Below are 72,089 nucleotides of genomic sequence, written 5' to 3'. Positions count from 1 at the left end.
AGGTAAATACTCTGAATGTTGACTGTTTATTGATGCTAACCCTCTGAAACTGACAGAATGTGAATTAACAGCATCCTCCGAGAGGCTGACAAGTGCTACATTCCTAACATCCTATTACCGAGGGTAACCTGCTGCCACACTGCCACTGGGTCACTGGAGTTATGCACACACAATCACAAATTCACACACTCACATATACACACATATAAAGCCAAATGAACACATACAAATGATGAAAGATGCACACAGAAACACTAATCTGGACATGTGGGATTGTCACCTTCTGCCTGAGATTCCTGTTTTAGTGAGCTAGAGTGAGAAGGGCACTGCATAGAGGTGTGTGGAGGAAAAGAGATGCAGGGGGTGGACGAGAGGGCAGAATCACAAATTTGGCATGTCACATGGTCAAACAGAAAAGATTTACGACTGATCAGGTTCCACATCGGCAGCATGGTGTTGTGGCTTCAGAATGCCAGGTATGGGAGTGAGATCAGACTCCGGCTTTAGACTGTGCACCCTTTCTGGCCACTGCAGCCATGTGTGACTGGCTGAAGATGGCAGTATTATTGGGGTTTGGCATAGTGAACACAGTGTCTCTTTTTCAGGTCTTTGACATCTTCCTGTTTGTAAAGGTTTACATACTAAAAGTGCAGATGTTACAATATAGGAACACGGATGGATAAACTAGTGCAGAAATCTGATCCAGGATTGTAGTGAAAACAAGAAGACAAAAAAATCAGTGTTCTGTGAAACTAGGTAAATCAAGGGTGCAACTTAAACAAAAATGAATGACATTTCATGTCATTTTGTTAGACACTTTTATCCAAAGCGACTTACATACATTCAGTATTGTGGACAATCCCCACAGGAGTCATTTGGGGTGAAGTGTCTTGCCCAGGGACACAACGACATGCTGACTGCAGTGGGACTCAAACTTGCTATCCCCTGATTCGAAGTCCACACTATCCACTGAGCCACAGCCTCCCTAATAATACAGTTGATCTTTCTTTCTCTCATTTCAGATCCCTCTCTGCAGTCAGAAGTTATGATTTACTTACCGGTGACATCATGGAGACCACAGCTATTTTTATTGGTCGGTAAATGGCCAGCTCTTCTCCGTGCTACGCCACCTGTCCAATCCGCACCAGTCAACAAGCCCCTGGGAAAAAAAGTCAAGCACCCAAAAATGATTGAGAGTTGAAAGGCGGAATATGATACATGCATGCCATGCTACTGTTCTATGCATGTTGCACAGGTCAAATGTCTTTTCACTGCTATGGGTTCCTATCCCTACTTGCTTGCGTTATTCAAACGTGAGTAGTACAGTGCACTTTTTCCTAATTAAACTCATACACAGCTATCCGGTTTTCAATCAAATGTGGTGTTCTGTGTGTGTGTGTGTGTGTGTGTGTGTGTGTGTGTGTGTGTGTGTGTGTGTGTGTGTGTGTGTGTGTGTGTGTGTGTGTATGTATGTGTGTGTGTTTGTGTGTATGTCTATGTGTGTGTGTGTCTAAAGGTGGGGTTATTCCTAGCTGTGTGCCGTGTGTTCTGAGGTGCAATTTAGTCACATGCCATTTGACCAACCCTTGGCCCTGAAAAATGATAAGTACAGTGGGGAGGGGGTCATCACCTAACCCCACTGCCCTGCATGATGTCAACTTTAGCACTAAGACAGATAATAAGACATGTATGAAATCACAGTGTTCATTCAGGATTAAATCCAAATAATTGAAATGTCAAGTGTTGGAAAAATAAGCTATTAAGAAAAACTAGCATTACAGAGGTCTTTAGATCCAAATCAAATTAGACTTGGAGAGTCTAATGTATTCTTTTGTTATTTTATATCTGGAAGGGTTTTTGAATGAGCAGGTATGGGATTGGGGCATTTATAAGTTATGCTTAAGTAACTGAGACAGTATCATATAGAGACACTGCTAATTAGTGCCAGCGTTGCCTTAGCTCAGATAGACACCAACAAGAGCACTTCATAAATGAATACTCTGTAAACTAAAATATAACACCCATGAAAAGATCTGCTGATAAAATGTATTTTTTCAGTGTGATTCATAATAAGGGGAATAAAGGACAAGTTGCAGCTCACATAATCTACTCTTAAAACTGCCTTAACAAAACCACAAATCAAAGACAGTGACTAGTAGTCCACCTTGTGGCAGCGGTATGAATGGCAAGTAATGATTTCTTGTAAAGAGCTCCTGAGAACAAGAAATATATTCTGTGAAACAACGCTAGAGGACGCTAAAGGGTTGGAATAAGAAAAGAAAATAGCAATGAAGCTTTGCTGTCTTCCACAACTTTATTGAATGGGAAATATACCTTAAATGGTTATCAACATGTTTTTACATACCTTCAGTGAATGATAAGGTTGGTACATTTTTATTTTTGTAAAAGTGAACTGTTTATCTAAAAAATAAAAGTTTGTCCAGAACAAGTTAACAAGTCAATAAATTCAACTAGTAACTAGTAGTCTTACCAACAATCTAAATAATTAAACTCTTGTATGAACAGCATTTCCTCAAGATAAGTAGACATTATTTATGTCACACTAAATTACATCAAAACAAAACAAAAAATAAAGAGCATAAAAGTATATTATTTCCAGTTCATAAAATGTGACAAAACTGGATAACCAGCTATTTTCCGTCCCATAAATTAGGGTTTATCCTAATCCCAATCAGGGTCCCAAACTCGATCTGGACAACTGCAGGTCTGTTTGAGAAAGCTAAATTCATCAAAAGTCCATCAGAAACCTTTTTATATAAAATAACTTTATAGTTTGTAATATTCTAATATGCTGAGCTCCCATATAGGTCGTATTACATTTAAGTATGAGAAGTTTGTGTGGAAGTTGTATGACGTAGGCTATTTAATTATGTATTTTTTATTATTGAAATATTACTATTATTATTTGTATCTATTCTGAACTCATGACCTATGTTATGTTTCTCTGAGGGTATATGGTAAACCGTTTAATATTATTATTATATTATTAGACACACTGTCTCCAGGGAAACTCAATTTTCTGACGAATATAATTGATAAAATAACATTCCATAATAATGGTTAAAATGTGTTAAGTTAATCAATTAATAATTGTTTATTCAAACATGTATTAGACTATGTATTTTTGTATACTTGAATTGCCTATGTTATGCTATTTTTGTGCTCACTCCATGTTAATAATATCCTACGTCTAGGCTATATTTTGTTAGCTTTAATCGGCCCTCCATATTTGACAGACAGTCTTCTCATATCTCATTATGTATATATTTAACTTTAAAGTTCTGTTTTTATTTTCTATTTTGAGATGTTTCTTATTGTATGTTTGTTTATTTTCTACTATTTTTATTTAAAAAAATATGTGCAATGCCACTGTTTTAACATTGTGCTGTGACGAAAACATTTCCCAATTTGGGATCAATAAAGTATATCTTATTTTTATTTTTATGTGACAGGTAGTGAGATAAACCTGGCTCCTCCGCGCCATTGGGGGGCGCTTGTCTGCTGTAAATAAATGCCATCGTTGGTTGACGAGGGCGGCCCAGCCATGTTGAGGAGTCTGTCAAGCAAACTGCAGCCCGCCATTGTGTAGAAACCAGGCTCAATAGACAGATTGGGGCGCTTGGGTGAAACTCTTTAATATCTAGACCAATTCCGCACCCTGTCGCTTTATTTAGGAGTAAATACAATTACACAAGCTCCGGGGGGGAAAGACATGTCAGCCAGCAGCCTTTTTGAACAGGTAAAGAGAGGAATTTTCTGAACATTTACGAGGGCCATATTTCTCAGCATCGCGACGGCTAGCTCGGATAGCTCAGAGGCAGCGGCTGTGGCTCAGTAGTGCAGTAGGCCTGACCACCTGCTAAAGGAACTGACTGCTGAAAATATATCTCTTCATCTATTTTTCCCCTTCCTCTCTTCTCATAAATCAAACCTTCATGAATCACCTGGACCCAATCCAGAGACCGAAAGGCCAAGCTAATAAAGGTAAGGACAGATATTGTCTAACATTATGGCTCTGAGGCTGAGTGAATGCGGATCTTTTTACGTGCGGTGCGCTTTGAAAATCTTACGTGCGCGGATGCGATAGCTTGTCTCCTAGCTGCTTTGGAAATAGGCCTGCCTGATTAAGTTAGTAATATTTTTGACTTTATGTTTTAAAGGAGTGTTTGTAGGCCCTTTTTAATCGCTATACGTGAGCGTTCTAACATCCCTGAAATGGCTGTTGTAGGGTTAGCATTAGCTATATCTTGACAAGCTAACTTTAAATGGCAACATGATACACATCAGCATCCTTTTCCTGGTTGAACTTGCAACGCATTTTATGGCACTGACAGATGCGAGCATACACGCTTATTGCTCAGTATCTCTTTATATTGTTTCCTGTCAAACATGTTTGCAGTGTTAAGCTACAGGTGCCTTCCTATCACACTGGCTACTCGGCTAATGTTAGCAAAGTCCGTCATGTTGAAAGGACTCTTGGCGCTCGTTAACATGGAGACGCTGCGCACTGCATGCAGCTAACACACAGCTAGCATGCTTACGATAGCACGTAGCGAAGTAAACCCAAATGACACGTCTTCCGAGATGGGTTTTCGTGTGTCCAAATGGACCTAACTTTCCCGTTACAATGTTGTTAATATTGTGGTGTGAGTTAGTATGTATTTAATAATCTTTTAGTGTTATGATTAACATGTTCCCAAGGTTTGAAATGCTCTGAGTCCCATGTCACCCAACACAGCATCACCAGCCCTCCGAAACTTGTGAAAACAAACCACAGAACACTTGTCCACCTGTTAAATAGGCATCAAATCTGCTTTTAAACAGATCAATAATGCCATACCCTATCGTAATTATCAATGGGTCTGTTTTATGAGAATCCAAATGTTGAGTTATAGTGGTAGTATGAAACCAGTGCCAAGTGTTTTAACTTCTTAACGGTGGGTGATTCATATATGCAAGACTATTAAATGTAATCTGGAGTATGTGACTTCTTATCAAGCCAATCTAAGTGGTGTTTCATGTGTTGCTAATCAATAATTGCAAGGAGTGGTTGTGTTATGTAACAAGTAGTGAGGATTTGAATGTGCAGATAAGATCTCTCACCACTCACATTTCTTGATCACACAAACCTGTATCCTCTGTTTACATCAGTGTTGTTTTCTTTTCAGTGCAAAACGGAGCTGTGACCCAAAAGGATACTTTGAATGATGATGAGTTTGAGCCTTACCTGAATACTCAGGCCAGACAGGTAATTATTTATGGTCGATGTATGACAACAGGTGCTTGTTTCTCAGTTAACCCACTATCATTATCGGAGAGTACCATCAAAATTAGTGTTAAAGCAGGACATCGTTTTTTGTTTTTTTAAATCTGTATAATCACGGTGGAACTCATGGATTAAAATAAACTGGTCAAACTAGACTAGAAGAGTTTTGATTAGTTTATAGCCTGAATCAGAATTGCTTTCACGGGCCAAGTAGGTGTACACATTCAAAGAAATTGGCTCAGTTATTTGCATTAGTTTGTATGCACTCAAACAGAAAAAGGCGTACAAAACTTTCGTAAACAAAGCTGTGCAAAGGTTACAAAAAATGGAAGGGGCATTTATGTACACGTGTAAAATGTTGTAAAAGCTGTATTAGTAGTTAACAGTAATAACAGCCTTATCTTTAATACCTTAAAATGTACAGCATAAATGATTGCTGCTTTTGCTTATCAATATTTCAGTTGACAGAAGACCGACTTTCTGAAGTGGTCTGTAGAGGAAAAAGAATGAAGCCTGTATATGCCTCCCCTCAGATTAATGCAGTCCTTGTGTTAAAAACACTGTTACACTTTTTCTTTAATGTATAGTACATTGCTTTGCATGTACAGATCAGGTGGGCTGAAATGCAGAGGGATACCATGATAGCCTCATTATTCTGTACTTGTGAAAATAATATTCACATTCAATGCATTTGCTCATCCTTTATCTAACTTATTCAAGTTATAAGAAAAATATGTAGACATATTAAATAGAAGATTATCTTAACAATAAATGTTGTTCAAGAATATTCAATTATCAATTAAGTTAAGTATGTTAAAAAGTTAAATTTGTTATATTGTACTATTGGTCCCTAAAACAATTTTGTTTTTCCATTTAGAACAATGCCTATACGGCCATGTCGGACTCGTACATGCCCAGCTACTACAGCCCCTCCATAGGATTTTCCTACTCCTTAAATGAGGCAGCATGGTCCACAGGTGGGGACCCTCCAATGCCTTACCTGGCCTCCTATGGACAGTTGAGCAATGGGGAGCCCCACTACCTCCCGGACGCTATGTTTGGCCAGCCAGGCCCCCTGGGGAACAACCCTTTCCTGGGTCAGCACGGTTTCAACTTCTTCCCCAGTGGCATCGACTTCTCAGCATGGGGCAATAACAGCTCTCAGGGACAGTCGGGGACACCGCAGAGCTCTGGCTACAACAGCAACTATGCCTATGCTCCCAGCTCACTCGGGGGTGCCATGATCGATGGACAGTCCCCGTTTGCGCCTGCTGCCAATGAGCCGCTGAACAAGGCGCCTGGTATGAACAGCCTTGACCAGGGCATGGCGGGGCTTAAGATTGGTGGTGCGGCTCCTGGTGGTAATGGGGACATGGCCCCTAAGGTGGTTGGCTCTGTCTTACCTGGTGGGGGTCCCCTTGGCCCTGTATCATCTGTAGGACCTCCCAGCATGCCTCCTGTCTCAATTGCCCCTGCCAAGCCTGCCTCCTGGGCCGATATTGCCAGCAAGCCAGCCAAGCCTCAACCCAAGCTGAAAACCAAGGGTGGCATGGCTGGTGCCAATTTGCCTCCTCCGCCCATTAAACACAACATGGACATCGGCACTTGGGACAACAAGGGGAACATGCCTAAAGCTGCCACCCCTCAGCAGGTGCCACCTATTCCCAGCAATGGACAGCCGCCCAATCAGGCTTCACCACAGCCTGGAGCTACTGCTGTAGGGAACCCTCAAATGCCCCTCAGCAATGGACAGCTGGTACCTGCTGTTTCCCAGATGGGGCAGCATCAGCTTCCACCCACCGGACAACCAGGTATGACTCAGATGGCCCAGCCTTCTCTCTCCCAGGGTCCTCCTCCAAACCAACAACAGCAACCTTCTCAACCTACTCGTTGGGTCCCTCCACGGAACCTAGCCAATAGGTTTGGGGATGGCAGTGGGGGCGGTACAGGCCAATCCCCTCCCACTTCATCTGGTGTGGGTGTGGTTCCTGGGGTTCCTTCCGAGCCTCACCCAGTCTTAGAAAAGTTGCGCATGGTCAACAGTTATAATCCCAAGGACTTTGACTGGAATCCCAAGGCGGGCAGGGTGTTTATCATCAAGAGCTACTCCGAGGACGACATCCACCGATCCATCAAGTACAACATCTGGTGCAGCACGGAGCATGGCAACAAGAGGCTTGATGCTGCGTACCGCTCAATGGGTGGCAAAGGGCCGCTGTATCTCCTGTTCAGTGTCAATGGGAGTGGTCACTTCTGTGGCGTAGCAGAGATGCGCTCGCCCGTGGACTATAACACGTCTGCTGGCGTGTGGTCACAGGACAAGTGGAAGGGTCGTTTTGATGTGCGCTGGGTCTTTGTTAAGGACGTTCCCAACAGTCAGCTGCGGCACATTCGGCTGGAGAACAACGAAAACAAGCCAGTGACCAACTCTCGGGACACACAGGAGGTACCACTGGACAAGGCCAGGCAGGTGCTTAAGATCATCGCTGGATATAAACACACCACTTCCATCTTCGATGACTTTTCTCACTACGAGAAGCGTCAGGAGGAGGAAGAGTGTGTGAAAAAGGTAACACAGTTACTGTTGAATACAGTGAATGGTAACACTGGTGAAAGAGTGCTTTGCTTTAAGTTGAAAATGGTGCTGTATATGAAGCTGGTTTGGATGTGTGCGTGTGTGCATGTACAACCTTTCCTTATGTATTACAAAGACATCCAGAAAGAATTAACAGCGGGGTTGATCTTTGCCAGAATTAATTGGGATTATACACAGTGGGATATTTTGTTTTTTCTTCAGTTTTACTGTGGTATGTGTTTTACCTGTTACATTGCTTTGATTTAAAAGAGAACAAAGATGAATGAACACTAGAAAATGATTTATAGTATACTCACTGATTATAATTCTATCTATTCAGTTTATTACATGAGAACATATCTGAAAATGATATTTAGTGGATAGTGTTATGGTTTAGTTTTCCTTTTATAATACTCTTATCAGGATTATCTGTTGTGCCAACGCATAGCCAGTTCTGCAGCTTTCTGAATATGTGACATGTATTTTCTATTTTGGTATCGGGGGGAAATCTGTTAATTTGATTTTGTGTTGAACTGCGACCATCAACATGGTGAACACAAAAAGAGGAGTAAATATATGTATAGCATTAATATAATGTAGGTACACTTGTATGCATTTCTTATTGTAAAAAGTTCATGTTTTCTGCGGCTTTGGTTTCCTGCACAGCTGTATAATGTTTTCCATTCTGTTTACTTGAGGGGGACAAATTGAAGGGCAACGTATGTCAAGGCAACATAATATTGGCTTGCCTTGTTTGACACAACTGCTCATTACCTTAATAACCTTTATTTGTTTACTTGCTATTACATTTTTTATGATGTAGATGTAGAAAGCTTTATCTTCCAGTGTGTTTGAAGTGTATTGCTTAAAGGCAACTCCTCACAAAATGTATTATACATAAGCTTCAGAACAAATGAATTTTAAAATATTCAGTTCGAATTTCATATTGTGTTAGGAAGACTGACTTATCTGCTCACTCAATGGCGAGCAAGACATCTGTAAACAAATGAATGTAGAAACTACAGTTGACATTATTATTGTGCTTCTCTATTCAGGTATTCATTCAAGAAATGTGAGAAATTGTGGCTATCGGAGGCATATGCATGTTTTCCAAAACTAGTGACTTGTATGTCTTAAGCGCTGTTATATTATCAACACCCAGAACCTTAAGTGACAAGTGACCGGATATTTGACAGCATAGTGCAATAGCTCTGTCTTTGCGATTTCAAAAAAACTCCTATAACTAATTTAACTTCAAGTTAAATATGTTTAGTTGCTTCAGGTTAATGTTAAAAGGTATACAGTTTCAGATGTGGCGTGACACACATGTCTGTAGGCAGTGTTCATCTATATTTGTAGCTTTTCATCATGATGAATGCAAAGCTTCCAGATTTGTATCAAAACCTTTGATGTTCCAGAGAGTTTGATAGTAATCTTTCTGGTAACATTTGAGGCCAAGATCTGATTTGAAGTAAAGTGACGTGTGTTTCAGTTATGCTCAGTTTTCACTCCTCTGTGTGTGACAGGTGGAGGTCCAAGGCACTGAGCCATATCCCAGCAACCCCAGCAACAGGAGTCATTACAGGCTGCAGGTAACTTGTCTCATCTGTCACTTTATGTATAAGTATATCATTGTTATTTAGCATCTTGATGGACACTGCTTGAAATCTTCTCAAATTCAGATCAGAATTTGACCATCCACAACCTGTATGTCTTACTGTATTTTCATTCAAAGTTGGGCAGCTATTGCTAAAAGTATTTTAATGATGAACAAATAAAGTGCTAAGAGTGGATGTGCACATCTGGCTTCATCAAAGAATGAACTTGTAGGCATCCTGGACGAATGTGGTATGAAAATACAAATATTTGTAATATTGTTTGTAACTTGTCGTATTTTTATTTGTGTTTTTAGGAGCGCCAAGGACGAGTGAAGTAACAGTTGGTGCTCTGGTGCAAAAGACTGCAATGGCCCCCCCTAAAGCCCTGTCTACCCCATTACATCATCACATCCAGATCTCTAAGAAATTCTAATAGGGGTGAAGAATTAACCGAGGACAAAAAAACTAAATGAAGACTTTCTTGATTTCTTTTGACTTTAAAGACTTACTTCGAACTTGTAGTAAAAGAAAAGGAAACGATTATTCATAGGACTACTTAATGCATAGCATCCTTAGGTGAAATCTGTTTTTGCCCCACCCCATTCCACTACATATGCTTTCCCCTTGTATGCTGCTTTCTCCTTTTTTTAAATGAAAGGATCATCCTCTGTTTTTATGGTCCAAGAGCAAGTCTGTAATTCTCAACAACAAACACACAAATCCAATAGAAATGTGTAGTGTTGGCTTATAATAGTGTCCCAAAGTCAAGAATGGGAAGTTTGTCTCATTTTCTTTGTAACAACCCCACGCTCACGCTGCTTTCTTCTGAGAATGCTCACATCTTCAACCAGGACCGTGTGGAGTTTCCTCTTCAGTGGATTTTCATCGTAGAGGGGTGTCAAACTACGCCCGCTCCAAAATCTTGTTTCGTACATGCTTGCCATGTTTTTGTTTGAGAGGTCTGCACATTTTCACAATGGCCCTCCTATTTTGTTTTCGCATGTGTTGGACGGAGTGTGTGGGGAAGATAGAGTATGGAGGATCTGGAGAGGAGGAGGAGGAAGAGAGGGAATGGGGGTCAAGAGTTTGAAAGCAGAAGACATGTTAAGTTGATGAGCATTGCTCGGTGTATAATTTTATGGTCTAAAATAATTGGGGCCCTCTGTTAACAGTCTTCATTGGACTTTATGTACCCTCTATTTCATTCTCTTGGACAAGTTGATTCATCGTTGCTATGGGCTGCTTTCTTTTTTTGTTTTCTCTCCTTCCACCGTTTTCTAAAGACAGTGATGCGAGTGGCCTTGCCCCCACTCTTTCTATTAATCAGTTCCAAAGTAATAAATGTGGTATATTCAGCAGAACTGGTGTGCATTCCCCTTGTTTGACTGTAAAGCAATTTTGTCATGCAGCGTGTCTGCATTTTCATTTATTTCTTTTCCCACATGGGTATATGAATGTGTTTCTGCCTACCTTAATACTCGCCCGTCCACTCCCCATCCTGACTTCTGTTTCTACCTGCATTTCTTGCCTCTGTTTTCCAAACCCACTCCTTTCCTCCTCACACTCCCATTTCTGACTGCTCAGCCACCCATACATACTATAATATCACGTCAGCTTCCACCATTTTCAGAATGTCATTGTTGGTGAGTAAAAAAATCGCAACGGTCCTCTTTCAGAACTACTGGCTTTTATTTGTGGCATAATAAAGATGCTCCACAAAGTGGTGTGTGGGTTTTCCTCATTACATAGATTGTTTTTCTTCAGTCACATGAATGGGCTATTATACCTGTGTTGTATGCCCTGAACATAAACCCGTTTTGATGTCCTGAACAAGTAAATCTGTTTTACCATGCTTTACTTAATTTGTTTTGTAGTACTACACCACCTCATGATTTAAGTTGTGTGCATAGGGAGCTATGCTGTTTGTATATCCGGGCTATAGTAAATTCCGAAAGTTGTCATGTGTTGCAAAGGGAAAAAGTGTAAATGGTTATATTATACGATATTGTATACCTGCGTGTGTTCTTATTATACATCCATGGCGTGTGTGGGCTGCAATCCGCCATTTTCTTTCCTCTTCGGTGAAGTTGTACTGTTCACAGCAGCCACAAGAGGGAGACACAGCATCATTTACTGCGGTGCTTTTCTGTCCTGCCGAGAGGACTTCAGCCGGGTTACCATCACCAGGCCTTCGGTCGGCTACACACGGCAAGTAAGTAGTATGTTTTAGTATCTATTTATTGTTTCCCCCCCTCAAAAGCTGCCTCTTATCGACACTAGAAATGTAATAAAATATGTCTTAGTACAAAAGTGATAAGCTGGGTGTTTTTAACTTGTTCCTTTTTGATTGATTGGTCGATGTGTCATTTTAGTGCAGACCCTTATGAAACACACCAGCAAAAACATGGAGGAAATGTAATTGATTTCGGATTTACTTAACCATAACATTGACCCCATATCTAAACGGGTAAACCTACAACCAACCTTCTTAAAGTTGAAAGGACCTTAGGCTACTATCGACGATTCGTATTTAAAGCTGTGTGGTGTTGGGAGTGTTTACATTGTTTGCGAGCATTACAGATTATAATACAGGCTATAAACTGTATACAAATCCTATCCATGATATGAATCTAGACTACAAGTTAAAGATGTAGGAAATAAATGCGCAAGGCTCTATATATGCATTATCAAAATTATGAATAATTCGAGAATCTGCTATAAAACATAGCCTACAAATATTGCACTATCCCAAAATGGTGTCTGCCTTTTACCTCTGTAGCTATTCTGCCCGGTGCAGCATACTATGTAAAGCTAGTGGAAGGCCTTACCAAAGGCAGCATACACAACGATGACCTTAATATATGTTTGCACGACTGAGTATAACAAAGAAAGTCCTGAATGAAAAGCAATTATTTTGCTGGTGATGTTCTGAGGGTAAAACGAGCCAGCATCACTCAGCTTTTTTTGTAGCTGAAGCGCAGGTCTGGATGACGTGTGTGTGTGTGTGTGTGTGTGTGTGTGTGTGTGTGTGTGTGTGTGTGTGTGTGTGTGTGTGTGTGTGTGTGTGTGTGTGTGTGTGTGTGTGTGTGTGTGTGTGTGTGTGTGTGTGTGTGTGTGTGTGTGTGTGTGTGTGTGTGTGTGTGTGTGTGTGTGTGTGTGGTGTGTGTGTGTGTGTGTGTGTGTGTGTGTGTGTGTGTGTGTGTGTGTGTGTGTGTGTGTGTGTGTGTGTGTGTGTGTGTGTGTGTGTGTGTGTGTGTGTGTGCGCGCGCTTGAGGTTGTCGAGAGGGGGGGGGCGACGGCACGTGTCGTGTCTGCGTTGAGGGTGCGTGGAAAACACGCTGCCTGCCTCGAGGGGATCTCCTGTGACCCTTATCTGCGCGTCTCTGGGGACGCCTTTCAGCCCCTCCTGGGATGCAAATGAACGGCCATAAAAGAGAGGCAGATACAGCCACCGAGACGATGGAGGAGAAGAAAGGGAAATGGGACCATGGGGAGAAAGTGGAGGAGGAGGTGGGGGGTTGAAGGCGAAGAAGAAGAGGAGGGGAGGAGGTCAGCACTCACATCTCAGAACGCACATCAAGCTAAAGAGGAGATGGAGAAACAAAATAAGTTGCCCTGCAGTGATGACAGGAGAATTCCCATGTGTGTGTATAGAATGAGTCAGTCAGTAGGCTGTCCTTCAGTATAGTCCATTACTGAATATTTGAGAAAAATAAATTGCCTGAAACTTTTCCTGGGTATCCTTTTTTGAACTAAATTATGACATATTACTTATTTAGCATTTTAAATATTACACTTATTGACCTTGCATTTCTCTAATCCTAGAAGGGAAATATTTAAAATGTTTATTGTCATATTGCGTTGTGTCTGTGGGTTCATATCACACTGCAAGGTCATGGTTCTGCTTTATTTCCCCCCTCATTATCATAAGGCATCCATCTCTTTCTTTCATTAGTGACGCTTCACCATGTCGCCAACCCAACGTCTATTTACATGACTAAATTAGATTTCTTCTCACTTTTCGGGGGGTTCTGTTTCTGAAAGCCCGTCTCTAGATAGAATACAATAGAAAAACAATCTAAAGATTTAAAATGCAGCTGTATAAGAAAAAAGAGCATATATGTAATTTCATACCTTTGGAATTACTAATAGCGGCTAGGTTCGCTTTATGTCACAATGGTTTTGGGATTTTTGTTCAATCTATTTTTGTTTTTAATTTTTGACATGGACAAAAAAGCCCCTTTAACATTATCGGCCTTTAATTCCACGCTTGTCACCAATTTATCAGCATTATTTTTGCATCAAAACGAAAAGCAGTTGGAGCTTAAGAAAAGGCTATTAGAGAATTGTATATTTCATGATGAGTGTTTTTAGCACGTGAGGGGGCTTGCATGGGGTCACCTGCTCACTATCTCCAGGGGTCCTGCATTGCTGACATATTGAGTATTCTCCCCTCATTGCTCTTAGTGTCCCTCTATTGAGAGTTTTGCAAATGCATAATGTGTCACAAGGCGAAGGGGCCTGAACACAGTCGATGACCTCTGTCTCAACATATGTGGCACACTTGCCCTCTGCACTTATTGTGTGGGGATGACAGGCAAATAAATGTCATCCAATGGTATATAAAAACTGAAAAAGGCATACGGGTCTAAAGAGGCAGGATACTCTAGGGGGAAATGCCTTTTGTGTTGTACTAAAAACACACAAATTCATTTTTTTTAAATACTATTGTTAAAGATTTTAGAATTAAGCGCTAAGCGAAATAAAACCAAAAAGTCTGACAAAAAACGCAATTTTTGTTTTGTTTTGCATATTCTGGCTCTACCATCTAAGATGTAGGTCAACTCTATCGCCTACAGCGATTTACAGCTTGAATCATTTGATGCAGCTCTGTGATTATATGAGTAGAAATGAAGCTCATTATTTAAATCACATTATGTGCTTTGGGCCTTTTTTCCTTGATAAGAAACACTAGATAGTACAAATAAAAATGTAGTCGATGAAGTAACTTCTTTATTGAGAGTTTTTGCAGGACAATTATACAAACAAATGTGTGATATCGAAACCCACAAATAAAACCTTTTTTATTTAATATATCATTTCAATTAAAGTGCATAGCCACAGTAATGAGGGTCATGGTAATGTGTTCAGTTGAACTAAAAATAATTCAGGAGGTTTAAAAGTCCTACAACAGCACATCATGCTCTTATGGCATTATCACCCTGTTTTTCCATATCCCTCTCTTACAGGGCAAGGGTACACTCATGCGTTAACACACAGACCTTTGAAGTGGCCCTCTGTCACCACATGGCGAATCCTCCTGGTGTGATCCCTCTGTCCATTTGGCCACAGGACCGACACCGGTAGGCTGCCTGTCTGTTCTATCCTTATGGAAACCAGTATATCACCGTGACTTGTGTCTAGTGATTCTGCTGTACTTAGCCCTACTATGTTCGCTGTGCTTCCCTCCTGTAGATCACTCTGGCTTGCATTACCTGATCTGTGCACATGTCTTAGAGTCACGGCTCTGTAACCTCTTTGCTTAATGCTTCTTCCCCTGCGTCTCTGTGACTATTAATGTCATGGCTTGTTAATCTCATAGGATTGTAGCGAGCGTCCATCTGTGCCGTTCACAGGCTTTTCGCTGGTCTCTCTCAGGTAAGCGAAGACTGTGGCTTCTCTCTTGGCATTCACCGCGTGCCTTAATTGTATTGAAATTAAATCAAGGTCCACTGTGAACACAAAGAGCTCAAACCCAAACTTCCCTGAAATGTTTTCCAGCTTGTAGCAACACTTTACCTCTTTTGTACTCACATTCTGCAGCAATTTTCAACATGCACACCATTTGCTAAACACTGTCACAACCGGAGAGGTACATCCTCATGTTGTATTGTGTCCGTCCATCCCTGCTTGACTTTCTTTTTCCTTTCTCCTCACCTGTGATCTCTCCTCACTGTGGGCTCAGAGGCGGCTATGCAGTCCTTTCACACGTCAAAGTACATTGCATGCTAATCTCACACCAGCATTTCTATACACACAATACAGGGTAAAAAACAAACATACATGATAACAGCCAATGACATTGTGATTCCAGCCCAGGGTGTACAAATACATGCATGCATTTGTGGATGTTAAAGGAAGGGTTTCCATCAACAAAATGTGAAAGAAAATACATTTAGTGAGCATTAAATAGCATTTGTATCATTCCGGCATTCTCTGTATACATGATTACAAATCACCACAGAGAAACAGGGAGTGAGATGGAGCGAGCGAGCGGAGCTACCTTTGTTGCACCATAAAGAGAGCAGCAGCCCAGCTACCTGACTGCTACCATTCCTGCAGACCATCTTCCCCTCAGAGAAAAACAAAGGATGACGACTCGATATGTATGAGTACACAGTGCGATGCGCAGCTATGCCTTATCCTTACCATACCACTGCCTCCGCTGCTCCTGGTAAAGAGCTTGGTATGGTTTAATCAGACCAAGCAGTTCTTCATTACACTTGGTAAAGCTGTGTCGTTATCTCCCCCTTACCCTCCCTCTCTCCCTCCCTCCTACTCTCCATCTCTTCTCTACTGTTCTCTCTCTCTCTCTGTGCACTCTGCGCATGTAACCATAGCCATGTACAGGCTGCTAAACAGGATCTAAATAACAACAGGCTCCATCCTCTGATTAATAACTACATAAACAAATAATTTAGCAAAGAGTAAATACTGATTTTTAAAAAAGTTAAAAGAGGAGGAATTTAGCTTTTTGCAAGAAAAATTAAACAGTTACGTTTAAAAAAAACCTTCCTGACTAATGCGTTCAATGCCTGTCTATATTTTCCTATAGAACACTACTGTAGCACAAGCAGATTTGCGTTTGCTCAGATCAAACACATCCTTTCTCTCTAAAGACGAGGCAAAAATTGCACAGGAGTATTTCCTCCTCCAGGTCCTCGGTCCTGGTTTTCTTGTTGCTGTAGTTGTCGCTGTGACTGCGCTCCATCCTGTGAAGGTCCTTGTGGGTTAGAAAGAGCAGGGAGCAGGCACACAGGGGGTTTGGGATGGCGGACAAGGGGGCTGAAGGGACGGGAGGCAGGCAGGTGTCACGCATGCAGTCAGGGGAAAGAGAGGGTAGCAGAAAAAGAAAAAAAACTCAGCTAAATTCTACCCAGTCACCACCTTTTGGAGAAAAAAAATCCATTTTGATCTGCTCAAGACAAAACCAAAAAGGAAGACAAAAAGTCCAAGATGGTAAATATACATATATAAGCCAGGAAGGTATATATGTATAAGGATCCAAGGGAGAAGGAGAAGGACAGAGATAAGGGATGGACGAACGAGGAGGAACAGGCAACTGGCTCTCACACAGACACACTGCGCCGAGGAGAAGGCACAGGCTTCAATTTATGCTTTCTGGTCGACACCACCCCCCACCTTACACGCACGCACACACACATGCAAATACACACACACACACACACTCATTTGGAGCGTCCCGCCCCTATCTGCTCCTGTCCCTGTCCTGTCCCGTACTGGATGCGTGGCCCAGCTGATCAGTGCAGAGGGATTAGCCAACGGGGCCAGCTGGCAGGGATTACACAGGCAAAGTGGGGGAGGTGTGTTTGGGGGGTGAGGGGGGAGGACGAGGGGTGAGGAGGGTAGGCCTAATACTGTGGGGGTGGGGGGATGAGAGGCCCTGTCTTGTCCTGTACACATACACACACACACACACACACACACACACACACACACACACACACACACACAGATGTGCATGTAGACACTCACATTTTGTTCACATGTTCAACACACACACATTTCATGCAGATGCACATATGTGTCATGCACCGGTGCCTGAAACGCTTTACAAATATGGCTCTGCGATTCAGAATTGCAGCCAGGCGGCAACGCATGTGCTGCATCCTCCCATCCAGCGACGCTCAGTGTTGATAAATGTATGTAAATGTGCATGAGGCAGCAGGGGGATGGATGGAGGATGGGGGGCCGAGGTAGGGAGGGAACCCCACGGGAGAGCGGGGGCCAGGCTGACAATGCAAGGCTTTGACCCTTGACCCCTCTCCGCTCCATCATCCTCGGCCATCAGCTGATCCCGCATAATGGAGGGCCGCAGTAACACCCCCCTCCTCTCCTCTTTTCCCCTTGTCATACAAACACACACACACAGAGGCTCGTCCACTAACAGGGCCCGACTCACTTTTCTTTTTCGCCAATCCATTTCCATCTCTCGCTCCCTGCAGCCCCTCCATTGCTCTCTCACGTCTCATGCCTCACTTCACCACTTAGCTCGTCCCGAGATCCTCGCTCCTAATCTTTCCTATTATTTTGAAATGTGTCGACATCTACAACTGTCATATCTGTGCAGGAAGAGATCCCTTCTGTATCACTATATATTTTGTATGGGTTCATGTTTTGACTGGTCCCATTGTATTGAAAAATCTTTGGTTATATTGGCTGTCAGTCTTCATTTTACATTTTCTTTTAGAACTGCAATATGCCACACCGATCCTTACATCTGCAGTCCTGCATGTACAAGTTCAGGCAATTACATTTTACTCTCTTCATCAATGTTTCTATTACATCGATGTGCTTGTAAATTATTTCATAATTCTTTTATGAAGAGAACCCTCAAATTAGGCTAAACATTTGGAGGTGATTATTCTTTTTTGTGATGGCAAATAGACAAGTTTCTCACAGTTTTTTGTTGTTGTTCTTTGGACAGATTGTTGTCTTTTTCTTATGTTCAGTGTATCTGTTTTGGTGACGCAGTGTTGGAAGTTTGAGTCGTGTGGTTCTGTCGCTGCTGGTTCTATGATATTTTTCAGGCATTACAAAACCATGCAGGCTTAGCGGCTGCATGTCTGCCGAGTAGCGATTTCACTCAAATGTACTTCCTACCCTTTGATGTTAATTTTTGTAAAAGCTTAGAATATCTATTTTAATATCATGCAGAATTACATACCTTGATGGGATCAAATGTCCAAGAATTTCTTATATTATTTTTCATAGAATACACTATCTGTCTTTCGTCTGTCACCACATCTGTAAAAACTGCCAGGTATTGCAGGATAATTCACAGACACGTTCACTTAGTATTAGTTGCGTCAGGTGTTATTTTGTGAAAAGTTGAATGTCAAAAGTTTCAAATGTCAACATTAGTTTGAGCTACAGTATTTAGGACAAATATGCGGCTCAAACACATGAACGCGAAACCATGTATACACAGGAAAACACACGCAGAAAGACAGACGTAGAGTGATTTCTGTAAAATCAAAGAGACATTTCGTAAGGGCCTCGCAGGCAGAAAACAGCGGCAGTGTTTTATAGCTAACATATAGAATCAGACATGGTTGATGTGTGACAAATAGGACTTTAGTTTAGATCTGTTTACATGAAATGCACAATAACATAGAGCTCTGGGGTGGAAGAATAAAGACAGCTTGGCCTTCCATTTCTGAGGAATATAGAGATGTATTTAAGACAGAATGTAAGTGAAGGCAGTTTGAATGAAAATAAATGTATTTCCCTTCTCCATTATTTGTTTTTGAGGAATACACTTGTCCAATAATTTGTGTCAAACATTTTTTTCGTCGATTTCTTGAAGAAAGGCCGAAACCGTATTATTTATGGGCATAAATTACATGCCATAAATTTCCCGCATTCAGTCCTGTATATGTTTGTATGGCGTAGGTTGTGTTTACCCTTGCGCATGTTGGCATGAAGATAGGACAGAGATTTGTGATTGCATTTTGATGTCCTGCTACGCCATTCACCATTTTAAAAGCTAGTACATGTTGGGATGAGAGCGGACGAACGGGCAGGCAACCTTACTCGCAGAGAGCGAAGATCAGAGAAGCAAGCAAAGAATTTTCTATCATACAGAGAAATGCAAAGGAAAGAAGCGGGCGGCTATACAAAGGGACAAGCTGGGAGAGACAGACAGGCAGGAAGACAGAGAGAGACAGGCCGAGACAAATAGACAGTGCTTGTCCCTAGTTCGGTAATCTGATGGAGAGATTAGCAAGCAGGCAGCATTTGGGTCGGATTATCGAGTCATTAGAAAAGACTGGTGCTCCAGAGCCTCTCTCATGTGTTAATGTGGCTTTACAGATCCTCTGTGCAGTCTGCGCAGATTGTCCAGATTGTGTCAAAAGTTCATGCAGTAGATAGTCCTTCAATATGTAAATAGGGCCACAAAAACCCAATGCCCGGCCCACGGGTTGATTTGTTTGTAAAAATGTGTACGATTTATATTAAATACTTAAATCTTTATATATTATGTTGTATTTGTTTAATTATAATTTTTCTTTTACAAAAGAGCAAAGAAATTGCAACATTTTAAAATGTTTACTCAATTAAATGTTTTGGGATGAGGAACTCCGACATTGTAACGCTGCAGAAGGGTTTTTAGCAGAACCACTTAAATGTCCTCTATATGTCAGTGAAACTAATCAATATAATGAATACAAGTATTCTGATTCTGATATTATCTTTGTTTTTATTTGTATTATTGCATCATCTGAATCTCCATTTCATGATTATTCCTGGTGAAGATTTAAGTGATTCTTTATTTTTTCCCTCTAGAATTTGCAATTTACACACACATTCTGGCTTAAGACAAATGAAGGAGTCTTTGCATCTGCACAATGTTTAACGGTATAGCAGCTAGATAAGCTGCAGCAGTTAGTCCTGTAGGTCAGAGCATAGAGGGTATGTGGCCTGTGTGCGCCTGCAAATCATGCAGCTATGATGTTCAGTGATGACTGGGTTTAAACCGGATCAGGAGGGAAGCCACAGAGCTTATGAGTGGTGGGTGTCTGTGCAGGGGAATACATGTATTTACAGTGTAGGTTATGTGGATATGCAGTGTTTACTCTATAAATATCAGTGGAGATACACACAGCAGTGTGTGTGTGTGTGTGTGTGTGTGTGTGTGTGTGTGTGTTTAGTTGTGTCAGTTGTTGGGGGTTGTTTGGCAGCTCATTGACAGCTGATCAATGCTCACATTCTCTGTGTCAGATGTGCTGATATAGTCCAGTGACCGCAATATCAGTTTCAATTTCACCAGAGTGAGCAATGGAGCTTCCAATGAGTGTGTAATATGTGTATATCCTGTGTGTGTGTGTGTGTGTGTGTGTGTGTGTGTGTGTGTGTGTGTGTGTGTGTGTGTGTGTGTGTGTGTGTGTGTGTGTGTGTGTGTGTGTGTGTGTGTGTGTGTGTGTGTGTGTGTGTGTGTGTGTGTGTGTGTGTGTGTCAGCAATAACAAACAAAAATTCAATTCCTCACTGACCAAGCACTTCTTGAATGATCCTGTAACTTTACTGGCAGGTCCTAAATAAGCGCTCTTTTGCACAAAAACACACACTATCTGATTTGCGTTCCTAAAAACCTTCCCGTTTGCTGCTGCCTCTGCATACACCATGCCCCAGTTCCCCACCCCCATCCCTTTTTGTCAAATAAATTGCTATGTGACCTACTTCCTATTTTGCACCATTTCTGTCATGTTCAGATATTATTGTTTAAACATGAGTGATTTGCTTTGGGGCATACAGTTTGAAAGAAAACATGGTGTATATAATATGGGGCATATTGTACTGTAAGTGTAATAAATGAAATGTATTTATTTATTTTTTAAAGAAATTCCGAAGCGTTAACATCAGCATTGACAGTTTTTTCTCTCCCGAATTACAATTTGGTGTTGTTGCAGCGTGGCAGCTTCTTTTAATGTGTGGGCAACTCGGGTTTTAAAGGCTTTTGTTTTTAAAATGGCCCTTGTACGATTTGTAATTAAAATACATGGTTCACGTATTTTCTGATTAACACATACAATAATACTCACAGCCCTCATAATAACAGGATGTCTTTGTGATGATCATAGACTGGGAAAATAAGGTAAATCAATTTTGCAGCCTAGTTAAGTAGAAAGCGCAGTGGTAATTCTCATTAATAAGCATGGCTAATTCATTGGACCACATTGCATTTATAACCCATAGGTCTGCACTAGTTGGCATCCAGTATTCTGTTTGGACTCGAGGTGAATTTTTTTAAAAGTTCCCCATGATCTTACGGCACTGGATCAAAAAATCTCACATGAATGCAGATCATATGGTTGTGTTAGGAGTGCTACTTTTATTTAAAATGTCTGTTAATTTATAAACTTTAATTTTCTGTATGACACAACTTGTTTTGTTCCCAACAATGTATCTATTGTATTGATTTCAGAATACAATAGATGCATTGTATTTTCACATCTTCATGAACAAAGTTACATCTGATCAAACATTTTCTCCAAATGTGTGTCTTTAAAACGTGAATGAATAACTGTGTTGTATGTATACACAGTGTCTATATTTCTGCACTAACATGCATGTGTGTGTGAGTGTGTTTGGATGATATCGAGGCTCCCTCTTGCCTTTTTCAAAACCATGCAGTGATGGCACCGGAGACCACACTGACCCTGATTTATTGGGATCAGAATCCACATGACAGCAATTAATTGACATCCATTAACTACATCGCTAGCTCTCTCTTTCTGCTCTCTGTGGACATTGTGCACTCTTGCACAATCCCTTTGAACATTCTTCATGTTTCCCCTCACTCTCCGCTTTTTCCCCTTTCTCAGCATGTTCTGTCGCTTTCTCGCCTTTAATCATTCTCTCCAGCTCTACCGGTCACTCCTGCATTTCTGTCCTGGTTTTGATACCGGGATTCCATATTCCTAATCCATTTAGGAGATCTTTAGCACCTCTATGAATTAAGGTCTGCTACGTAAACGTTAATGTCATCAAGTTCGTATTATGAGTGTGTGTTCATGTAGTGTGTGTGTCTCTTGGAGGAACCTTCGACTGGCTGGGAATCCTATGAGTGAACTCTATATATAATCATTATGTTACTTTAACTTAGTCCTTTTTAATAAGCAAACACACTATCTGTGTAATCAGAACAAATTCAACAGTGCTCAACAAATTGGCTGACTATTGCTCAGAGATTTTACATCAACATTATAAACTCAGCATCTTGTGATCGTTGCACAGATCCTCCATGCCGTTTTCTCATTAAAGTGCCCAACTCATGCAGGTTCTCATGCTCAAGGGTCTTTCCCTCTGCCCCTTACGATAAGACACTTTATTGCTGGCCTACATCCCTCGCTGCCTCTCCACCTCTCACTCTCCATTTTACCAGTCTCTGTCTGCCAAGTGCTTTTTGCTGGCTTTTCAACTCAAGAAAGGAGAATTTGCTTGAGGGGGAATTTGCCATTTATAACGGGAGACAAAAAAAATGAAAAGGGATTTAAGCCCTTTGTATCTTCTCCCTTTTTTGTCTTCATTCTCTTCACATCTTTGCTCTCCGCACCATTGTGTAGTCTCTTCATCCAACTCGGGCCTCCGTGCCCTCACTCTGTCCTCAGGCTGAGAGGACCGGGAGAGCACAGCGGGCCCGGGGGGGGGGGGGCTGGGTGATTGGGACAACTGAAGATGATTTTTGCACATACACCATTATACCATTGCATGCTCACAATTATGACAAGTCCTTATGCTGTACACTTTGTATGGATAGTCGTGCATTACAGCATGCTCACATGCACATATACAAGCAAGCACTTCACTTCTGCATAGTGCATGAGCCTGCCTAATTCAAAATGTATTCTAAAGAAGGAGACAATGCAGAAATCCTTCTCTCACATCTCTTCACCAACATAGCTTGGGGACAGGTTCTATCAGTATCTGTTTAAGGATTGGCTGAGGATGTGGTGCGGGAGGAAAAGTTGCAATTGGCAGCAGACAGAAAGACACTGCAATGGGAGCGGGGGTTCACAATAAAGGATTTTAAACCAAAGCCTCTTTGGTAAAGAGGAGGGAGGGAGGGAGGGGGGAGGGAGGAAAGAATGGGGCTGAGGGGGTGGTGGATAGATACAGGATGACACAAGGTCCAGATTAACCCTAATCTCAGGACTGGTGCTTTAGGTGAGGCTGAGGGACTAGAGGAAGCTATCCCATGCCAGGTGGTCATGAGGAGGTTAAAACTGGGAGAGGGTGGGGGGCACTGGGGGGATGAGGATGGGACAGGGTGTTGCTAGGGAAGACAGAGAGAGAGACAGAGGTAGAAAGAGTTGCGAGGAGAATTAAGTCTTTCGATATCTCAGCTTCCAGCATGTCTTATTCGTATAGAAATAAAACTGAAAATCCAAAATGACCGACCATAAACAGAGACAGGGAAGATGTCTGGGTGGGGGGGGGTTGCACAGCTAGCAGAACAGCAGGCACTGTGACGGTGACTGCAGGGTGATTGGGTGGTTGCTGCATGGTGACAGTGGCACATGCCCTGGTGCATGGGATTAGAGGGACAGTCAGTAATCTGCTGTTTAGGCTGTATGTAGGGCAAGAGTGGCTTAGCCCATCCACTCTTAGCAAGGGTGGACTGGGCGTTATATAGCTGCACTCTGCTCGCTCAAATCACCTTCTGTTTTCTCTGTTTAGCTATCTTCTCCCGCTATATAGCCTCCTACAACCGAAAAAGTTCTACGTGCCACTCTGGAATGAGTGAAAACGCAACTAATGTGCGAATGAGAAGTGGTGATGGTTGATGATTTGGAAAGACAACTAGAGAAAAATCAGAGAAACGTTATTTAAATACTTAAATGTTGGGTTGGGGGTGTAAATCAGTAGTATATTGGTCCTAGTACAAAACAAACTTAGAACTTACATTGCTATATTTTATCTAGTTGCTATTCTGTGATTTTATGTGCAAGGCATATGAGTTTATGATATACACCTCATTGTTATAGGCTCAGGTTTTTACATATCATGGAGTAGTTTCACAGTGTGGCTTTGCCGCTTTTAACTCAGTAAGTAATGTCTTCCATCTTTGACTGCTGCTACTGTTTACTCAACTTCTATATACAATTTGGTCTGAAAGTGAATGCTCCCAATCAAATGCATCTGACATTTGATTAAGTTAGACACAATTAGTAATAAAGAAACCGTGTATTTGTATTGAATGAACAAACATTCAACAGAAATCCAAAATAATACAGTCTGAAAGGTCTAGTTAATAAAGAATATTCATGTAAAGCAGAGCTTTTTATATTCTTCTATTGAGAAAGAGATATTGAACTTTAATTCTATCCCTAACAATCCCTACAATACTTTATAAAGCCCTTAGTTGCAGGAGTGTTTCAGATGTACAACATAAGCACCCTTTACACTGCAAACATTGTACAATGAACCAAAACCACTGAACAAATTCAAATTATTTGAACCACTGAAATAACAAATCCAAAACACACAAAGTAATAGGTTACGTGATTCTCAAGAGGGACAACAAATTGGCAAATCTTTCAAAAGCAGAGGCAAATCCCACCGGAGTGTAGACTCAACGACCATCAAAGGAGAGGAATACAAAATGAAATGGATAATGAAATGTCCTTTACTGTTGAGTTTTCTCAGTTAAAAAAACACAATTTACAATCATCTGTCATGACTAAGAGTATTTGTCAATGAGAGCAATATATAGGTTGCTCCCACCACATGGTATACGCTTCTGTGATTATAAAATGAGACAGACATTGAGGTTACTAGAGCTTAAAGGATTATTCGTTTAGTCGATCGACAGCATTATAATCTGCAACTATTTTGATAATGGCTTGGTCTAAATGCAAAAATGCGAAAAGAAAAAAGAATCAGTTTCAGCTTCTCTTAATGTGAATATTTGTTGTTGTGGACAGACATTCCCAATTGTTTATTGTGCTTTTTGTCTCATTTCCTTCATGACTTGAATTAAGATAATTGCTATTGATTCTATACTTCTCTTCAGTAACATTGATTGAAATGAAATATAATATGTTACATAGCAAGGTGACCTAGTCTAACATGATGACCTAGGCAGAATGTGTCCATAGATCCCTGGAGAAGCATATACTAAAAGACACAACAACCATCTTGGAAAGGTACCACCATGCTAACAGCCTTTCACGTCATTCCAACAAACCCCCCATTTCCTCTTTCCATTTTCCAATAAGCAAAGTAATTTATGTCAAGTGAAGTCAAGCACGGGCCAGCATATGAATCAAAATGTGTCAAGTTGGCTTTTCCAACTCAGGTCTATGAATTGATATGGCTTAGTTTTGAATATGAATCCCCAGAGAGAGCCACGTTGCTTTTAACTGACTTTAGCTTCAACAGAGCAATCAAACCCTTTGTTTTTTCACACCAACCCACAATCCCACCTGCTTCTGCGAGACGATGGAGAGCCCTTTGAATACAACGAGGCGGCATGATTTATTATTCTAATTAGGCGAAGTGAGACTTTAGCAAAGCCACAATTACACTAAATCGCCAAAACAGTTTTCTGGTTGGCTGGCTGCTGTTTTGTTCTGATGTTAATCAGAGGCAGCTATTGGGTGCAAACTGCTTGTGTGAGTCACACTATTGCTTGGTAATATCTTCCACAAACAAACACTAGAGTCCTGTATTGAATTACAAATAAGCATTTAGGTTTATTGAATAAAATTGCATTTAGCTGTCTTTAAAACCAACATAGACACAGAGCTTTGCAACCACCTCTCCGTCACACAAAGGGCTTAACATCCCCCGATGCATGGTTAAAAGCTACTGCAGTGTTTAATTCCAGGTCATTTCATAATCTCTTTGATTCTCACTCACATCTGCACATCTCTTGCTCTCACTCACTGACAATCAAACAGCTGCAAGCTGGCATCCTCACTAAATCCTCCCGTACAACACACAAACCACACACACGAACATATGCAATCAACCCGCCACATGCACACACATACAAGCGCCCATTAGTGATCCTGCAGACAATGGTGCATACAGGTTCATATACCCACATGCCTATGTGCGCAGAAGCACCCAGGCGAAAACACTTATGCATGCAAGTATACACACACACACACACACACACACACACACACACACACACACACACACACACACACACACACACACACACACACACACACACACACACACACACACACACACACACACACACACACACACCTTTCTACTCAACTGCTACCACATTCGTGCAAAAACCTGGTTTTATTCAGTACAGATTTTCTTCTGAATTAAAAGTCTGCCATCGTAACATCCGGCAGACTCTGGAAAAATACTGAATTAATTGATCATTTGCTAAAGGAACGTATACATACATTCACAGTCGCACGCAGGGAAGAAATTAACACACACCGTAGGCTCTCTGTATGTGTGTACGTGTTTTCACATCCATCCTTTGCTGCTCACCACCTTCTTGTCCCCTCCTCCCCTTTCCTCTTCCTACATCCCCACACACCCTAAAACACCCCAATCATCCTGCATCAACAGGCATGTGAACCCAGTGTTCAGTTCATCTCTTTCTCTTCCTCTCTCTCTTTCTCCCTCACACTCTTTCTCTCCCTCTGCCTGCTCTATTTTCATCTGTGTGCTTCCACTCTCCTAGCTTTCGGGTAATTACCTGGCATTTGCATTGCAAAGTCCCCTGTGCCGCCCTCAGCTCCTCTGCAGGTGATTGAGCTTCATTTCCCCGGCAGATAAGAGCGAGAGAAAGGAGGAAGAGAGGGGGAAAGGAAGTATTGCAGCAGGGTATGATGTTATTCTGGCTTGCAGGATATAGGAACAATGCCCTGGATTCTTTGTTACTGTTAAATTGGCTGGTTCAGAGCATGCACAAGAAGTTCTCACATGTAAATAATCGTCCTCATTACTATCACATCACTGCTCTGGCTCCATCTATAACAGAATATAAAGCACATCCATCCTTTTGACGACTGAGACACATCCAGTATTCAGTGATGTTGTCCATAGGATTGATACAAGTTGTTTAAAGACTTTTGACTGCATATTGCAACTTTCTGCATGTTTGAACTACAGCAAAGATGACAAAGCATGTTGTGTTGGGATTTTCTACCTCAATGTGGTTGGTGTACGCTATTTTAATATACAATCGACTGGCTGGGTTGCTTAAAGGCATATATATTACACATTTAAATTACTTTTCCATTGGTCTACTGATAAGCACTGACTGACTGATAATCTCTTTTATAGAGCAAGAAAATATAGTCTCCAAACATAATACATCTCACGTTTAGACAGTTTCACCTCACATGACCATATGGCTGCATATCATGGCACAATAATATTTTAGGTTGCAAAAAAAATAAATAAAAAAAATCTTGTGCTTAATGACAATTTAATTCAATCCTATATAATGCAATCTTTCTATAGGAGTCACAGTGAGACCAACATGGTTTGTTTTTTCTGATGTGTCTCATTTGCCATCACGGATGCACTTGCCAGCACCAGTAGCAGGTTAACAGTGAAACCTGTTATTGTAGTTACAACTCTTTTTATTGACATGTCATTTATTTAGTCTCTCTTTGAAACTCTCAAACCAGAAAGTGTTGAATTTGATTGCTTGATGGTATGTATTTTGTTGCTGTTGAGTTTAAATGTAGTGTTTTAAAATGATCAGCGATGTATCTTGTTTGGCTGGAGTCTGGCGATCTGAGGAAGAACATATTCATTTTAGTTGTCATGTTTCCATTGGCCTACAGCGTTCAGAACAGGAGCTGATAAAAACCAGTGACTTCTGTCGTCATTTGTTGTGGGAATGGATGTCTATTGTAATCTTTCCAACTAAAGGCACAGTGTGAGTGTGGGTGTTAGTGGGTTTGTTTTTTTTGAGTGGGAAAGGGGCTCTAGTTTCACTTACAGACAGACTGAACATGCTATAGCCTATGCACTTTACACGTTTGTGTAACACATGCAGGCCTGCAGGACTCAAGCCACTTTGCAAGCTATTAGTGGACTCTTGAAGCTGTTATTCTTCAGGATAAACCCCACACACGCATTCCCTGATGTAAAAATAAACCACAAAGGGATACCCAGCATCCATACATCCATACTCCAAACTGACTTTACCAGAAGCACCTCCCACCAAATGAGAGCTGATAATTGACGCGAGCTCATTTGCATGCGGAACGGTGTGGATATTTATTTAAATTTAATTTCGTTCCCGCACACGGTGCACTGTAGGCTTTTGTGCCAAAGTCATATTAACCCCTTGATTAGTTAATATGCAGTGCACGACGTTGCCCACGCACGATGAATATTCATATCGGTGCGTTTTTTCTCCGCCGTCTCCCCTCCCCCTGTCTATCCCCTCCCCGCCGTAAAACGCAACTACCTGATATGGCGTTATTCCGGAAGAGACTGGCATTTTCTCAGTTCTTCTCACAAACCGTTTGGTTTCTTTTGCTTTCTGTGTCGCTCGCTGCCACTGACTCAATGGCAGATAAGACTCAGCTGCCGAGCAGAGACCGCTGTCTGAAAGGAAGAGAGGAGAAAATGGTCGTAGCAGGTAAATAACACTCGGTGTCGACAACAAGCTGAAGCAACATGATGGAGGTGATCCCCCAGCTGACACATAATAAATAGTCCACGTGCTTAAAATATGCGTGTCATACGCTACGCAGGGGGATGAGCTCAAGAAAGTTCACGTAGTAAAGATAACAGAAAACATAAAGGTTTTTGAATAAACTAAAAGTATGCTGATATGCAGACATAAAGCCAATAGTATAGTCTCTACACCCACATAGGCTACTCCTGTACACATAACAGGACATAATGTTCATCCGGCTTTCTCTTTACTGTACTGTATGCATGCATACATGCATGTGTGTAGTGCTTTATTCTATTTTAAATATCGATTCAATGTTTGCATTGAATGAAGGAGACAATTGACATTTTCTTGTGCAACCCCTGCAGGAAAAAAAAAAAAAAAGATTCCTTGAACATTGATTGCAGCTAATGTAGATACCCAAGCACACCTTCATCCATACATGATTGCCAGTTGGTTATGGATAATTTCGGATATACTTGCCATTCAATGTCTGAGATCTGGACTTTGGACAGTACATTCTACTTTGTTGTTTAATTTCTCGTCAGTTTTGCTCAACGCTCTTCTTCTAAGTTGTGGATTGCCTACCCTCGCCTTCATGCTTAGACGCTGAGTTTTGAGGGATGGCCTTGTCTAGGCAGGGACAAGGTGGTGTATGTTGCAGCTTCCACTTCTTTTAAAAGATTTTTTAAAAAGTTGATGTTATTCAGAATTTGGATGAGAAGTGCATACTGTTGTGATTTCTGGCGCAACCGTTCACACAGTTTATACTCCCTAACAAACAGTGATTTTCTCCCTTTGAGTTATGGTGATGGACAATTAAACTAGCATGCTTTTTAGCCTGTTTGGTATTTGGATAAGGACAACTTTGAGTCAACAACTATAAATGTATTTTGCGTCATATGGTGGTATTTTGCTGCAAATATGTGCTGATTTAAATCAAGATAATTACAAATCTTTATGAATCAAGTTCCCAGCACTGTCAGAGAGACACTGGTGCTCACAGGAAATATGATATTACTATGTCGATGTTGTCTAAAGTGAAGATTTTATTTATATTTAGTTGGTTTCAGCGATGTGAACATTTACGCCCTCTTTTGTGTCCTATTTATACTGTTATCTATCCTTGCAATGCAGAACCAAGTAATGTGTGCTTTTATCCCTTAATTCAGCTTTTCATAGTCATATTTTGGGACTGTAGGGCTCGTAGGAGTAGGTGAAAAAGATTAAACATGGTGCGATTACAGCCTACCTCTAGTCTTTACATACTCTGATTGAGGCCTTCGCAAAGTGCATCGTGGGAGCTGTGTGTGAGGGCATAGGAGGAAGTGGTGCCGCAGTGTCCAGGGGCCCATCTGGGCATTATGCGCATGAAGGCTCCGCCCCGTCGTAAGTTCCTGCTCCGTCTGTCGAAGCAGCTCGGAGACACCGCATGGCAGAAATCTGTTCCTCCCCTTTCACCGTGGGGGGCAGCTTAGGTGGGGACAGGGTTGTTCTTGTGTGTGTGTTTGTGTGTTTTGGAGTAAGCATGAGTAATTTTGGGATTGCAAGGACTGTCACCACATATGCCCTGTGCTGTCCCAGCCTTGTGTGTGAGTGTACACATTTGTCCTCTCTACAATGAAGATCACTTATTTAGAAAGTTTCTTCCACCCCTCCAGCCTTTTTAAAGAAGCTCCTTGTTCCATGTTTAGACGTCCCGGTGTCCTGCGGTCCCTCCCTCGCTCCTCTCAGTATAATGTACTCTGTGACCTTGGCGAGAATGATCCAGTGGCAGATTGCTACATGGTAGGGGCACAGTAGCTATTATTTTGACTCAGTGCAGGATAGACTGCCAATATTTCTTCCAAACAGGATGGGGGAGGTCAGCTGACCAAAATCAATCTCTGTTACATGCTTCGCTATAACTCTTCAAAGCAGGTTCATGGCGAAGATATATTTCTGGCATTATTGCTCTGTTGTTTTCCCATCTCTGCTGTCTCCAGATGCCCTTGCTTTTTTGACTTCATAGGGGAAGGAAACATATGATAGAAATTTGGAAAGCATTCAAATGAAATATATAAATGGTAAATAACTAAATTAGATATATTTGCTCATGTACTCTGGCTCACAGAACGTCCTTGCCCCACATGAAATGCATCCACGTGGGTCAGTTAGGTGCATTTTTGTCTTTATAAAGTGTATCCTGCATCTTGCCCAATGCATGTTGGGATTGACTCAAAGAGTGTAAAATGTAATTACATTTTTATGATTTTCCTTTACTAAGTATTTAAAAACTAGCCTCATTTATGCCGACCGATTGGCCATCATTGGTCATCTCAAGTTTTCCTTGTCAGACTGGTGTTTGAGTAAAAAAAAAAAGTAAAGCCCCAACAGGATGTGCCTCCATCTTGCTGGAAGGGGATAATGGAGCCAGTGCTATAGTAGGTACTCTTCTCCATAGCAACTGTTTCTGTTGCTAGGTTACAGTATGTATGGAATGCATGGACGGCTTCAAAGTTGTACTCTTCAGAGTCTAGACAGATTCCTGACCTGATCAGAGGAAGGTTTCAATGTTTGAGTGTCTCATTACCAAGTTGTGTGGATTCTTTTGAGGCCACAGTGGCATCTTTTCTTTGACTTACCTCGTACTGATATTGAAAATCGACCACTTCCCACCAGCCTTCCCTCTTTCCTCCCCTCCCCTTCCCTTCCTTTGCCCCACTCTTTCTCGCCCCTACCCATCCTCCCATTCAGCAGAGGGTAGTTGGCACCAGTATAAAGCTTCAGCCTCCTCCTCCGACGACTCGTGCCTGACTCTCTGCCAACCTGTGTGAAGCTAGAAAGCGGAATAGCGAGAGGGAGGGAAGCGGAAGCGAGTGAGAGGGAAAGGGAGAGAATGGATTTTTGGAAGGAAATAAACAGAGCAGCCTGGAGATCGACCTTTCCGTCACCAGTTGTGGCATCCAGGGATAGCACCTCTCCCGTGTCTCTGTATGAGGGGGCAGCAGCGCTTGGACTTCAGTTTTACGGGTGAGAAACACAGGACCATGGGTATAATCGAAGGGTAACAAAGACCAAATATCATCCGAAACAAGTCAAACTAGACGCTATTCTAGTTATTACTAGCTATTAAGCAACAGATAGATTGTTGTGCCCTTGACTGACGGTAACCATGATACAAGCACAGCGGCAGGGTCCGATGTTTTGGTTCTGCTCCAGCCGCCTACAACCGCCATGCTAAAAAACAAAAGGTGGCCAACGTACTCCGCTTCAGTCCCGCTGTACTTTAAAGCCTGCACTGTGCTTTCCCGATATCCTTAAAAAACAAAGGTGCACAAAATAAATTACGCCCATTTCTCATCCAAGTTGGGGAACAATCCTTCATGAATCCTTTCCCCATATTCAGCCTGTTTTTCTTCTTTTGTAAACTCAGCCAGTCACCCTCCCTGCTTGTTTTTGGTCGTCCTCAGTTCTTTCTTTTGCTGGCGTGGTGAGGCAGTGTAGTGAGGGTATTCAGCCAGTTCTTTCTCTGTGTTAGTTGGGGTAATTCTGGCAGAATGGGGTGTGGGCGCTGGGCTGGCAGGGGGGAATGCTGGGCTAGGCACAGTGAAAGGAGCCAGCCTGGCACCAACTGGACCTCTGCCAGCTGCTCCATGGGAGAAATACCCTCAGCAGAGGTTTGTGTGCGAATGACTGCGTGCTTGTGTGCAGGAGGGTGGGCACGCGTTTGTGAGAAGAGAGTGAGGGATGATGGGAAGGTGGTGTAAGGAAGAGAGTGTGAAGCAAAGATGGGAAGCAGCTGAGAGAGACGTGGGGGTGGGGGGGGGGGGTCTTGGGTCGGAGTTGGCTTCTCTGGACAGTGCTTAGTCGGCATGTTCTTGGCTGTCTTCATTTTTACCTCCCTTTTTTTTGTTTGTTTATTTGTTTGCTTGTTTGTGTTCTCTCTTGGATGAAGTGCTCGGGCTTTTTTATAAAGCGCCCAAAGGCATGGTGGTCCGTAAGCCAAAAATAATCCTTCACTGCCTCTCTGCTACCCTCATCTGTTGCTTCTCACTGGCTATTTACTCCTTTTATTGTTTTGGCAGGCTGATCTCTCCTCCTCCCACTCCTCCTCCTCCTCTATCGCGCACTTGTCTCACTCTCACATTTTCTCCCTCCGTCATTTGGCAATTTCAGTACTTTTTATCTCTGTGGCCAGAAAATGCAGGACAAGAGGGTGAGAGTGAGCAGAGGATGGAGACTAAACGCATTCACAGAAGAAGGATGAAGATTTCTTGTGTCAGCCTACCACCTTAAGTCACCCCTGTGGACTGAGACTATTAAGCCGGTACAGTCACTGACACAGATGTATTTTGATTGGGTTAGGGTTAGGGTTGTGCCAGTGACATGACCTCGTAGTGCCGAACAACCTGCTGCTAAAAGATAGAACTGTTGCACAACAGGAGGGCAGGAAAGGACTGCCTGAAGGCATCCCAGGCCTCCGTGACATTTCAGAAGTCCTTTATGCTCCTCCAATCTGTCACTGCACAGAACAACTTTGTCTCACATCAAAAAGTGTTCTTTAGGTGGCCCACCAAGATAATTTATCAGCTGTGATGCTTCTTTTGCTCCCTGTATTCTTCAAAACACTTGTTAATCTTTAAAGTACAGACATGGCCCTGTTTCTTCGGTATGCTTCAGTACTATCTGGCCTTACAGTAATCACTCGGTAGGAAGTCATCTGCAGGTAACTGGTCTTTGGCCTGTTGTCACATGCGGGAATCATCCCAGGCCTATCTAGGAAATGAACTAGTATGGCTATATCAGATTAGAGATTGTTTCTATTCAGGTCAATGTCACACATCACATCTCTTAGCAGCCAGGGAGCAATCACACATTGAACTAAGAGCGAGCGTCCATTATGGGTTTGGCCTAAGCTCTTAGTGTGCCCTGTGGCCTGTTTATCTGTAGACTACTATTAGTGGTTGCAGTACAAACCAGCCTTGCTTAGTGGAGATTTGCACGCTAAGTCACCTCAGTCTTCTTAAACCCTAATCCTCCTCACACATCTGTGAGTTACACACACATACAGACATGCACACTTCCTTTTTAGCACTCTAATTCCATGCAGCGCAGTTGGCAGTAGAGTGCTGCCACCTCTCAGCACTCCAGTTTGTTTTACTTATCGGATATTTTTAACAAAGTGAAGGGTTTAATTTGCGCGGCCCTCCGCTGCTCCGGAGGTTCTACAGGCGCGCGTCCCTATAATGTCGCCATTGGTTCGCTTTATGGACACCCAATAGTGGCAAGACTAGCACTTAAAACACTCACATTAAAAGGCGTATACTAGTAGAGTAGGAAAGATATATATATATCAGAAATAACTGTGATCCTGTTTATTTGTGGGAATGGACGAGAGGACAGCAGGGATGGAATGGCTGTCAAAGCCGTGTAATCTCTTAAATGTCTTCCAGTACAGAATCCTTTGGCTCTGATCCGCTGGTCTGGGTCATCCTGTAAAGAAGTGTTGACCTCTGAGGCCTAGTTAAGGCCGCTAATGGGCCCCTTTTACACACACACTGTGATTTGTGCTATTGAATAGCAGTGTTATCATTTTTATTCCACATTTGTACACTGTTTTGCTTTACAGACAAGCATGCTGTCAATGGGAATCCCACTGTGGAGCCTTTTCCAGAAGGCATGGAGACCATCATGTTTGGTGAGATGGTACAATTGCACATTTTTATAACCCGTTACGGAGTCCTTTGTTACCAGTTTGTGGTTACTGACACCATTTGCTAAAATGAATGGATGCTTTGCTATCACAGAAGCACTAAGCTGTGGTTGTTTGTGTGTTTGCTTGCTGTCTTTATGTCCAGGTTTGGGCTGTTTCTGGGGAGCTGAGAGACTTTTTTGGCAGCTTCCTGGAGTCTTCTCCACACAGGTTGGCTATGCCGGCGGCTTTACACCCAACCCAAATTACCAAGAAGTTTGCTCAGGTAATACACTCTTCATCTCATGTGTATTTGCACATTTTCACATATTCATGCCCTCCACTTTTTGATATTTGTTGCTTGATCTAGCTTCCCCCCCTTTGAGGAGGTGAAGTTGCTTGGTTGGATATTTCTCTGTGAATTTCGGGTCCAAGTAACCAAAAAATGCAAAGGAAAAAGATACAGAGTCATAAAGGGTTTTTTAAAGTACGGCAGTCTCATCCTCTCGCTGCCTTCCCTTCATCTGCAGTCAACTACTCAGAATGCACTGCTCCAGATGGGCTGCACCGCCCGTCCCCACCCCCCCCATGACCTACTTGTAAGGATTGGGCTCTGTACTGTGATGTACTGCGGCGTTTCTTTTTTGCTAACAGAGGTTACTTTATATGAAGCGCCATTAATGGGCTTCTTTCCCCGTAACTGTGATTTGGCGAACATGATGTCGGAGATACAAGCTTGATTACTGTGTATTTGCTATCAAAGCCGTCCAAATTAGTTTTATTTTTCGTTATCCTCATTTTGAGTTCAAATGGATTCATGTAGGGCGTTGATATTTAATTCATATGAAGATGTCTAGCTCTGTGTCTTTCTCTGCGCCTCTCTTGTGTTTTAGGAGTCGTGAGCACGTTATTTTGGGGCTTCTCCGTTTGGCTGCATCATTACAGGCAGGCATAGAGTCTAGGTGCAGGCGCAGCATGGGGGACATGGAGAGGAGGGAAAATGCGCTTTGGGCTTGGCTGGCAGACTTCCTGAGCAGAGCCCTTAAAGGGATTGCATGTTTCCTATCTGTCTGCCTACCAGTCTCTCTTTCTGTCAGCTTTCCAACAACACGATGGTCAGCTATGGAGGAGGAAAGAAAAAGAGAGACTGCAGCAAGTGAGGAAACGGGTAAAAATAAACTTTTGCGGGGGAAATCAAATTTGAGGAAAAACTATGAGAGAGAATGGTTGCCTGTCCATCGGCTGAGAGAGTGCAGGCGTCGCTCCAGTGGCCATGACGGAGCCATGACGGAGCAGAACACTGCGACGGCATGAGACCGAGGAGCTGTCAACACAGCCAGGGCAGGACAGACAGCTGGACGGAAAGAATGGGCTGATGGAACTGTCAGCAGAGCCAGGGAAGGATGGACGGACAGGCAGATAGATACTGTAGGTGTATGGTCTGACTGACAGAAGTGGGAGAGGTTGAGGTGCAGTCAAATGTGTCTTGGAAGGAAAGACAGCTGAGAGATGGTTAGGAGATGTCATTACCAATCAGCATATTTTATCTTGACTAATGGTGCACTCCATTTTGCAGTGTTTGAAGTACAGAATCTAGAGTTGATGCTGTAACCTTTTGTGCTTTAGCTCTACAGTGTTGCAGGTGGTTAAATCCAACACTCGTCAAAGCCAATTGACACAAGAGGTTATTAGGTTTTCAGCCACCTCTAAAACAGCCTTTTGTATCGCTCCAAAAACAACTCCTTTATGTATTTTCTCCTCTGCCACAGTTTAGGCAACTAAAACTGTTGGTACAGTTGCGGTCATGAAACCAATGTTGCCTGTTTGTGCGGTACTAAGCGTTAACTGCTGTCTTCTTAGTCAATGTAACCCCTTTTGTTGACCAAACAGACAACGTAAAAATACCCTAACTCCCCCCACAACCACAAAAGGAGGCTTATAAGTAAAACATAGAACATTTTAAATGTTAGAACAAGCGCCTAAGCCTGTTCTTTTTATGTTTGGACTTTCTCTTCATAAAGTCAAGTTTTGCCAATGTAACCAACAGAACAATTAAACAAAAAAGGGCAACACAATGTCATGTTCATTTGGGAGACCAACTTCTCCCAGACAACCCTGTCTCCTAAAAATTACGTTCCCACAGAACTAAACTGCATTCTCAATTACGTTTAGCTAGAAACGTATTTTCTCCTACGTTATGTTCGTTATGAACGTATCTCAAATACGTTTATTTTCTACATATCTTTGCCATTTATTGTCTTGCTTATAATAATGATAATAGTCATTTATAAATATCCTTTTAGAGCACACATTTGAAATCAGTAGGCGAGGCTGTAATTTCGCCAGCTGTTACTCTCATGAGTGAGGCAGAAAATAATAGTTTTAACATGCCAAAAAGCTGCTGTGTCGTTTATTGCACCTCAAACATTAAAACAAATTCAAAGTTACGTGTTTCTGTACTTCCTCTAAGAGAAAGGACAGTAACAGAAGATCTCTGTGACGCCAGATGTGGTGTTGTTAATGCGATATGATATCCGAAAAACATTTCAGTTTAGGATGGCCGAAGACACTACACTACCCATAATCCCCAGCTATCGTTTGGGACTACAGTCCCGTTGACAAACCCCGTGATTAATCTTCAAGCTCTGGGATTGGATGTTGGAGTGGCAGTGCGCCAAGGTTACGCCGAGCGTCAAGCTCTTTGAAATGGAACGAAACCACGGCAGACTATTCAAAACTGGACTCGAACGCCCCCCCAGAACTACACATGCTGGCTATTGTGTTTCGCAACATGTTCTCTATGGCACGTCTCTACTGGGAATTGTAGTTTTAAAAGACGTTTTTCCAAAAATTAGAAGTTGACGGTATTAAACTGTGTACAGCCCTGGAGGTTTAGGCGATAGGAAACACATTGGTGTGTACACATTTAAAACATGTAATCACTACATGGGTGAAAATCGCTTGTATCCATAATGGGCAGCATTAATATATATTCTACTCCACTACAATTCAGAGGTTAACCTGGTATTTTTACTCCACTACATTTACTTTAGTAACTCTGCAGATTCTGATTAATGATGTGAAATATAAGCAACCCTTAAAGCAGACTTTAGTTACACCTGAGTAAAATTCAGGGAAAGGTGAGTGTCAAGTGCCAACAATCAGGCGAGATAGTTGGTGCTTGAGAAGACTAATCATTTATCTGCAGATAAAGTATATATAAAGTATATTAATTACTCGTTAGTCTCTACTAATAGTTAATTAAAAACTGTATATAATTGCTATTTTACACATCCCTTTCAAGATTTCAAGATTTTCTAAGGTTTATTGACATATCATATACACAACTACGGTGTAGTTATGCAATGAATGAAAAACTTGGGTCATAGGTTCCTCAACAGCGCATTACAAGACATCTATCAATATGTGTGTACCTCCACCATTAAACTGTCAAATTCTGCACATTTCTTATACTATCTACATACATAAGAGTATAATTAATGTGTATAATATCAGTTAAAATAAGTGCTTCAACATAGTTAACATTGCAGGAAAGCAATACATTAGACGTTAAGTACTTTGTCAGGCTTAATATGTATCTGTAGATAGATACCCCCAAAGCTTTTTTCTTATTTGAAAGAAGACCTTAACCTAAAGTATTCTTTAATGTGTTAATAAAGGTTAATTAGTTTGTCTGTTTTGCACATCCTCCTATTAATATCTTTGTACATCCGGCACTAAACTGTTTTATTGTAGAGATCACTTATAGTATCTTCTTGACTTTTTATATTCTATATTTCTATCATTGACCTTCTACTTTCCCCCTATGAAAGTATGTACTCTTAATATTTTTTTCATCAAATAACATTATTCAACAAAAATAATTCAATAACGTGCTTTAACTACTAGGCGGTGCACACAAGGTACACACAAGGTACACACAGCATACTAATAATAACTTTGTATTATTAGTGTAGGACATTTATGTATGTATAACATCTGAAGATGTGTAGTTTTATTCATGTTTTTACATAATTTTACAGGATATTGCTATACTATTTCTCATGCTTTACTTCTACACATTAATATCTGATTTGTAAAACATCACAGACAGAAAGCCATATCTGTCATTTAATGGTAAGCTATTGAAATTGTGATTCCATATATGTGTCTCCCATCACCCAAATTCCCTGACTATTCTCTCAACTCAGTATTTACATTCTTATATTCAAAGAAAATCAGTAATATCTTTCTGGTCCTTTTCTATCAGCTGTGCACCGTTATGGTGTAAATGTAACCTATCTATCAATTGGATCAAATATAAAAGTCACCCGAATTAGTATTGATACTGCAAGGAGACGTATTTTGTGAAAAGAAATGCAAGGTGTTGTTTAATTGTTGATATATTTATGATCCACGTCACATATTCAGTTTTGGCGGAAGTTCTCCTTTTTGTCCAGAAGTCTTCTCATCAGGGCTCTATAAATAAAGAACTACAGCAGATGTGTAATATTTAATGCAGCCGAACCGTGTATAACAATGCCGTTATGTGATGACTTCCAAAGAGAAAAGCAAGAACACTCGGAATAAAGTTTTTTTTTTCTTTTTTTTCCGGATATCATATCGCATTAACATCATATCCCAACATGCATTGCGGCTAAACATCCAATCAACGAGCTTCAAGCTGAGGATCTTGGGTAATCTGTTCAGTGGGTTTGTGTGTATCCTCAAAATGTCCCATAGGCCTACGTCTGTTTCCGGTGACTTTATTTACGGCTAAAAAGCATACTAAAAAGCCCAAGATCATAGAATTAAACGAATAAATAAAAACAAAGATAATTGTGTGTTATTGTTGAGTAAATAAGGAAAAAAAGATTTTCAAAAATACAGATTTCAGTATTTTGAGGCTCTAAGCCCCATTTCTTTTCCTCACAGACGGGAAAAAAAGTCCGACATTATACGATTTAAAATAAAAACATAAAACACTGGCATGTAATTTACGTTAGAATAAATAGAATGGTTTTGAATAATAGATGAGAGTAAAATCTACGTCACTTTACAGCCCCGCCCACTTTTGGGGAAACTAACGCTGTCATTTGAACGGCGATCAAGCCTGAAGCCACAGAGATCTTCTGTTACTGTCCTTTCTTCTTAGAGGAAGTACAGAAACACGTAACTCTGGATTTGTTTTAATGTTTGAGGTGCAATAAACGACACAGCAGCTTTTTGGCATGTTAAAAACTATTATTTTCTGCCTCGCTCATGAGAGTAACAGCTGGCGAAATTACAGCCTCGCCTACTGATTTCAAATGTGTGCTCTAAAATGATATTTATAAATGACTATTATCATTATTATAAGCAAGACAATAAATGGCAAAGATATGTAGAAAATAAACGTATTTAAGATACGTTCATAAGAAACATAACGTGGGAGAAAATATGCTTCTAGAAGATATGTAGAAAATAAACGTATTTGAGATACGTTCATAACGAACATAACGTAGGAGAAAATACGTTTCTAGCTAAATGTAATTGAGAATGCAGTTTAGTTCTGTGGGAACGTAATTTTTAGGAGACAGGGTTGCCCCAGAAAGCTATTCACTCTGCTGAAATGTCCTTCAACCAAAACATTGAATCTCTAGCAGCTTTAGTGGCTTCACCTTTTAGCCTTTCACCCCCTTTAGATGGGACACACGATAAATATATATATTGCATATTCACATTATGTCTTCTGACATCTAGTTTTAACTGCATTACTGCCTCATACTGCGAACCCACAACCAAACTTGGTTCTCGGTCTAACCAGAGCAAAATGTGTGCATATGATATGCTGAGGGTTGTGTATTGTATACTGTCCTTGCCAACCTTGGTAAACAATTGGTCGAAAACTCACCTGGGCTTCGCTCTAAAGCTGGCACATGTGCTTCCTCTTGCTTTTCCCTCCCTACAGCTGATGTCCACCGTGCAGCCTCCTCTTTTTGTTCAACACATTCAAAGCACATGTTTCGCACAGCCATGCATTGCTTTCATGCCTAATATTGCTAACTTCCACTCCCTGTTGTTAATTTGTGTTAACCTGAGTTTTAATAAATTCATTTATTTTCCTACAAACCAAAAAATGGACTTCCTTGTCATCACATTCTTTGAGCCAGTTTGTGAGATCATGTACACACGAGAAAAGTTGGACACTGATAATATCCTTATTACATGTTGACCAATGTGTTCATTAAAAAAGGGTGCCGCGTACTCTGTCTATTTGCAGTGATGACAGAGTTTTCTTGATTTGAGTTCAAATACTGTTTGAACAGGTGAGGTCTTCCGTGTTCATTTGGCATGATGTGATACTTTATTTGCCAAGTGTTTCAGAGTGGGTTTCAGGCCAGATGGCAGCCCTTCTCCCATTGTCTGCAATGTATCTGATGCATATGGGCATGCCTGTGTGTGTATATATTGTATGTGTACGTACACACCAGGGAATGGCTGCTATTTATTCAGCTTAAGCTAACACCTCTGTGTTTAGAATCTAAAAAATATATATGTTTGTGTTGAGGTGTGTAAATTCACCTTTTCTGCTTTGAATGAGTGTGTACTGGTGTGTTTGTGCACCCGCATGTGAGACCTAAAGCCTTCCCCGGTTTGAGAATGCCTGCAGGCAGCTTGTTGAAGCTTCGGGGTTCTGGCAGCTGCAGACTGGAGCGAGTGTCGGTGTGCTTTTGGCAACTTTTTCGCTATAAGCCTTAACCTTTACCGCGCCTTCTCTCTATCTGTACCTGTCTTTACCACTCTCTCCCCCCCCCCCCCCCCTCTGTGCCATAAAGGTGGATTCAACTTGAATGTCTTCTACCTGTGACGCTTGCACTCAATGACACCCACACAAAACACTCAAGGGTGCTATTCTGCAATCTTTTCGTTCCTAATCGTTTTCACCATGAAATGCATCATTGTTTTGTTTTTTAACGTCATACCTTGTGATTCTCCTTTTAGGTCTGACGGGTCACAATGAGGTGGTGAGGGTGGTCTACTCCCCGGAAGACGTTAGCCTGGAGGTACTACTTAAACGCTTTTGGGAAAAGCACGATCCCACACAAGGTAGCAACATGCAGATACACAAAAAAACAAAAATTCCCCCTAAAATAAGAGCCATCCCAAGGGTCACGGGGTGTATTAGAGCAGAAGGATGATGCCCAGACGTGTGGCTTCGTGTGCGTGGTGATGGGGGGAGGTCTCATGGGTGTAAGTCAATGCCAGACAGCGTTAATGTGTCTGAGATCCAACCATCCATGGAAAGACACACCAGCCTGGTGCGTGTTCTAACCATAACTGCAGAAAAACGCACTCTGTGTCGAGCATGTGCATGGCATGTACTTTACCTAATTTAACCTAGCTATTTTGCATTCACTTCATATAAGGGCTTTGACTGATGTGATAGTGATAATTCTAAATGTGGTATTTTTTTCTGGGTTGTAAAAAAAACTGGTTAAACTTTGCTGTGATAATTCAAAAATGTGCCAATTGTTTTTGACTCGGGTTTTTAACTCGGTTCTGATCCATATTCCTACTCTGAACATTGCATTGTCTTATCCAATCTCCAATTAAAAGACACATGGCTTTGCCTCACCCGTCTCTTAGAACCATCCCCCACCCCAAACCCCACTCAGAGGCGACAAGAACCCCATCCCCTATACCCCATCTCTTGATTCTCTTGCTTCTTGCTCTCTCTGCTCACTGGAGGAGGTGATGTAAGAACATTAATGCACCAGGAGGGTGTGTGTGTGTGTGCACGTGTGTGAGAGAGAGGGCGAATGGACAGGCAAAGAGGTACTCTGCTCACTCATATTCAATTCCGGGATGGGCATGACAAGTTGGGAAGAGATGGATCAAAGATTCATAGGCCTGACCTTCAGCCTTTAAACAGGCTCACACACACACACACACACACACACACACACACACGCACACACACACACACACACACACACACACACACACACACACACACACACACACACACACACACACACACTCACACACTCACACACACTCAGCTCTGTCATCTCTTTTGCATCTGTCATGGTTGTTTCTGCTACACCGTGTGACCTACATAAACCGAATGTCGGCCATGTTGTGCATCTACCGCAAAAAGCTCACGTATGAGGTGAATGTAGTCATGCACATTCAACGTCATCTGTTCTACTACAAGTGTGTTGAAATAAAAAAAGGCAAAGATGGAAGTTACTATTTAGGTCTATCCGAGACATCCACATCAACTCTATCAGAGGAGATTCTTCGGTTCACTGTGGCCAAGGGCAGAGACACGTCTTTCTACGGGCGAAGGCACAGGCAGAGCCGACGCGCCGAGGGGCAAAGGCAGTGAGGCCAGAAGAGAAGTCATGCATTTCCCCTGACTCACTGCCTTGTCTCATCTGATGTTTTATTAAAAGCATGCAGCTTATTGACTATGAACTTCATTATTATTTCATTGTTTTGCTACAGTTAAAGCCAGGCAACTTATTCCGAAATAACCACAAACTCCACTATACTTCTTCCTTTCTTTTTCTGGTAGTGTTACTCCTTGTGCGTGACTTAAATGTGAATCCCTGCCACTTCTCTCTTCTCCGATTCTGGGTTCACGTGTAGTAGAAACTCCTCTGATTTGACAAATGTGGCGTGGAGTGGTGGAAAGGGGCCCGCTGGCTGTGCCTTCACGCATGCTTAAGCTCCAATTTATTCTGTCCACCTTAGAGCCAGGCTTAAAAGAGAATGGAGAAATTAAGGAAGTTCTCTCCTTTCCCTTTCAACTGCAGGGATTCACCAGAGATCAACACATATGGAGACGAGCCTAGGAACATTAGGAAGTCTGTTTTCTCCTGACAAGATCAACACAGAGCCCATCCTGCTTTATATATACACTCTTATGTTGGAGTGCATGTGGAACTATCATGTGCAGATGCATATTCAGTTGCATGCATACTTCCTTTTTAATGCGTGTGTGTGTGTGTCTGAAAGTGTGTATGCACATGTGTGTGTATGTGTTTTGAGATCTGTGCCTCTCTGCTTTGCCTCAGTTCAAAAGGGTTTAGTCCCGACAACGTGATGTCGGGCTGCGTCGGCTCCACCAATCCCAGCCTGGATAGCAACATTAGCAGCCAATCAGAAACTCCCAGCAGCCTTTGCTGTGTGCCCTCTTTCCATATTCAGCAACACTAGTCTCAATCTGCTGGCTTCCCTGGGATGTTGCATAAAGACCCTCCCATTTTAACACGCTCCAAAATTATAAGTTTATTAAGTCTGCAAGTCTTCAGTAGCATACCTTCACACGTGTGTGCATGGAAACACTCGGAGCACAGAGGAACTCTCAACAGTCAAAGTGACATCTGCACGTCTGAGGGCAACAGCAGCTCCGTTTCATCGCTGGGGGTGAAGGGAAACATGATTTGATGTATTTAGATCACTGGTGAGATGCGAACCCATCTTGCTGTTCTTTCACACACTGCAGATCAATTGTGCACACATTTCCATACACGAGCATACTGTTCACTTCACATATGCACAAGTGCTCATTATGCCTACTCATAGACAGCTTTACTCCTTTGTGAGTTAATGCGAATAGGCACAACACACACAGAGGCTACACACAAGCGCATGTCAGTCGGTTTAATGGATACTTCCTTGTTGCAGAACACAGGCCCTGTTTCACTCCCTGTTCCCACTGTCCACATCGCTCCCAGTTGAGGATTGAAAGATCTTATCTTGCCACTTCTTTGCCCTGCCAACCACTCCATTCTCTCTTCTGCTTCTCCCCAAGTTACACCGCCACCCTTTTATCTGCTCCATAGAATGAACTCTGCTCCTTCTCTGGGATGTCCCCCTTCCTGTCCCAACTTTTTGCTTCTTTCCTTCATCAATTTTACACAATATTTCCCGCTCTCTTCCTGTCTTCCCTACCTCAACTGTCTCACCTGCACCTAAACCCACCCCCCCTTCACCCCCACCCCTGTCCTCTTTGCAACGGGCAAAGCAAGTGAGTGAGCAAGAGGCCCCGGAGCCCGTCAGAACATCCTCAGAGCAGCGCAGTGAGTCGACCGTTCCCCGAGGCCATTCGCTCATCACACAAACACACTCGCATCCACTCACTCCACTTTTATCTCTTAGTCACTCTCTCCTCCCTGCTCCTCATCCTCCCCCATCCTCCTTTTCCCTATTCGCCCATCTCTTCCCCCCACTCCGCCGCTCTTCTCCTAAACAACTGAGGCTTTTCCCTTCCTCTTTGTTTTCTACTCATCCCTTTCCCTCTCCTTTTACTTCCTCTTTCCACGTTCCCTCCATCCTCTCTATTTATTGAGGCCATGCAGTATTTATGGTGTAGGCTGATGATGATGCGTCAGGGAACAGCAAAAGACAAAAACACAAATGCACAGCCAAGATGGCCGAAGCGGCCGTTCTTCATTTGATAACGTTGGCACGTACATGCACGTTCACCCCTGTAGGTAGACTGCAGTCACACGGTAGAAAGGAGATATATTACAGGTATTTTAGGTGGTTAAGGACAATTCCAACATTTTCTCCATTTATGCTTTTTCCTTAAAAGTTGCCTTGTGTCGTTGCTGCTTAATGGTATATACTCTTCAGCAACAAAAATATCCTAACACATAGAATATAATAATGGCTTATCAGACATGCACACAGACGTGGTCGGATCAGAAAATAGAGATAAATCAAGCTGTCTTCCATCTGCCAAGTCACGCTGGTGGCAGTTACTTTCTGACAATTAAAATTAGCATGAATATTCCTTATATGATATCTTCACCCCAGCTGGCTGCGACACACGCCAATTCCCTGTTGGGGTACCCGCTGTGTCACTACATCCCTCAATTTAGGGATGCCCCCCCGCCATCTAAAGCCAAACCTCGCAGGAGGTGACCTTGACCTCTGACCTGTGACCTCTGCAACCCCCACACTTCTAACCCAACCACTTCCTCTCCGCTGGTTGGCTGAAAATGGCGTACTCATTACCAGGTGTCAGTTATTACGCCCTCACACACACTGACAGTCCTAATTTATGGAGATTGCGGCACGTGTGTGCACGCTGTGGGGGTTGAGTTATGCGTCTCTGTTTGAATATGTTGAAGATCTACGTTTTATAACTTGAACCTCTTTGTTATTTATTTAGTTTTGTTAGCTTAACATTATCAGCTTTTTTTGTGCATTTGTTCACATTGCATGGAAATTAAATATGCTTACAGATAAGAACATCATTCAAACAATATAGGAGAAATGGCATTGAAAGCGAGGGGGGGGGTGTTGGTAGAGATAAGAACGAAAGAGCAAAATACATGTTAGAAAAGAGGAAGATGGTTAAAAAAAAAATGTAAGCATCAGATTCTAACTTGAGCTTATAGTTGATTAGAGTCAGACACCTCTCCAACGGTGTTCTGCATTTTAATGATTGACACCAAATAACACACAAATGCAAGCGGAGCCTAAATATGTTCAGCATTCATTTCAATTTGTCAAAAATTGGGAGTCATTTGAGTGTTTATAAATTGAGTTGACATCTCACAAATTAATTTGAACTGTGATTAAAATATTTTTGCTCAGAAGTTAGATGTTTAAAATCAGTAGCGTTTTATAAAAACATTGCCTTCAGGGAAGTGAAACCAGCTTTTTACCGAAAATTGAGGATGTTATCGTATACTATTGTAGTGATCTGCAGCAATGCTCATTGGATAACATTTCTGTTGCATTCGAAATTATTATGTGATATGTACATTTGATTTAGAGACAGATCCTATTGATTGAAGCATGCATACATATACGTGCAGCATGTGGGGAAACTGCTAAGTATGATCCTTATATATATTTTTATAGCCAAACTTTAACATATGATATCAGATATGGGGAATTTAACTTCGGACTGATTTGAGTACAACAGTATAACAAGCTTTGTTAGGTTTAGATGCAACTAAAAATAAACAGCATAAGGGCCAGAGTCACAGTGCTCTGACAACATGCCCAGAACCATGAAGTGATCATGTTAGAGAGCACCGCTCCAGCAGAGAATAAAAAAGGCAGCCAAGTGGAGATATAACAGATTTAAAAAATACATGACTATAGTTACCGCAGTAATCTACATGATCTGCACCTAAGTCATGTATACAGGCACATGGTACTATTACCAAGGCACACACACAGTCCTACTGTTGGTTTAAGGGTGCCTTTGTATGTGTAGTGTCACCATCTGACAGCCAGCAGCGCATTGCCCTCTGTGTTGCCTTGTATGTTTGCATATGTCACATATTTACTCCCCTTAGATTATATATTCTGTGTTTGTGTGTGTTTGCACGTGCAGGCGAGTATGTGTGTGTCCACTGGGGATGCTCTCACCATCCCAACTCCGTACTCTGCCTCTGTCTCCAGCGCGTCAGGAGCAGCTTACATAAGAACAGGGCAAAAATAGCAGCTGAGAGGGGAGAGGAGGAGAGGGCTCTGCTGGCACGCACACAGTCGTAACGGGACCGCGGGGCACGGCACAACCCTGAGTACTATCACGCATAAACACACACACATGAGATGGAGGACTGCAGTTACCAGGCATTATATTTCTTTCTTATTTTTTCATTTGCGGTGTACTTTTTTTGACAGAATAGTAGAAATAACGATAGTTGGTCAGACTCCATCAGTGTAAAAAACACCAAATAATTCCCTGCTGATTTTTCATCTTGGGGGCAGGGTTTGGGTTTTATCTCTAGAACTGAAGTGCGTGAACAAGTATTACATTGTGTGACAGTGTAGGGAAAAGGATGTAGGGGGAGGCAAAAGGAGGTAAAATAACACGAAAAAAGAAACATCAGATTGTTCATTAGTGCTCACTCTGCTGCAGTCTAATTGGTACGTAATGCCAAGTGCAATAATTCCAAATTCACTTCAAATGTTTTTCCTTCAAGCTCAGAAGGATGCAAATAGTCACCAATTACGCAGAAACATCTTTTAATTGCGGACTCTGACAAAAGCCTAACTGCTGACATTTTTATTCTTTCCTCTCGGTAATTAAATGTTATTTTTTGCCTTACTTGCAACCTTTTTCTTGTTTTACATCTTCTTGAGTGCTGAGATAAAGTAGGAATAAAGTAGCTGAATGAAACAGAGGGAAAGGAGGGACGGTACATAGAGAGGTGGAGAGGTGAGGCTAATCTCAGCTCTTACAGTCGTTAACGGATGAAGGATCGTTGTGTAAAAAGACGCCCAGGAAGAATAAGCCCGGGTCAGGCCACCGCTTCTGTAGAGGGGCGTCACACGCATCGGTACATTGCTCTTGCTCTATGCCGCCTGATATTTCTGTCTCTTCTTCATCTTCTCCTTCCTCCTCTTTAGCGGTTCTTTACCAGCATCCCTTTTAATCTGATTACCGTCCATTCTTACTGTTAGATCTCCTTTTTTTTTTTTTAAGCCTGCAACTTAAAAACACAAGCTTGGCTTTGCTTAGTGCTTGCTTCTGTCACCACCCCTCGACACACACACACATATATATATATATATATATATATATTTATATACAGCGTGTATTAAAAATTAGTGAAAGGGAAATAAGGAAATAGCTAAAGACAAAAGTTGAGCGAGCACATTTTGCAGAAAGAATGAAGGTGGAGTTGGAAGTGGAAGATATGACAGGCTTTTATCCTCAACATGCTAGCAGGCACAAGCTGAGCTGTGCCATTTTCTGCCGGGGCTAGAAGAGATTTTACAGAGTTGCAAGAAATCTTAGCGGGTTTAAACGCAACAAGCACAAAAAAAGTATGCATGTACGTTTGTGTACGCAGGTTTGTGCATGAACGTCTGCTGGAGAGAGCACCCACTCCCTCTGAGACTTGAGACACGCCACCACCTCCCACTCTGTCTGATTTTAGCACTTGTGTTGACGGGGCTACTTTTACATTTTCTTATTTAGGGGGGTATATTAATTAATATTTTTGGCTTTGTGGGCGTAGGTCAGTGACCCCGAGAGGCGGTGTGTGTGTGTGTGCGCGTATGTGACCCGTAGCCCCTCCCCTTCTGTCCACCCCCCCATTACCCTCTGCTTTCAGAGGCAAGGCTCTCATGCATAATGCAGAGAGAACAGGGAGGCTCTCATTAATAATTACTGCCGCCTTTGATGGATGGAGAAAATAACGAAGGGGGCTGTTAAAAATGGAGAAAGCAAGAGAGAGACGGCGTAGGCATAAGGGGGGAATCTGAGTTTTTTGTTGGGTATTTGTTGCCGTTGTTTGACAATGCTTATGGGCATTGTTTTGGCCCTAGTAAAGACAAAACCTAGGATGATGTTTTGGGTGGTGTTAATATTTTGATTGGGGAGTAACTCCCTGTCTGACGGTGAAGGGCGTTCTTAAGATATGATTCATCTTAATGGTCTTTGTGTTGGAAGCAGCTATTACCACTCAAGGGTGTTTGTCTCTTGACTTTTCTTTGATATTCCATATCATTAACCATTTCTCTGTGATGTATTTGTTGTGTTTACTTTCTTATATGAGAAATGAAATGTCTACCTTTCCTGCAATGTAGAAAATTATTGCATGATATATGATATATAGGTTTTCCTCTCATGATTAACATGCATGATTTTTTTATATATGATCTTGCACATGTATACAGAAAATCGTTCCAGTTTGTGTGTGTTTGAGCTGGTCAGAACCTCGGGGTCAACAGGGAAGGTCATAGGGAGTAGTAAAGCCACAAGACTTCTGCCAGCCAGCCAATCAGATAAAAGGCTCTGGTGGAGAGCCAATGGCAGAGAGGCTCGGTGGCCTTTGATGGAGGGGCCACCATTAGCCTCATCACTGAACAACAGCGCTGGGGGCAAGATGGCCGACATCCAGCACTGCAGAGATGGAGAGAAAGAGGGTGAGGGTAGACATGGATGCAAAGACAGAGAGAGACAAATGAGAGAGTGGGTTGTACTGTGAATAGCACAATGTAGACAATACTTTTGGATTTAATTAAAAAAATATATGAAATAGTAGAATAAGAAATCCGATGTTTTAAGCCAAACCAGCAGCATGACCCTGTGGATGGCCATGGTGGTCGGTGGGTCTGTCCACCATTTTGGCTCAGAATAATATTTCTAGATGGATTGTCATAACGGACATTCAAGTGGCATTTGAATGATTCATTCTGAAGTGTTAGCATAAGGAACATTATACCTGCTTAACATCATCATATTAGCATTGTAACTGACATGGTAACTGGTTGAATTAATAGTTGTTGGGGCAAAGGAAGTTTGGGCAAACTAAGCCTCCTGTCAAATAATAATCGACCACAACATACACTTATTGCCTATGATTGCCAACAACGAAGGATGCAGACCTTACATAAACCTTATGTAATCTCAAACTCATCTCTCACTTGCCGCATACTTGAGACATTCAACTCTAGTCCTCGTAATGTAGCGCCAACTTAGCCTCCTGTTGTTTCCAGTTTAATTAAGAATACCACATAACAAACATAAACTAAACCTAATAATTAATACTAATGCAGGTTATGTTTGGCTGTTATTTCTGCTGTCACCTCCTGACGTTTGACTGCTCTTATTAGATCAGACATGCCTTCATGAAGTCTGGCAGCCAGTCAAATAAAACAAATGACAACCTCGGACCACGACATTGGTGAGCATGTCAAGACCTGGCCCTCTGGGCTTAAGTGGAGCTTCTTACAGCCACCAAGATAACTGTTGTAGTAAAGATCTTGTTACGGGACAAACAATGGGCTTGGGAAAGATGTGTGAAAGGTTTAGAACAGAGGAGAAAAATTAAGACAGAGATTGTGGAGAGGCTGGCAGTGCCATTCAGTATGAGGTGATGTAGATATCAGCTGGCTCACGGCTGCTATTTAAGATTTCAAAGGTAAATTGCACCGTAGAAAATACTTTAAAGAACGTAACAGGATTCTGGACAGAGACTGATATAAACACATTTGTTTAAGGGGTTACTCCATACAACATACTGTTTTATCATATTTGAACAACTCAACTATTTACTATTGTTGAGGACATTTTCAGTGAAGCAAATTCTCTGAGGCATTCAGTATGTGTCTGAGAGCGGGCTACGTCTGCTTGTCGGCTCTGATTTGAATGAAGACCAGATGAATACTTATAGCCATTATATCAGAACAGACTGTGGCACAGATTCATTGTGACACCATGATGGAAGGTAACATTTAATCTAAAGAGAACAAGATATGCAGATCACTGTGTCACTGTGTCGGCATCGTGTGCCTACAGCTTGTCAGTGAAAATCTGTTTTCACAGTATAACAAGAGAACATCATGGAAGATATTAACAGGTGTCACTTACAGTATGATCTTTGACTAAATGTCAAACATGTGAAAACGTATATGGGCAACAAACCTTTTTTCTGAGCTGATCTTACAGGAAAAAATACTTCGTCTGATGTGTAAAAAAAGGGAAAGCTTTTGCTAACATAGTCACAAAGTAAAAGTTTTTATTGGAAGATCAGAAGAAATGGACGCTAGGAGAACACAAATAGAGTTATACTGTTGCATAAAAGACACTGCATACAGTTTTGTTTTTAAAAGAGACAAGAAAATAGACTGCATATAAAAAAGTTCTTAGACAGAAGCAGTATCAGTTCCTCCATTGTTGTAGCCTTTCATATATACCACTGATCTTTGGAAATCACTGAAAAATAGACAAAGTTTGACCAACTTAAATGGCAGGGAAGACGGGGGGATCTGTTGTTTAAGTGAACTAAGCCACTTTTGCTGCAGGCAGAAAAGCAAAGCTGTAAAAGCTTTAAAGAAGAACACACACGGCTCATGACAGGAGGCCAACAATTAACTAAGACAAGGATTTAGAAGGATAGATGAAGAGAAGAATGACGCTTTTCAGTGAAGAGAAGAAACAAAGGCTGAGTGGGAGACCGAGTAAGAGAGATAAAGGCAAACCAAAGCTTGCCATGGAGAGGTCCACAGATGCCAGAGCTGCTCAGGAGTGTAGCCTCTGAAAAGCATAGATGTGCGGCTGTTTGGCCCCCTAATTAAGGTACACTAGGCTTGGGCCTCCTCCAAACACACTGATGTAAAGCTGATGAAAATTCTGACAATGCCACATAGAAGACAAAGAAGAAGGAAATATACCCACCTCCTAGAGCCCATACACCTACACACCGCAGGCCTCCCTAATGAAAGTCTAAATCTGCTGTGATCTCTGAATTCATTCGTCCTCATGAATTCAAGATGCAGGATGATGACATAATTGTGAAAACCTTTTAAATGCAAATTATATCTTGTGATATATAGGTGATTGTTGTAGTTTTGCTTATGTGTGGGGTGTCTTATTTTCCCTGTGTGTTTGTGCAGGTATGAGGCAGCAGAATGATCGAGGTACTCAATACCGTTCAGCCATTTACACATCCAACCCCACTCAACAGGATCTCGCATTGAAGAGCAAAGTGGCCTTCCAGCAGGTATAGTACAACACACACACACACACACACACACACACACACATACACACACACACACACACACACACACACACACACACACACACACACACACACACACACACACACACATGCATCAATACCTCACACATGTTTTCACTTATAAGCAAACCTGTGCCTGGAGTTTGAGCATCTGCTAAAAAGTGTGAATAATGGTTAAGAAAAAACTGTATTCTGTATAGCTTCCCCGATTAGTTGACTACTCAAAGAGTCGATCTATGGGAAACAAATCCCAGCTTTATTGAATGAATTTGGCATTCATTTTGAATGCCAAATGGCTTAAAATGCTCTTTTTAGCCCCTTCTAAATATTTCTGTTTGATATTATATTAAATTGAATATTTTTGGACATACAATATAAGAAAACACCTTGGACACTGGTCTTTAAAATGTCAGAAAATAGTAAATAAAATAAAAAATGTCATCAGAGTGTCTCAAATGATTTAGCCATTCTTTACAGATTACTCGATAATGAACATACTTGTTAGTTGCAGCACTTATTCACCGTTAAGGCTTCAGATAGACACTCTTCTTTAATGACTTTCAGCAGTAGGTTTTTGTGTTTTGTATCCTAACGGTAACTAAATGTGGAATAAGCATAACCTCCTTTTGTCATCTCAAAAATAGTTTTTCCGTTAAGCGTGGCTTGGCTGCAGTTTGGAGTTGTCCCAGTTATTTGAATAAGGATTCAAAGCCAGTCTCTGGAGTGGTGACCTCTCAGAGTTTGATGCTGTTTAGTCAAGCAACGCCACCTCAGTTGAGTTGATCCCAATCTACGTCCAATCGGTGACACCCTTTTTGTTTAACTTAAGAGAGGAAGAGGGTCAAGAGGTCATCAAAACTCATTTCTAAAGCTCGTCCTTTCAATGGCACACGCGTCGCCCTTTTGTTCTTTCATCCATCTGTCCGTCCGTCCATCTATTAGTCCATCTATCCATTGATCCCCGCATCACTTTTGGTCTGTTCGTCTCCCCTCGCTCAAAATGGTATTCATGGACAATCTGGAAGGGGGCAGAGGGGAGCAAATTATGATCGTCATGGTTACTTAGGGGTCACGGGGTCAGCAGTCACGGGCCACAGGGCTGCTCATGTTGCCATGGCGACAACCTCCCAACCTTGGCCTTGGGCTGGGGTCAGAGGTGAAAGAGGAGTGGCAGCTGAGACCCGGGGAGGAAAGAAAAAGAGGAAGGCAATCAGATCAGAGGGCCATGACTGACACACACACACACACACACACACACACACACACACACACACACACACACACACACACACACACACACACACACACCACACACACACACACACACACACACACACACACACACACACACACACACACACACACACACACACACGCGCACACACACACACACACACACACACACACACAGGTTTATTAGCCGTGGATATCACAGTCTTTACACACATAAAATCACATCTGGAGTGGATGTGGCAAATGTGAATTAAATTAAAGTGCATGCTTCATATATGCATTGCTGAAAACACGATTTGCAAATGTCAGGCCCAAATATGTTGATATCAAATGAAAATGCTGCAAATACATGTTGCCTTAAATACAGAATTTAATAAAATAGTTGCACTTTAAGTCAATTGTGTAGCTATGCTGGAGCTTGTAGCCATATTAAATTATCCTTATTATCAGAAAGGAGTTTGCTTCGTTCTCACTTAATTGAAGTTCTCACCAATGTTGTCATAAAAGTTTAGTTTTTCAATTATTTCTTGCCCCTGGAAAAAGCAGTTAATAAAATAATCTAACATTCTATAATATGTTATTTCATAAGAAGTTAGAATACCTAATCATTGTTTTTGTTAGTAAATATATTTTTGATATAAAAATCTGTTTAATAAACTTTGAAACTCAACTTTTAGACAATATATAAAATCTCCTGCAAAAGATCTGTAACAACTGAGGAAATTAAATCTGCTGATGACGATCCTGTGAAAATGTAAAAAAAAGGGAACACAAAAAGATTCACGGCTTTCATTAGCCCATCCATGATATTAGGTGAGATGAAGCTTACAATGCCCATGCATCAGTTTGCAAATATATGCTGTGTGATGAAAACATTAGAATTTAAGAGCAAAATATATTTGATTCAATTTTAAAATAAGATATCCATAGTGCCACTGACATTCCAATTGATGCCACCTGACCTTCCTTTTCTTTTTTAAAATGTCTTTATACGTCATTCCTAGCTAATAAATGTAGTAACTACACCATAAGCCTCAGTGTGAAAACCCACCAAATACAGCCAAGGGTTCCATGGGTTCATGTTACGGCACAAAAGAGGCTGTTATATCGAGCATTATCTTCTTGTCACCTTCATGCCAGGGAAAGGCTGAAACCATAACCCAGTTTGCAGCAGACGCTCTAAAAAACACACCCATTTACGAATATCCAGAGAACAAGCTCTCAGACTCGTCTCCCCTTCTCTCTCCCCCCAACGCTGCTGACACCACCGATCTGTCAACCACTTCAGTGGCACCCCAGTTTCATCTGAGGGCCACTGGGACATGCATCTTCTCAAAGCAGCTGACATGCTCTGAACCAAAATGGCAGCTTCCTGCCCTGAAATGGTTGGCTTGCCGCATTGATGCCGAGTCTCAAGAACGCCCCGGCTTGAAAATGGCATTTCTACAGAGGAAGGGCTTGGTTGTGTGTGTGAGAGGTTGTGTGTATATGTGTGTGTGTTTTTATCCTAAAAGGCCAACGCTCTCTTATCAGGAAAAGTGAGTGCATGTTCAGTAGAGTGACAAGAGTGAGTGGGTGGAGGCGATCCAAGACGATCGGAGATAAGACAGGCATCGCAAAATCCAGATTTCACCCCACTGCCAGCCCATGACTCACAAACACACTCGCATGTACGCAGACACACACGGAGACATACATTTGGCACATACACGCACAGCCCAATGAATAATTAACCCATACGAAGAGTCTCTTCTGCAGGGCTTTCAGTTTCTTAACTTCAGCATTGGGGGGGAGTGGGGGGTGGGTGAGGACGAGTGAGGCAGAAAAGCTTGTTTAAGCGCGAGAGCAGAGAGGGGGAGGAGAAGGAGGGGGAACGCAGAGGGGAGAGGAGAAGGGGGTTCTCTATAATGAAATTTGAAATTTGCAGAACATCAAAGGCTTCTGTAGCGAAGCCGCTGTGGCAGCAGAGCAGAGGAGGAGTGCATCTCTTTCTGTCTCCCCCGTCTCTTCCTCTCCCCTTCTCTCTTTTCTCTCTATCCCTCCCTCTCTCTTTGCTAAAATGTGTCTCCCCAGAGCTGGGTGAGGTGGGGCTGTTGGGGGTGAGTGGAGGGTGAGAGTGAAGGGATGGGAAGAGTTGATTAGGAGGAGAGTGCAGGGTGGGGGTGGGTTAGAGATGGTTTGGAGAAAGAAATGGATGAACGGGGCTTCTATTTATGTTTGTGTGTGTGTTAGAGAGCGAGAGGAGTGTGTGTGCATGTATGAACAATAGGTTTTATCGAGCCAGCGAGGATATTGCGTGTAAGGCCTTGGAGGGGTGAGTGTGGCCTCTGATAAGGCATCCTAACTTAATGAGCTTGAAAGGGGGGAAGCAGGGGGGGTGCACAGGGGTTCATATGATGGCTGGGAAAAGAAAAAAGGGGGATCGTTTGGGGCTAGATGTCTCGAGGTTGTTGAAACGGGGCATGGCATCAGCGAGTTTTGAAACCAGGCTTCAAGTCAAATGTCTCTTATTTTGAAAAGTCTTCAAAAGTCAGATTCGCCCTTCCACTCATCTCCCGCATTTTATGCCGTCTGCTTTAGATGAAAATGTTCTTGCTGCGGCGTACTCGTCGATCAGAAGACATCTAATAAGCGTAACCACAAGGCACTATTGGCTAAGAAATAACCCTTAATTAAAAAATGATAAGAAGTATGTTGTTCACAAATAACTTTTTCATTTCCAGGAGGTAAATGCCCATCCCTAAGTGAGATACTGATCTTTTAGATATTGAGTACAGTGCAGCCGAAACGTTAAAAAGGCGATCGCTCTTCTCGAGAATGCGGAGATGATCTTATGCAGGTTTGATTTTTTCGGTCTTCAGATGTTGAGCTACTTGTTGTCTGCCCTAGGGGAAAAAAATAACAACATAAAAAAAAACAACGTAGGAGCGCACCGCCTCGAGACTGAAGTGTGTGCATCCTCTCTGCCTCTCAAAATGTAGGAGTGTTGGCTTCCTCGCTCACAAAATGTAGGAGCGCTCGCTGAAGATTAGAGCCAAGCTAAAATGGATGCCTGACCTGACCTGAGGAGAAAGAGAGATGAACAGAGCAGGGCAGGGAAAAAACAAAACCTCTTCATCCTCTGTGCAGACACACAAAGGGAAAGCATGCCTTTTAGCTCGCTCACACAGTGATGTGCATGAATGTGTTACATACAAGGCGTTGAACAAGAACACTTTTATTACATTCTATCGTTCATACTTTTATCACCTCTTCACTACAGTGTGTTATCAGCCTCTGGATAATCTCCCATACTCTTCTTCATCACTTCCCTCCATCTCGCCCTGCGTGTCTCTGCACCATCTCTCTGTCTTCGTTCTCTCTCCATCACTCCCTCTCTCTCCCTGAGGGTCATCCAGGGCAAGCGTGGTGCTGCGGACGAGTCGATAAGTATCATGTCAGCCGACTTCATGTGTTTTCCGGCAGAGGCACGGTTATCTGTTTCCAGCATTTTACCGCCGAGCAGCTTTCAGTTCGGCAGTACTCAAAGTGTATTTACATTTTTTAGATGTTGAAGGGCTTTCGATGCTCCAGGTGTGCAGAGGCAGTGAGTTACATTTATTTAAGATTTGTGCAAATGAATTGCGGTACCATGCATACCATTTATTGTCTTTTGGCTTTACATTCTGAAAATGAAGAGATTTTGTACCTGAAGTGCTTTTATTTAAATACAACCTTGAGGTACTTACTATTTGTTTCTACTTGACGCTCTCTACATTTAATTGTTTATTTATTTATTTTACTACATTTTTGGCTTCTTAGTTAAAGATCAATATAGTCGATATGAAACGTGTGATCATCTTTTAAAATATGTTAAATATTATGCCATATTATAGATGAGAAAAGTATAAATAAGCAAATAAAATAAAGATTTTAAAATAGCTACATCCAGACCAGCTACAGCATTAAACACTGCTTACACAGCATTTGCATTAATAATTATAATTTATAACCCCCCAATAGTTCAATAACCTGTTTGCTTTTACAGGCAACATTTGATTCTCTAATAAGAACTTATGTACTGCAGTACAATAGTCAAAAATATATGCAGTATATATGCAGTATTTTTACATTGAGGATTTGCAATTTTGCTTGCAATAAAAGGTCTAAATACCTATTCCACTACTGCTAAACTATTATATTTGATTTGTGAGCCTTGCAAACGTGCTTCGGCATGACTGTACTTAATTAGGGTAATGCCAATAGAGCAAATTCAATTTGCAATCACATTTGCGAAGTCATCATCACCAAGACATTTTTTTATAAAAAGAGAGGAGAGGACCCAGATAAATGGTAAATGGCAGTAACCAGTAACGGAGTGGACTAACGAATGATTACATAAAATCACAGAATTGAGGTCATATCGCTCTTCAAATGTCTTCACCATGAGTCATCGGGTGTCACAAACTCTGTCAATGCGCGTCTCTTCCCCACCACTCTGCAGCCATAGGCCTTCCCAGGGAAAACACAGAGAGAGACAAGGCAGTGGGGTAGGAAGACAGGAGAGAGTACATTTTCCTCCTCCTCCTCCTTTTGCTCCTCCACCTCCACCCTCTCTCGGGGTGTCACGTCCTATTTGTGTCCTGAGGCCGTCTCTGGCGATGGTGATGGCGAGAGGGGCTCTCTCGCTTGGCTGGAGAGCGGGGAGGACTTGGTAGCACGAAGCGTGGTCTGTGCTCACATGGGAGAGAGTCAGCAGTGGAGAGTCAGAAAGGAGGAGAGAGAGAGATGCACCCGTTCAGCCATGCCTTTGACAGGGGAGTCTTTCCGACAGGCGTGAAGAAAGGAAGGGCTGACTGGGCTGAGTGAGCTCAGACCTCGACCCACACACACACAAACAAACCTGTTTTTGTCACTAAAGAGGACATTCCATTGACTTACATAGATTCCCTTGCGATTTAACCATAAGCAATGCATACATGCCTAACCCTAACATACCAAAAACCAACCCCAACATTTTACGGTTCACCTCGTTTGGACCCATTTGTTGTCATCAAATTGGATGTGAGTTCCAATAATGTGGCTCTGTGACTTGATTTGTGTCCCCACCGTAAAATTTCGCACACAAACACACCCTAACTATACCTAACGTGTTCTGTATTCATGATCCTCTTTTTCCATCCTCATGCACACTCACACATATACAAAAACACATATGAACACATTTCTCCCCCTCTATGTAGCCATCATTTATACGTCAGCGGCAATCGAAATGCTTAACTTAAGGACATCTCGGTTTTCTCTCCTCCATCTTTGCTGTATTCTACACTGAACATTCTTCCATCCATTCCTCTGCTGCAGTGTGAGAGAGGGAGAGTGAAGCCACATAAGGTTATACACAGTGGCGTGACGCTATGCATTCTGATTTATAGATCTAAAATGGCCGCCGTGTTGTGACTGCTGTACAGGGCTGGATGGAGAACGAGAAAGGGGTGTCAGGGTGGGGGTGTATGAAAAGCAGACCTTTTCCTTGGACATTGTGTTCTCCTCACACGAAACGTCCTCTGCCCTAGAGGCTTTACAGTGGTTTGGTGATGATGAGTGGTTAATTAGGCCATCACGTACAAAGCTGCCTTGCTTGTGTCGACTGGTTTACTACAATGGTGTTGGATATGGGCAATAAAACATGGGTTCTTCTGTGTCAGACTGCACAAAGTGTGTATTTTAAAAGGTAAACATTTCCGTGCTTGTGTTCTGGCTGCAGTTTGGTTTGAGGATGTTGGTTCTTTCCTGCGGGGAGTTTAGAGCCCTCACATTGTAGCGGCAGCTCTGAGGACGTAGAGGTCAGCCGCTGCCTCAGCCTCTCTGTGGGGCGCACAGCTTTGATTTACTGACTCCACTGCATCTCCTCACACACACACAGACACACACATCTAGTGCCACACTGCCTCCATGTGGACAGAATTATACACTACCAAGCTGCCCTTACCTGGCATTATTCCCTCCTATATACTTGTGGTAATCCTTATTTGACGTCTTCTTAGATGTAAAGCTTTTTCTGTACATATCATTTATTTGGTTTGTCTGTTCAGCATTAGTAAAAGATGGGATGCCCCTGCGTAGCATGCTTATGGTTTATTTGGTTTGAACTCAGAGCGAGAAACAGCAAATCTGTATTATTTACCTTGCAAATATAAATGAGTAAAAGGTTAGTAGTGTATTTCTAAATGAATGGTCTACTAATGCAAGGATGGATTTATCAATTAGATATCATTTTTAAGCAAAGACCACGGCTTCTGTTTTTTCAGCTTCTCAAATGTGAGAAACTCATGATAGGGATTTCTCACTAGTTACTAGAATAAATAACTCCTCCAATCCAATTAAAATGACCTGAAGTTTGATTTATAATCTAAATAATTGTAATAATCTTCACTGATTGTTTAACAGTTAAGATCTAAAAAATGGAAGAGTTCACCATGTAATCAATTGTCTCGTGTGAGCTAAACAATTAAGGAAAAATCATAAACAAATGCAGAAGCTTACATACAAGTGTCACTGAATGGTTTCTTCAGTATGGAAGTCATGTAATGGATATGCTCTGGTCTTCGTAAAAATGCTTTTTGAGGCTTGTTTTGATCCAATTCTTTCTAATCACTTTTCTTCAGGATTGTCAGGCCTATGTATTTTCCTTTAAAACTTCATTCAACTTGGTCACTTGGGGAAAGAAGAACACCTTTAACAAGACAGTCACCTGTTTCCATTGTATGTAGTTGCGAACAGAGACTCCCTTTTTAGGAAATATCTGACTTTTTAGGTGCTCAATGTTCCACTTTGTTCACATTACATTGCATTTAGATGACGCTTTTATCCAAAGCGACTCACAATAAGTGCGTTCGACCAGGAAGACACAACCTTGAAGAAAACAGAATCATATAAGTACATCAGGTTTCATAGAGCCAAACATTTCAAGTGCTACTCAACTGTCTATAGATAAGCCAGTCCTTTATTAGTATATAAGTGCTTTGTTAGTAATTCTTTGTTAGTAATTATTAGTTCTATCGCTCAAAGTGGAGTCGAAAGAGATGAGTTTTCAGTCTGCGCCGGAAGATGTGCAGGCTTTCTGCTGTCCTGATGTCAATGGGGAGCTCATTCCACCATTTTGGAGCCAGGATAGCAAACCCACGTGTTTTTTCTGATGGGAACTTGGGTCCCCCTCGCAGCGAGGGTGCAGCGAGTCGTTTGACTGATGCAGAGCGTAGTGCACGCCAGAGTTCCCGTTAGCCGGTAATTACCGGACTATGACCGGTAAAATATGCTGAAGACCGGCAAATCTAAATCTCTCCGGTCAAAGTGTCCGGTCAAAAATAATTTCCCCTTAGCGCAATACCGCATCAGTTGCGCAACTTGCGCCACTTATGTGACAGACAAAAGAGTGTGTGACAGACAAGAATAGTCAATTCTAATGTCTAACACTTACGGCCCCTACACACGGCGGTGTGCGTTGCCGCTTCAACGCTTCTGCCCATTCACTTTGAATGGGGTGACGTCACGATTCGCCGAACTGCATTGTGGGAGCAAAGCGTAGCTGTTCTCGCGGTGCTCGCTGCAAAAGTAGAGCAATGTTCTACTTTTGACGCCTCGACGGAGGCGTCAGCCAATCAAATCCCGCTTATGCAAATCTGCCAGTACAAGCGCTAGCCAATCAAACCGCGTGTATGCCAGACCGCAGTTCATTTCCTCATATGCCAAAAAATGGAAGAGAAAATAATCGTAGCGGTAGGGAATAACCCGGTGCTTTATGATCAGTCTCTGTTCACCTACCGGGATACAAACCAGAGGAGCCAGGCATGGAGGGAGGTGGCAGAGACAGTGGATGAAACTGGTAGGTTTTCGCCTGTTTGGGGAGTTTATATCCAGTGTACTTCGTTTGAATGGACAGCTAGCAGGCAAAGACAGTATTTAGCCAGCATGGAATGTTGCGTAAAATAGCACCATAGGCATTAATGTAATAAATGTTCATCATATAAAGTGTGACATGTAAAACCTTTTATGCAATTGACAGGAGAGATTCATGTGATTGGTTGTTGGTCGCGTTGCTCGACCAACAACGCGACCAACAACCAATCACATGAATGTCCCTCCCCGGACATACAAAGCAAAGCATTCATGCTACATCCATGCTGGCTAAATATACTGTCTATGCTTGCTAGCTGTCCATTCAAACGAAGTACACTGGATATAAACTCCCCAAACAGGCGAACACCTACCAGTTTCACCCACTGTCTCTGCCACCTCCCCCCATGCCTGGCTCCTCCGGTTTGTATCCCTGTATGTAAAGAGGGACTGGTCATATAGTACCGCCACGATCATTTTCTCCTCCATTTTTTGACATATGGGAAATAACTGCGGTCTGGCTCTCCCAACATACACGCGGTTTGATTGGCTAGCGCTTGTAATGTCAGATTTGCATACGCGGGATTTGATTGGCTGACGCCTCCGTCGAGGCGGCAAAAGTAGAACATTGCTCTACTTTTGCAGCGAGCACCGCGAGATAAGCTACGCTTTGCTCCCACAATGCAGTTCGGCGAATCGTGACGTCACCCCATTCAAAGTGAATGGGCAGAAGCGTTGAAGCGGCAACGCACGCTGCCGTGTGTAGGCTCCGTTACGGCCCGTCCACACAGCGGCGTGCGTTGAAGCTTCCAACGCTTCTGCCCATTCACTTTGAATGGGGTGACGTCACTTTTAGCCGAACTGCATCGTGGGAAGCGACGCGGAGCATTGCTGGCGTGGCTCGCTGCAAAAGTTGAGCAATGTTCAACTTTTGACGCCTCGGCAGAAGCGTCAGCCAATCGAATCATATGCCAGTACAAGCTCTAGCCAATCAAACCGCTGCTTGTGTGTCAGGGGCGGGAGATTCATGTGATTGGTTGTTGGTCGAGTGTCAGACACGCAAGCGTCAACAACGCACGCCGCTTTGTGGACGGGCCGTTAATGTGGAGAAAGAGATGGGTTGATTGTGCGTTGATCTGTTGGTAATGTATGGGCATAGATATGTCTCATAATTATTTGTGTGAACATAAAAATAATTTGTGTGTAAATATGTGATTTGTAAATTTAAAACAACATCCACAAATGCATTTAAAATATTTGCAAACTCACAAATACATTTGCAAGTGTAAAACGGATCTGCAAATACGCTAAATATGTTCACAAATTAAAAAAAGATCTGTGAATATCTCTTTAACATTTACACCTTTCGATCAGGCATTTGTGAATCCATTTTGTATTTGTGGACCAAAAATGCGCTTGCGGATCTCAAATCTCTGTTCGCGGATCGTCTTTTTACACACACGGAATTTTGAGACATATTTTCCGCCGGTCTCGGCTAAAATCTACTCGTGTCACTCGGTTATTTTCGGAAACCACGTGATGGCCCGCTGTTGACGACATTTCCGCATGATTTCAAAGTAAGAGCATGATGGTTTGTTTAATGCTCTGTTTTTGTATTATAATGAACAGCGGAACGTTAGATGCATTCTTCATCACCATCACCATCATCATCATGTTATAGTGATACAGTTAGTTTGTGTTATAGGTTCAATATAGCATATATCGAGCACTTTCGTTGATGTTGAAGTGCAGGCTATACGCCACTTTCGGATCCCGGGGGAGCAGCTGGCAGCGAAACAGCCCAGATAAAACTCTTTCTTCATTGTTTGTTGTGTATTCAGTCAAGCGGGTCGAAGTTACAAAGCACTTCACATCTTATTAATCGGCCTAATTGTACCTTACCAGTGCAGTAATAAAGTAATCTGTAGAAAAGCACCGTATTTAGGTCAGGGTTATGGTGATAAAGAATGCATCTAACGTTCCGCTGTTCATTATAATACAAAAACAGAGCATTAAACAAACCATCATGCTCTTACTTTGAAATCATGCAGAAATGTCGTCAACAGCGGGCCATCACGTGGTTTCCGAAAATAACCGAGTGACACGAGTAGATTTTAGCCGAGACCGGCGGAAAATATGTCTCAAAATTCCGTGTGTGTAAAAAGACGATCCGCGAACAGAGATTTGAGATCCGTGAACAGAGATTTGAGATCCGCAAGCGCATTTTTGGTCCACAAATACAAAATGGATTCACAAATGCCTGATCGAAAGGTGTAAATGTTAAAGAGATATTCACAGATCTTTTTTTAATTTGTGAACATATTTAGCGTATTTGCAGATCCGTTTTACACTTGCAAATGTATTTGTGAGTTTGCAAATATTTTAAATGCATTTGTGGATGTTGTTTTACATTTACAAATCACATATTTACACACAAATTATTTTTATGTTCACACAAATAATTATGAGACATATCTATGCCCATAGTAATGCCTCGGGGTTCCGGTGGGCATGTAAACACATGCATAATGCTGCGCTATACTTTGCGGCCTCACCCAGTTGAGCGACGCTTATTGTTTAGGTGTCTTATAATAAGCAGGTAGTCCTATCATTAGCTAGAACTAGCTGGATCTGATCGATATGGACATAAACGCGAGTAAAGTCTAATATGACGGGAGAGAGAGATCAGCTGCTGCTGACGAGTCGATACGCAGCTCTGCATGATCACATGCAGCGGTGAGCGGAACAAAACACACTTCAGCTTAGAATATCACACTTAGCTATTTTAATGACCTCTCAAACTACCTAAACTAGTTATAGATATGTTTAGTTTTACTGTCGGGTCACTCATCACTGATCCGCGAGCTGCATGATACTGACGGGCTGTCAGTAGAGGGGGAGAGCGCTCCGTTTATTATTCCCGTGTTATTATATAAATTACTGTACACTTTTGAATAATGTAGTTATCTACTATAATTATGTTTAATATTGAATCATATCAATTTGTTTTAAAGCTCAATAAATAACAAAGAAGACCTTTGACCGGCACTTTTCAAATTTTGTCCGGAAGATTTAAACTTTAACGGACATGTTGACCGGCGAAAAAATATTCTAACGGGAACTCTGGTGCACGCGCTGGGGTGTACGGTTTAACCATGTCCTGGATGTAGGAAGGGCCAGATCCATTCGCAGCATGGTATTCATGTTTTTGTTATGCTCTGGTCTTCGTAAAAATGCTTGTTTTGATTCAATTATTTCTAATCATTTTTCTTCAGGATTGCCAGGCCTATGTATTTTTCTTTAAAACTTCATTCATTTTTTCCTTGGTCACTTGGGGAAAGAAGAACACCTTGAACAAGACAGTCACCTGTTTCCATTGTATGTAGTTGCGAACAGAGACTCCCTTTTTAGGAAATATCTGACAAGCCTTTTTTTTTTCGAGAGAGAGGAGGATACCGCTGTGGATTATTTTTGCCTCAAAGTTAAAACCTACTTACCTGTGCATGTTAAGTTTTAAATCAAACTACCTAGGAAAACATCGCTTGAACCACCTCCAGACATCCATTGTCATCCTTGCAGCATTTTAGGAACTTTAATTATTCATTTGAAAATGCTTTATCCTGTTTTTTTTCTTCAGTTTTGGCTCCCGGTAAAAAAAATAAACAATGACCAGTGACGGAAGTCCTTAAAGAAGATGACTACAATGATGAATTTGGTGGTCCCACGCATCAAACTCAGTCTTTTGTTAACGTTTTAATTGAGAGACCCCTAGTGGTGGAAAATAACATATTGTGCATTCAAGCAGAATGGAGAATGCCTGAATTTCTCCAACAGTATCCATGACAGCATAATAGACAGCGAGTGGTGTATACAGCAGCTGATAAGAACCGGTTGAACCCGGGTTGGATATATTCAGCTCCTGTTTCATGATGCTTGCTGAACCTTGCCAATCGACGCCCCCATAGAGCAGAGCGCCTCGCTGCTGCACACAGTTCTGAGGTGCTGCACGCTACATGCAACCTACTTGTTGTCCTCAGACACTCCCGGTACATCTCATACTTGTTGTTTTGTAATCTCTCAGGTGCACTGATTTAAAGAGGACTGAGTGCTTGTGTTATTAGATGGAGAAAACCACTCGGCTCAGCAGGTATTTGATATGTCTGTCAGAAGTGTTTAAAGTGTGCGTGTGTGTCTATGTGAACGAGGTTGCTCTTTCTAGTGCGTTTGAAGCCCTTTCCTCGAGGTGTTTAGAAAAGTGTAAGTATGAAAGTGTCTTAAGGAGTTCTCAAAGAGAGCGGATGCTCTTTGATGCTTTGTCCCACAGAGAGGGGCTTAGACGCAAGTTGAAATACTGAAAGAAAAATATGTTCTTTTCTTCTGTCACTCAATCACCCTGCTTTCTAGCTAAGGAGCAAAAACTCTTTACTGTATTTGTGAGAGCTATTGAAAGTTCACATTTACTACACTGCAGAATAAAACAACCATTTAAAGAGTTATGTTCATTTTGAGGGAGATACAGAGAAAGTAATGCTCAATGTATGTCAGCGGTGTGGTGATGGAAACTGCCCAGAGAACACATGAAGCATACGAGGAAATACCAGGAATGTTTTTATCACATAGATGTCTATCTGAGGGGTTTTAACCTTTAAAAGCACTGCTGTATTTCAAGTAGTTATGTATCTCATCAGATGAACAACCTTAGTTATAGTTTATTTGAAATGCATTCTGCACCTTTTTCATTTTTCCTTCTTTAGTTTTGCATTAACTGTTGTGGGTTTTGTTTGTTTTTTGTCTCTAGGAGCTGGATAAAAAAGGCTACGGTCCCATCACCACAGAGATTCTGGAGGGGCAGCAGTTTTACTACGCTGAGGACCATCACCAGCAGTACCTGAAAAAGGTACCGAAAGGCTACTGTGGCCTCAAAGGCACCGGAGTGTCCTGCCCCATCGGAGCCAGGAAGGATGAATTATAGAAATGTGTGGTGAGAGAGAAATGAGGAGAATTTATGAGGCTGTTTTTCACATAAAAATGTTCAGCCTTAATCTCATTTAGTTTCAAAAGTATCCATAGTTAAAAATATGTCCTTTTGGCATATGTATTAGTATTAATAACAAACATAATAACCTATTAGTCAGATTGTTAATACATCAAAAGGCCACAGGGATTTTTTCAATAAGAGTTTCAGTTTTGTTTCTACAAAGCAGTCTTGTCAGCTATGTAAAAACAATAATGTGTAAAATCTATTTGAACACTTAAAAGGTATTTAACTCTGTGTTGTTGTTGCTTTTAATTAAGTCGGAAAAAGACAAATAGCTTAAAACAAGGACAAATGAATTGGACACAGATATAACATAAACATTTAACTACTTTGCACAGATGTAAAAATATATATACATACAAACACAATAGTCTGCACTGTTCTCTATACAGTACAAACACGAGAGCAATGTCAGACTTTTGCATTTGACATCAAATGCATTTAAACAGTATTAAAAGACAATATGAAGGTAAATGAAAACAGGGAAATACACTTGAAGTATCAATGCAGCTGTGGCAGTCATGTTTGACTGCAGCAACAGTCAGCTTCCACAAGGTGGCGATGTTCCTCAAAGAACACAGTAAAGCCCCATCAGTGTTTTACTTAGCTGAGAAACCACGAAACCAACACTTTCTCTTCCAAAGTTGGTTCATTGGAAGAAAATAAACCTACCTCAGCGGTTTTATTATCCAGTAACCTATTATGTTTACATCCATCTTAAATCTTGAACACTATGAACATGTTTAGACTTTACTGTCAGATTTCTTGAATATACCGTCTAATACAATCAGCTTTTTAAAAGGCAAACCAGCATATCTTTTTTAACACACTGTTTTTTATATTACTTTGAAAAGCTGTTAGAAACAAGTTTACATTGACCAAGACAGACTGAACACTGCTTGTCTCACTTATATATACATATGTACAGCACTTTGGCTCGACCAAAAATCGTTTATAAATGTGCTATATAAATAAAACTTGATTTGATTTGATATAAATAAAGTACATCTTATCCAACCTTCTGTTATCATGCACATGCTCGTTTGTGTTCTTGTTTTCATGTGTGCATGTGTCTGCCCCTGCGGCTATATATATTTAAATATAAACCACTGTTTCGTTTATTTCTGCCCCTTTTCTGCCTTGTTTGAGAAGGGACCCTACCAACGAGGGACACATGGGTATGACTCATTGATGCACATTTGGAAATCACTCATTCTGGATTGCAGAATGAGACACTAGTAGCACTAATGTATGCTATATGTTACACACTTTGCTTCACTCAACTTCCAGAAAACCCAGAAAAAGTCCTATTATATGATTACGCATCAGAGAGGAACAAGTCATTACTGTGTGGAGTTATTTGTATTATCAGTCTATTTAAAAAAATTAAGTCCTACTCATCGTTAAGACACCAAAATACAGATGATATCTAGAAAAAGCTTTTTGGTCGACCGCAGCAGTGTGATTCACCCCGCTCTCGTTTTTCCCCCTCCCTCTCTGCTATCTTTCTTTCTCTGTCTGTGTGTATGTGTCACATCCTGACACCTGTGTGTAGGTGTGGACCAGGGCACAGGTGCAGGTGCAACCTCTCAGGGCCTATTTTAGTATTGGGACAGATATTTGTTTGCATGTGTCTGCATGCAGCAGCAGCCGTGTGTGTGTGTGTGTGTGTGTGTGTCAGGGCATGTGAAGCTGTGGCTTGCTTGATCGAACCGCGTTGAGTGGTATGTGGTCGGGCCAGTTAGCTGTTTTCCAGCTCCCGCCTATACTATTTTGTTTTGTCGAGTGTGCGAGAGGAGATAACCTTTTAATAAAGTGATCTTCATTTCCTCGGCTTTAAAGAGAGGATGGCTTAAAAAGCTTTGATTTTTTCTGCCATCTGAAATAATGTTAACAAGACGTTATGTTGATTTCTGCTGCTTTACAGAGAAGGCGTTAAATCCATTATATCTAGGGAGAGATTTTCTGTGGAAAAGGACCATGTTTAGTGCAGACACATAAAACGACTTTAAGAAGTAGTTGCATGAGTAAGTGTATGTTTTCTGTGTATTCCTTTGTTATAGGTTAAAATGGGGCATGGAAATGCATGGTACTCTCATATACGCATCCATACACAAACACAGTGAGGCCGGGCAGGACAGGAACCAGGCTGTGTATGCCCTTCAGACAGAGCCTATTGTCTGCAGATGGGCCTTTAATGGCGCCACAGCTGGCCACAAAGAGCATACCGCTATGCCTCTCACTGGCCTATCTCACCCTGAAGAAAGGAGGCAGCTCACGGGCACACGTACACCACTGTGAACATGCATGTAACATCTTATTCCACCCTTAGAATAATGCATTTTCCTTCTTGTCTAATTATATCCACGTTAGAACTCATAAGAGAAATCCTTCCTAAACCATCCGAAGAAAATAATCGGGTTTGAGAAAAGCGTGTGGAAGAGTGGGCTGAAATGAAAAGAGAGGTGCTGGGCTGTTTATCAGAAGGTCTCTGCACTCTTACCCACACATACACACATACAAACACACGTCCCAACCACTACCTCTAACTCCGTCCTGTACTGCCGCCTAATGCAGAAGACAGCGCCCACGCAAAAAAACAAACACACCAAAAAGACACCTTGCAGAGACGTGCACCCACACAAATGTCTTGCACTCTGATGCGCTCTGTATTGTGTCCTCCTTTCACAGCTTTTCATTTATCTTCCCCTTGACAGCCTTAATAGATCTTATTGTATGTATATAAAGCACTGTGTATGCATACATCATTATAATAGCATTGTTTTATACCATTTCCCCTTTAGCTGCTTTACTGCAAAATAATTAGTTTCTTTAGACACCAACACGGACGGCATTGTTTGGTGAGCTATATAAATAGAACAATAGCAGAGTGGTGTATTCTGGTGCTGTTCTACCAGCTGGAGAATTGTTGTGACTTCTTGTCCTGTTCCTCACATAATTACTTTTCTAGATAGAGGTAGTACGCACACAGTTAGATGTGTGTGGGTGTGTGTATCTTCTGTTGCATGTGTGATAGCAGAGGGGGAAACAGAGCTCGCTTTTTCTACATGGCCTCTACATTTTTCTCGTGATGATATGAGAGTTGTGTGCAGGTTTTTTTTTGTTGCAGATGCCAGATGTTTGCATCCCCTCACTTGCTCTCCCCTTCCCCTCCCTCTGGTTCCTCTCTATCAGAGCATCAGGGCTCCAGGAACCGGAGCACAGCAGTGTCTCTGTGCTGCCCAGAGAAGTGCAGCCTTGTCTGGGACGGTGCATCTGCAGCCTGGGGGCGAGCCCTGGTGCCCCCGCATGCCGCTCTCACTCGAGGTCTCCTCCGTCCCCGCAGCGTGACCCCTGAACTCTGTGGGAGAAACTCCAACGACATTAGATCTTTACATAACCAGGTTGATGACACATTAATACCTACTTTATCCTCAAACAGGTTAGTTTGGTACAGCGATACCCTCCTTTAAAATGCAAAGAAAGCAAAAGGCAAGCTAACACTCACAAAGGAGTGTGTTCTTTCCCATAAAGAAAATGTCACAAACCTGTTCTTCCTTTCCACTGGGAATAGCAATGGGTTAAGGGTGGGGGTGGAGGGCCTAGTTGGCTTGCTAACTGGCCCACTGGCTTTCTGGCTGACGGCCCACACTGTGACACTCTGCACCTGGGAGCCTGTGTGTTGTCAGCCATGCTAGCTAGCTCCAGCTACCACCACATGACACACAGGAAACACAGAAATAACTGCTTAGTGTCTCTAGCACAGTAATGCTAACTGAGGGTGTGCTGCTGACAGAAAGGGGTTGAGGAAAGGTGTTAAAGGATAGTAGACATAAGAGGATGGAATGGGACAGGGGGGTAGTATTAGGATGTTAGAATAGAAAACTGGAAAGGATAATGAAACACGAAGATGCGACCGCACCTGTGCAGACTTCTGTTACAGGAAGATTCCTCTGGCCTTGATTCAACTAAATGGATCATTTGCATATTCAGGGCCAGATGCAGTGTATCCTATCATCTTGTTTTCATGATCAAGCCTCTACAAAGATGATTGTGCAACATCAACAGATTGACAGTTTACAGCTGAGGCTCTGATGCAACTCTGATATTTCCAGAGCATCTCTTTCTTATGTACAGTTTCGGGGTTTATCTGCTGTCCATCTGCACCTTGAGTCATGTGAGCCTCACCTCTAACAGGTGTGAGTGTGGAGTTGAGTTTTATCGCAACCAGAAAGCCCTCGATTAGAGCAGGAACAGGAGAGTGTTGTGCAACACTTGGGCAATCAGATGCTGATGTGCATGAAGTGTGTCACCATTACGAGGAATGAGGACAGAAACAGGACACGCACTCATACACACACTTTTAAATGTACAATAGCTTAATTCTGCTAACTGTGCAGATTGAATCCTGGTGTGTTTGGTCTCTGGGTAAGACGGTGCATGATGGTGGTATTGTCAGTCTCTGATTGAAGATACTGTATATCCGTATTAGAGATGTGAAGAAAAATGACTAATTTGAGGGAGACAGAAATAAAAGGGAGGAGAAACGCTGGCTGCACCAGGAGGAAGCTGATGCTTCTCCATGCAGCTGCTCCCAAACACCCACTGTGTGTGTGTGTGTGTGTGTGTGTGTGTGTGTGTGTGTGTGTGTGTGTGTGTGTGTGTGTGTGTGTGTGTGTGTGTGTGTGTGTGTGTGTGTGTGTGTGTGTGTGTGTGTGTGTGTGTGTGTGTGTGTGTGTGTGTGTGTGTGTGTGTGTGTGTGTGTGTGTGTGTGTGTGTGTGTGTGCGTGTGTGTGTGTTGCATAGTAAATGAACCTTTTACCTACTTACTTTGAACTGATTTACTCATTTATATGTAACAATATTTAAGTCTGAGCTGCATTATGCCGGTGCTCTGGCTCTCTGTTAAGCATTTCGGAATACAAATAGAAAACATTTTAAACCTTGCGCTGTGTTGCCGGATCAATCATCACGATCAAACAGAAAAACTTTGGCTAAGAACAAAAAGAGTTCATCAGTGCAGCTTGAAAGCTCTTGTAACGTAGAATTTCAGGTTTCCTACAGAAGACGCAGTCTAAAATAGCTGAAGTAGGTTTCTCCTGCCTGGCTGGGGCCCTTCGTTTCTTTTCAAAGAAACACTGGCCTCGAAAAACATCCGCTGGTGGAAACACTGGCCTGACAGTCAGTGAATGGAAAGGTTTGAGGTGAGAGTGTGGCCACACTGAGGTGTGAGCAGCGTGTGCAATCCTGTGTGTACTTGCATTCATGTGTATTGGTGGCCTCTCGTAAGTTTCCATCACAATTTTCATTTTCATCTGGTGCACCTTTGTAGTCGATTCAGGTTGACCTCTGACATGCTTGTCCTTCACAAAAAGTACCACTACAATACATGTTTAGTTCAACTTCCTTTTGCTTTCAGCTTCCTGACTTCTATTTCAAACGCTAGTAAGGTAAATACTTTCTGTTTAAAGAAATAATGCTTAGTAAAAATAGAAAACAATCTTGAACATTAAGAATAAAATGTTGTGGTCTAGAAAAGGCACATCATTGTGTGCACGTCATGTAACCCTATTGACTTATAACAAACAAGAGCCAATTTGAATGTGTTTAGTTTTATCAGTGATGTAATTTCTGCGAATAGCAAACTGATACTTTGCTTAACAGATCAACATAAAGTCAACAGATTGAATTAAACTAAACACACATTTGTCATTAAGATAACATTGTCAGCTCATCTGTTCAAATTTGTACACCATAGCCAGCGCAAATGATCAAATATTGAGATATCAAACTGGTTGGTGATACTGTGATGTCTTTGTGTTCTACATATGAGAGTGCTGCTGGAGGCAGGATACAGTACATCTGCTTCACGCTCCATAATGATGGGGGAAC

The 72,089-nt window shown here is 41.9% G+C and overlaps 2 protein-coding genes across 3 annotated transcripts; both read left to right on the top strand.

The window, feature by feature from the left end:
• The first annotated feature begins 3,556 nt into the window (after positions 1-3,556).
• Positions 3,557-11,201, top strand: ythdf2 (YTH N(6)-methyladenosine RNA binding protein 2). The gene is made up of 6 exons (XM_034231731.1): positions 3,557-3,760; positions 3,981-4,005; positions 5,190-5,269; positions 6,165-7,856; positions 9,389-9,454; positions 9,775-11,201. Exons 1-6 carry the CDS (start codon positions 3,734-3,736, stop codon positions 9,796-9,798), a joined length of 1,914 nt encoding a protein of 637 aa, XP_034087622.1. The 5' UTR covers positions 3,557-3,733; the 3' UTR covers positions 9,799-11,201.
• A 17,466-nt stretch (positions 11,202-28,667) lies between these two features.
• On the top strand, positions 28,668-67,214 carry si:ch1073-358c10.1 (peptide methionine sulfoxide reductase MsrA 1). 2 transcript variants are annotated; one of them, XM_034231679.1, is made up of 6 exons: positions 31,705-31,897; positions 34,497-34,565; positions 34,726-34,845; positions 41,544-41,648; positions 51,927-52,033; positions 65,958-67,214. In XM_034231679.1, the coding sequence occupies exons 1-6, from the start codon at positions 31,861-31,863 to the stop codon at positions 66,129-66,131; spliced, it is 612 nt and encodes a 203-aa protein (XP_034087570.1). In that variant the 5' UTR covers positions 31,705-31,860; the 3' UTR covers positions 66,132-67,214. The 2 variants fall into 2 exon arrangements, with proteins under 2 accessions (XP_034087571.1, XP_034087570.1); XM_034231680.1 differs by lacking the exons at positions 31,705-31,897; positions 34,497-34,565; positions 34,726-34,845 and adding an exon at positions 28,668-28,846.
• The last annotated feature ends 4,875 nt before the right edge of the window (positions 67,215-72,089 follow it).

This window comes from Gymnodraco acuticeps, unplaced genomic scaffold, assembly GCF_902827175.1.
Source record: "Gymnodraco acuticeps unplaced genomic scaffold, fGymAcu1.1, whole genome shotgun sequence".
Classification (NCBI taxonomy): Eukaryota; Metazoa; Chordata; class Actinopteri; order Perciformes; family Bathydraconidae; genus Gymnodraco; species Gymnodraco acuticeps.
This window is presented reverse-complemented; position numbering and strand designations above follow the sequence as displayed.

Coding starts and splice junctions, on each gene's coding strand:
- ythdf2 (XM_034231731.1), top strand. CDS start 3,734: ATGTCAGCCAGCAGCCTTTTTGAACAG. Junction 3,761..3,980: donor CCAGCAGCCTTTTTGAACAG/GTAAAGAGAGGA, acceptor GACCCAATCCAG/AGACCGAAAGGCCAAGCTAA. Junction 7,857..9,388: donor AGGAAGAGTGTGTGAAAAAG/GTAACACAGTTA, acceptor TGTGTGTGACAG/GTGGAGGTCCAAGGCACTGA.
- si:ch1073-358c10.1 (XM_034231679.1), top strand. CDS start 31,861: ATGAGGGGGCAGCAGCGCTTGGACTTCAGTTTTACGG. Junction 34,566..34,725: donor CATGGAGACCATCATGTTTG/GTGAGATGGTAC, acceptor CTTTATGTCCAG/GTTTGGGCTGTTTCTGGGGA. Junction 41,649..51,926: donor AAAGCACGATCCCACACAAG/GTAGCAACATGC, acceptor GTGTTTGTGCAG/GTATGAGGCAGCAGAATGAT.